Below are 72089 nucleotides of genomic sequence, written 5' to 3'. Positions count from 1 at the left end.
ATTTTGTCTACAAAAGTTGCCAAACTCCTTCACACATTGAATATTTTTGGATGGCCATCCAAAACTGCTTGGCTTTTGCAATGTCCGGTAACCGCCATTCAAATGTGCCTGAGGATCGGGCTATAATAACGACCTGCTGACAATTTTGCAGTTTTTTGGTCCATTTCAACCCCTAAATATATGGCGATCATCTTCAAAAAGAATAGGCTTTTATTCTGACCCTCATCTTATCTCCATGCAAAATTTCGTAAGGATCGGGCCATAAATGCGATCTGTATATGATATCCTGATATTCTAACTACTTAGTTTTGTTAGCTGTAGAAATATTACCAAATGTTCAAATCAAAATGAAAATATGCCAAAAATATGACAAAATTGAAAAAATATGAGAAAATTTTACAAAATCAATATTTTCATCTTTAGAGAGATATTTTTATGCGATTTTTAGACGTTGTTTCTATCCTGCCAAGAGGCCATTCTGAATTAATGAGAAATGTCGAAATCAGTTCAGCCGTTCTCGACATATAAGAGATCTTTCAAGCATATCTTCTTTGATAGACATATATATCGCACATATTTTGCTATATATCCGATTTGTTGGATGTTAACATCAAAGTAAAGGTCAGAAGTAACCTTGTCATGGCTTCGTGATTTCGCCTGGATTTAAAATATTCGCGGTTTAATGAAAAATGTTGAATTTTTTCAACACAAAAAATATGGTCTATTTTACCCGCTAAATATTATCCGATGACCACCCAAATTGGTAGGCTTCTTCCCCGCCCTAAACTCTAGCTACATACGAAATTCCGCGTCGATTGGTCTATAATTGCGACCTGTATAGCTACTGCAAAATCCGATATTTTTTCAGTATTTGGTCCATTTCAACCTCTAAATATTTGACGATCATCTCCAAAAGAAATAGGCTTCTATTCTGACCTTAACCCCATCTCCATTTTAAATTTCGTGAAGATCGGTCCATAATTGCGACCTGTAGAGTGATTACAAATTAACATGGACAGACGGACAGACGAACAGACGGACGGACGGACATACATAGCTAGATCGACTCAGCTCGGCGAGCTAGGAAGATCCATATATACTTTCCTATGTGGGAAACCAATATTTCGAGGTGTTACATAAATTCTGGCCCAATCAAACTTATAATACCCCCAACACATAGTGTTGTAGGGTATAATTGGCCTTCCTATCTGAAATAGACTAAAACCTTATAATATATTTAGAAAAAAATATATGTGACTGACATTTAAAAAATCATCCTTATCATCCTCCCCTACATCTCCCTTATTGTCTTAAATTGGATCATCAGTCAAAATTGAGGGTGAGGTAAGAAACCTCACCACTGAGTTTTTAAAGAGACTGGAATATTTTATGTATAGTTTTTTTATAGTTTAGAATTCCAGTTAATAACAGGATAAAAACCGAAGAAAAAAAAACAAATAAAACAGAGAACAAGATCAAAGTACATTCACCGCAAAATCAGTTGACTATTTTCACCTTTTTTTAAATTAAACCAAAGCGGCAAAGAAGGGCGCGATTTTTTTTTTTTTGTTGATTATGAAAGATGACATTCCATACAAAAATACAAAATTAAAATTTTAAGAACTTCTCGATATTATTTTTTTTGAAAACTTCACATTCTTTTCGGATATGGCGAAAATATGGTAATATTTTGAATTAATTTTTAAAATATTTTTACATCATTATATTTAAAACTTTTTTTGTTCTAAAACACTGATAACTACCTGTATTCGATGTTTCAATTTTAAAATAATAACTTTTGATAAAAAAAAAACTAAATTATTGCACTTCACAAAAGCCAAAGACAGATTTTTTCCTTCTTCTTGAGAAAATGTGAAATATTTCCTAATTAAAAAACTAAACAACGTATGACTTTGAATTTTTCGGTACTAAAGTAGAGTTTAGTGTTCTATAATAGTTTAAAAACATTTTTTCCATTTTTCAATTAATCTCCGTGTTTTGTGATTTCACCCCTCTGTGCGCTGTTCTCTTTTGTCAGATACGGAGCCGCACCTGTTTACTTGTTTTCTTCTAGCATCGGTTGGTGATTTTCTTCTAGCATCGGTTGGTGAATAAACAAGTTAAAAAGCAGTAAGTTCGGCCGGACCGAACCATTTGCAACGAATTTGGAAATTTTTAAAAAATAAATTGGAAACTTGAAATAAACGGTGAATAATGTAGCTAAAATCATCAAAATATCGTATATAAGGAGGTACCTTTAAATTGGAGCTGTGCAAAGACCTGAACCAGCATAGACAATTTTCTGTCACAGGCTGTAGCATCCATTACGAACTTCAAATACCACATCACAAACAATTTCGGTGGGTATTGTACCTAAACTCGTCAAAATACCGAATATAGGGAGGTACTGATATATGGGGCTTATACGAAGACCTGGACCCGCACAGACAATTTTCTGTCACAGACTGTAGTTCCCATAACGAACTTTAAATAACAATTTTGAAACAATTCCGGTGAATAACGTCGCTAAAATCATCAAAATACCGAATATAGGGAGGTACCGTTATATGGAGGCTATATGAAGACGTGGACCTGCACAGACAATTTTCTGTCTTAGGGTGTAGTATCCATTTTGAACTTCAAATACCAAATTTGAAACAATTCCCGTAAATAATGTCGCTAAAATCATCAAAATAGCGAATATCGGGAGGTACCGGTATATGGGGGCTATATGAAAACGTGGACCTACATGGCCCATTTACGAACTTAACCTGCCTACTGAAAAAATAAACATGTGTGCAAAATTTTAGCCATCTATCTCAATTCATTCGAAAGATAGAGTGATTACAACAGACAGACAGACGGACATCGCTAAATCGACTTAGAATTTTACGCTGATCAAGAATACGTATACTTTGTTGGGTCTGACATGAGTATTTCGAGGAGTTACAAACGGAATGACAAAGATAATATACCCTTCATAGTATGGTGGAGGGTATAAAAGTATGTAAAATCCATATGGTTAGGCTATGGCATCGGATTCAATAAATGACGTTCACGTTAGATATTCGTGAACAACTGTAAACCTATTCACATGAGCTGGAGTGTAAGTGCTTGGTTAGAAACAGCTTGAATGCCTTGTTGATTTTTCATAGTTTTTGTGATGACACATTTTCTACCGAATTCATTGAAAACTCGGAACATCTGAAACAAAAAGAAATTTACCTTTAAAATGCCCCATATTAATAAAGATGACGTCAGAAATCCGCAAATATCAAATGTCAGCGTATTTATCAAAATCGAAACTGCAATTTAGAAAGGCAAAAAAAAAAAAAAAACGATAAAGATTATCAATTAAAGATACCAAAACGAATATACCGAAATTACACGTACTTCCTTCTTTGTCACTGTCAAAGCGAAGGCCATCCGCTGCAGTCGCCTCTTTGTCTTCCAAATAATATTGCAGTTTTATTGTGGTAAAATTTGCACATATCACAAAGTGTATTACATAAATTAATCCTATGAGCAGACCGAACTGACGAAGACCATCTAATGACGTGTTTTCCGACATTATGAAATTCCGAAACAAACAAAAAATAATGAACTTTAAATAAAAACGAGCTAGGAAGATCCATATATACTTTCCTATATGGGAAATCAATATTTCGAGGTGTTACATAAATTCTGGCCCAATCAAACTTATAATACCCCCAACACATAGTGTTGTAGGGTATAAAAATGGAATAATTATATAAAACTATCTAAGCGCGTTTCATGCGGCCGCCTGTCCAATAGATTTGTTCAAAATGCCGTCGAAGAATAGAAAGTGCATTCAATAGTTAACAACAACAAAGGCACAAAGTATCTGGAGCAGCGCTGCTCAAGAAAAAAATATCTCTTTCCAGTCAAATTTCTCTTTGCTCATTTAAATCAAGAACAAATCAGTGTTAAGTCATTATTTATACAAATCGTTTTTATCCATTTGGTTTATAATTTTTTTTTTTGATTTAATAAAAATTAAAACACAATTAAATGAAATAGTAAAATATAAAGAAAATCAGAATTTTAATTTTCTCTTAAATTATCGCTTTTTTCGGCTCATGTTCTAGAACACGGTTTTGAGCAGGGCTGATCTGGGGCCAAAATCATCGCAGTCGAAATCGAGTACTTCAGCATCGTAATGTAGTTTACGCGCATCATCGCAGTCTCCACAGTATGGAGGGTATATTAAGTTTGCCATTCCGTTTGTTACACCTCGAAATATAAATTTTAGACCCCACAAAGCATACAATTCTATGTCGACGTAGCGATGTCCGTCCGCTCATTTGTCCGTCTGTGGAAATTGCTCTAGCTTTCGAACGTCATGAAGTAGGTTGATAAAATTTTACTCAAATGTATATCATTTCTGCAGAACTGTTGAAAATGGGCCAAACGTGGACCTAATTTCGGTATAGCCCTCATATTACGGTACCTTACGATATTCGGTATTTTGATGATGTTAGCGACACTATTCACCCGAATTGTTTTAAATTTGATGTTTGAAGTTCGTAGTGGATATTACAGCCTATGACAGAAAATTGTATTCGTATAGCCCCCATATGACGGTACCTCCCGATATTCGGTATTTTGATAAATTTAGCGACATTATTCACCGTAATGGATACTACAGCCTAAGACAGGAAATTGTCTGTGCATATTCACGTCTTTGTATAGCCCCCCCCTTTAATTTATATATTTTTTTTTACATTTTATTGAATGAAGCAAAAAATATCTGAAATAGCATCAAATTTTAGAATAAGTTTAGATTTGTTCGAATTGTTCACCTTTGGCACGAATTATGATCTTCAAACGGAAAATGAAACCGTCACACGCTGCCTGAATTTTGCTCTGCGGTATTTTGGCCCATTCCCGGCGAAGCGCTTGCTTGAGGTGACCAACACTTTTATATTTTTAGTCCCATCCTTGATTTCCAAAATACTCCAGACGCAATAGTCCAACGGATTGGTATCCGGAGATTTTGGTGGCCATTGTACACTGCAAATGAAGCGAGGCGCGTGCTGAGTGCGATGGGGCTGAGTCCTGTTGGAATGTCCAAGGTCTGCGGCCAAAATGTTTGCGTGCCCAAGGCTTCCATACACCCTACAGAATATTTTCGCTATAATATTCGGCATTTATTCTGATGCCATTCGATTTTCGATTAATACGAACGGAGAGCGACCATCGGCTGTTATGGCGGCCTACACCATCACCATGGCCGACACTTAAGTTCTGGTGGCCAACTGAAAGTGCACATTTTCAGATGACCTCTTTGACAAGTAACCACGATCATTTTGTTTGTTTACAAACTGCTGGACTGAACGAATGTTTTCTCATCGGAGAAACCCAAATTAGGCAGTTCACCACTTTCAGTCAAGCGTAACAACGCTTTAGCTCTTTTGAGCCTATTCTCTTTCGGTTGCGGTATAAGTTCTTGTACTTTTTGGAATTTCAATGGCTTTACCCCGAGCTCATTTTTCAATATTTGCCGAATGGAATATTGCGATATGTTCAGCTCAAGAGGCATTTTCGGCCACTGCGACGAAGGTTTCGATCAAGTCGCTTCTTTACTTTTCGAACCATTTCTGCTGATGTTGCTGTTTTCTTCCGTCCACTTCCTTGACGTCGGGCTTCGTTACCAGTACCATGGTAATGACACATTTAAATACTGGAGTGCTCTAAGGATAGCCACTAGTACGACGTCGTCGTATAGACCCTAATGTAACGGCTACATTCGGTATTTTTAAGATTTTAACGAAATTTAAAAAGGATATTTGTTTTTCGAAAATTCGTACGACGTCGTCGTATAGACGCTAATGTAGCGGCTACATTCGGTATTTTTAAGATTTTAACGAAATTTGAAAAGGATATTTGTTTTTCGAAAATTGCCAAATTTGTTGCAAATGGTAGAAGCTTTTCAAAGTTCTACTTGTTTTTTTTTTTTTGTTTTTTTTGTTTTGTTAAAAATTTATTTATAAATCCATTGCACACACAGAAACAAGGGATGGGAACCTATTTTTTATACAGTGAAATTGTACAAAGTAAAGTGCAGAGATGGATATTCGTATTCGAAATGACTTTAACTTTTTAATTTTAACAAGTAAAATAGTCACTTTTATTCATCACAATAGAAGAGAGAGTAAAATTTGCCACCACCTCCTTCGTTAAAGGCTAAGGAAGTGATGAAATTTAGTAAAGTGACCAGTGTTGGCAGATAAAACCCCTTTTTTGTATGGAGATGTGGTAGGCCGAATGAATGGATCTAAGTTGTGGGAGGTTTGAAATTTGACAAATAGCGCCGAACCAGAGAATATTTGCAATAAATAATTTGAACAAAAATTAGTACTGCATTTCCCATCCCCGATTAACACTAATAGTAATTGGGACAAATACCGCGGCAGCATTCGATACAAAAATTGGCAAAAAGTCACGTTTACAGAAAAAAAAGAGCAATTCTTACTTTTATACCAATGAGGTTTGAGTTGAACAACCCAATAAATGGCAATGCAATGTAAACTACATTCGGCGTAACCAACAGTTTAAAAATAATGGATTATTCCTTAAAGTAGAACAAAGCTAAACATGTATTTTTCTTATTAACAGGTAATTTTGTAGGGCTTCACATAACAATTAAAAGATTTGATGGGAGAATTTAATCATACACGCTATGATTATAATTGTAATTTAAAGTTCAAAGGACTAAATATGCCGAAGCATTTGTATCTTTTTAAATTCGGACTTGTATTGCCCATTTGGTGCACAAATAATTTAAAATCGGATAAAAATATATATGGGAGCTATATCCAAATCGGAACCGATCTCGATAAAATTTGGCAAATGTATTTCTGAGCTGTTTTTGATATATTTCCCTGAATATCGTTGTTACGGAGTGCATATTACGGTTGTGGGTAGCAAATACAACAAATCGGATGAACAATATATATGGGAGCTACAGCTATATCTGAACCGATCTGAACCTAATTTGGCATACTAGCTTCTAGACTCAATTCGGTCGCATGTGTCAAATTCCATCCCATTTGGGCAAATATTAGACCTTTGGTGTACAAAAAATAGTAAATCGGACGAAGTTATATATGGGAGCTATATCCAAATCTGAACCGATCTCGATAAAATTTCGCAAAGGTATTTCTGAGCTGTAATTGATATATTTCCCCAAATATTGTTGTTACAGAGTCCATATTACGGCTGCGGAGGACAGAAATAACAAATCGGATGAAGAATATATTGGGAGCTATAGCTATATCTGAACCGATTTCGATCAAATTTGGCATACTTGTTTTCAGGCCTAGTTTGGTTGCTTGTGCAAAATTCCATACTATTCGGGCTGATAATACACTTTTGGTGCACAATAAAAAGCAAATCGGACGAAGATATATGTGGGAGCTATATCTAAATTTTGACCGATTATCTCCAATTTCAATTGGGTTCGTCCTTGGACCAAACAAATGATTTGTGCAAATTTTATCTGGATAGGGCACTAAATGCGAACTGTACTTTGTTTACAAAAATACATGGACAGACGGACGGACGGAGGACGGACATGCATCGAGCAGACGATGATACTCCGGTTGCAATAGTCGCCTTAATCATATACGGGTACAGTTTGGCACAATGAATCTCGAGTTTAAGTTATCGCCTCGATGATACTTGGGATGATGATGATGGACTTAATTGGATTGATTTAGTCACCTTGACGAGGCTCGGCTTGTACGTTTTGACTGGTTTGATAATCGGGCTGATGTAGACGCTACGAAGGTACCCAGGCTGATGAAATCAATTGGATGATATTCGGATGTATGAGCCAGCTCTATCATATTCGGGCTCATGAAGTCAGCTTGATTATATTCGAGTTAAAGCAAGCGGTTCGGTGATATTCGACTTGAAACAGTCCAATTGGGTGTTTTCTGTCGATACTCAAAAGATATTCTTTGGAAGAAGTGAAGAAATCACGGGAAGTGGACGTGTTCGTGTTGCCTACAAATGACCGAGTTAAATGGTATTAGTCAGATCGCATTCAGAATTTCCACTCTTTGGGATACGAAAAGATGTTCCTTAGCAACTAAAATAAATGGCGCCCAATTTAAAACACGGATATCTGCATTTTTCGTTCATGAAAGTTTAGTGTGTCCTTATGGACTGAACTCACTTAAAATTATGATCCCTATGTGTGGATGGAGCCAGAAGTAGTGAACCGATTAACTTGATCTTTTTTATACCCTCCACCATACTATGGAGGATATATTAACTTTGTCATTCCGTTCGTAACTCCTCGAAATACTCATGTCAGACCCAACAAAGTATATATATTCTTGATCAGCGTAAAATTAGCAATGTCCGTCTGTCTGTCTGTTGTAATCACGCTATCTTTCGAACGAATTGAGATAGAAGGCTAAAATTTTGCACACATGTTTTTTTTTCAGTAGGCAGTTTAGTTCGTAAATGGGTCATGTAGGTCCACGTTTTCATATAGCCCCCATTGTTTTAAATTTGGTATTTGAAGTTCGTAATGAATACTACAGCATAAGGCAGAAATTTACCGGTGCAGGTCCACGTCTTCGTATAGCCCCCATATAACGGTACCTCCCAAAATTCGGTATTTTGATGATTTTAGCGTCTTTATTCACCGGAATTGTTACAAATTACCTTTTTAGAGTTCGTAATGGGAACTAAAGTCTATGACAGAAAATTGCCTATGCAGGTCCAGGTCTTCGTATAGGCCCCATATATCAGTACCTCCCTATATTCGGTGTTTTGACGAGTTTAGGTACAATACCCACCGAAATTGTTTGAGATATCGTATTTGACGTTAGTAATGGATGCTATAGCCTGTGACAGAAAATTGTCCATGCTGGTTCAGGTCTTCGCACATAATGGATATACGATATTTTGATGATTTTAGCTACATTATTCACCGTTTATTTCAAGTTTCGAATTTGAATATGGTAATGGCTAATGGCAAACAGACCCAAATATAACGGCTATATTCGGTATTTTTAAAATTTTAACAGAATTTTTTAAGGATTTTATTTTTTGAAAATTTCCAAATTCGTTCCAAATGGTTGAGGGTATTCAAAGTTCGGCCCGGCCGAACTTATTGCTTTTTAACTTGTTTGGATTTAAAAACTATTTAAACGGCAATATTTCAGATAAATTGTTCAGCGCCATCTATTGACAAATATTGCACTGTTTTCGTCTTCTTGATTCGTGTCTTTGATGATAAAATCAAAATTTTAAAAATAGATGTCGCCACAATGACCGCAGCTTTTTTTCTCGATCATATATCCAAGCTAATGGAATTTTTGATAAAGGGAACACCTAACGAAGAAAATTTGAACTACATTATTGGAATTACGAACGAAACTTACCATCCACTGTTAACAACAGATTCTGAAAAACCTGTCATAAGCGTGAAATAGCTGATTTGTTTTGTATTACAGTTACAGTAACAGCATCGTGTTGTTACATTATGACATTCCAAATGCTAATAGATGTAAATATTTTAGATTCTTTAAGAGATTTTTGAAATAATGCGTCAAGTGAAATTGAATATTTTCCCTAGCTTTAAGTAAATTAATTTTTGTTAGTATTTATACACATAACATTTCGCTGAAGGTGAAATTCGAAATATTGGAATATGAAATAAATACAACAACAAAGACCTTACGCTCGAACAACACTTGTTTTATTGAATATTTTCCAAAAATTATCACATATCTAAAGGGTGAGATGAAAAAAACTGCAACCAACTTCAGAATGCTGTCAGCCACTCGTCCGACAGCTGGTGAAATTACTCCAGTGACAGCTCATTATATCTTTTACAAGCGTACAAAAGCATTTTGGTGAGAATTTTTCAGAAAAAAACTTATTCGCGATGGAATTCAAGCGTGATTTATTTATATTTGGCTGGAAAACCACAAGCGGCTATCGTAAGAGCACTCCAGCGTTTAAATGTGAATGAATATTTTGTGTCTCGTACCATAGCTCGTTATCGTGATACTGGTAGCGTAGCCCGACGTCAAGGAAGTGGAAGTGGACGGAAGAAAACAGGAACATCAGCAGAAATGGTTGGAAAAGCACAGAAGCGACTTGATGGAAACCCGCGTCGCAGTGGCCGAAAAATGGCTCGTGAGCTGAACATATCGCAATACTCTATTCGGAAAATATTAAAAAATGAGCTCAGGGTAAAACCATTGAAATTTCAAAAAGTGAAAATAGTGACCGAAAGTGATGAACTGCCGAATTTCAAAATCTATATTACGCGATTTTTTTAGATTTTATACTTTTATGTCAAGAGGCCATTCTGAATTGACAAAATTTGTCAAAATCGGTTCAGCCATTCTTGAGATATAAGCATTCTAACTAACATCCCCTACCTTTGTATATACACATTGTATATATTTCGCTATGTATAACCGATATATTTACTATCGGCATCTACGTAACGGTCAGAATTGACCTGTTCGTCTATTTGTGATTTCGCCGAGATTAAAAATATTTGCGGTTTAATGGAAAATTTGACTTTTATTTAACACAAATGTTGTGGCCTATTTCACCCACTAAATATTACCCAATGACCATCAACATTGGAAGGCTTCTGCCCAGCCCTAAGCTCTAGCCCCATGCTAACTTCCGCTTTGATTGGTTTATAATTGCGACCTGTAGAGCAACTGCAAAATCAGGATTTTTTTCAGTTTTTGATCCATTTCAACCCCTAAATATTTTGCGATCATCTCGAAAAGAAATAGGGTTCTATTCTGACCCTAGCCCAACCTCTATTCTAAATTTCGTGAAGATCGGGTAGAGTGATTACAAATTAACATGGACAGACGGACAGACGGACGGACGGACATACATAGCTAGATCGACGCAGCTCGGCGAGATAGGAAGATCCATATATACTTTTCTATGTGGGAAACCAATATTTCGTGGTGTTACATAATTTTTGGCCCAATCAAACTTATGATACCCCCAACACATAGTTTTGTAGGGTATAAAAAAACAAACGAAACTTTGAATACCCTCCACCATTTGGAAAGAATTAGAAAATTAAAAAAATAAATAAAATCCGATATATGGGGGATATACGATATCGTGGACCTATATAGTTAATTCTCTCTCAGGGGTTAAAGTACTCACAAGGGATTTTCCGGGGTTTTATACCCTCCATCATAGTATGGAGGGTATATTAAGTTTGTCATTTCGTTTGTAACACCTCGAAATACTCGTGTCAGACCCAACAAAGTAGATATATTCTTGATCAGCATAAAATTCTATGTCGATTTAGCGATGTCCGTCTGACCGTCTATCCGTCGGTTCGTCTGTCAATCTGTGGAAATCACTCTAGCTCCCGAACGAAATGAAGTAGATTAATACAATTTTACTCAAAATTAAAATGTCTGCAGGACTTTTGGTATTAAAAAGGATCATGTAGGGCCACGTTTTGGTATAGCCCCCATATAACGGTACCTCCCGATATTCGGTATTTTGATGATTTTAGCTACATTATTCATCGGAATTGTTTCAAATTTGGTATTTGAAGTTCGTAATAGATACTACAGCCTAAGGCAAAAAAACTGTTTGTGTAGGTCCACGTCTTCGTATAGCCCCCGATATTTGGTATGGGCGATATTCGGTATTTTGATGATTTTAGCGACATTATTCATCGGAATTGTTTCCAATTTGGTATTTTAAGTTCGTAATAGATACTACAGCCTAAGGCAGAAAATTGTCTGTACAAGTCCACATTTTTGTATAGCCCCCATATAACGGTACCTCCCTATATTCGGTATTTTGATGATTTTACATTATTACATTATTCACCGGAATTGTTTCAAATTTCGTTTTTGAAATTCGTAATGGATACTGCAGCCTAAGGAAGAAAATTGTCTGTACAAGTCCACATTTTTGTATAGCCCCCATATAATAATACCTCCCTATATTGATGATTTTAGCCACATTGTCCACCGAATTTGTTATTAAGTTTCGCGTTTGAATATTGTAATGGCTTATAACAAAAGTTGCGTATGCAGGTCCACGTCGTCGGTTAGACCCTAATATGACGGCTACATTTGGTATTTTTAAGATTTTAACAGAATTTTTAACCGATTTTATTTTTTTGAAAATTATTAAATTCGTTCCAAATGGTGGAGGGTATTCAAAGTTCCGCCGGGCCGAAATTACAGCTCTTTTACTTGTTTATTTTCAAATCCACGATTGTAGCTCTTAGTGTTCTTGAAAAAATATTCCCTTAAAAATCCACGATTATAGCTCTTAGTGTTTTCCGTTTAAAATCAACGATAATAGCTCTTGTCCTTGGAAAAATATTCTTTTAAATTCCACGATTACCACTCTTTCCTTCCTTTAAACATCCACGATTATAGCTCTTAGTGTACTCGAAAAAATATTCCCTCAAAAATCCACGATTATAACTTTGATAGTCCTTCCTTTAAAAATCCACGATTATAGCTCTTAGTGTAGTCGAAAAAATATTCCCTCAAAAATCCACGATTATAACTCTTAGTTTTCTTAAAAAATATTCTTTTGAAAATCCACGATTATAGCTCCTTGTGTCCTTGAAAAAATATTCCTTTAAAAATCCACGATTATAGCTCTTAGTGTCCTTGAAAAAATATTCCTTTAAAAATCCACGATTATAGCTCTTAGTGTACTCGAAAAAATATTCCCTCAAAAATCCACGATTATAACTCTGATAGTCCTTCCTTTAAAAATCCATGATTATAGCTCTTAGTGTCCTTGAAAAAATATTCCTTTAAAAATTCACGATTATAGCTCTTAGTTTTCTTAAAAAATATTCTTTTGAAAATCCAAGAAATATATTCCTTGAAAAATATTCCTTAATCCTTGAAAAATTTTCCTTTAAAAATCCACGATTATAGCTCTTAGTTTTCTTAAAAAATATTCTTTTGAAAATCCAAGAAATATATTCCTTGAAAAATATTCCTTAATCCTTGAAAAATTTTCCTTTAAAAATCGACGATTATAGATCTTTGTGTCCTTGTAAAAATATTTAAATTATAAAAAAAATTTATGATTATAACTTTAATAGTACTTGAAAAAAATATTCTTTTAAAAATCCACTATTATGATTCTGACAGTCCTTGAAAAATTATCCTTGAAAAAAATTACCATAATAGCTTTGATAGTATTTGAGAAAATACGCCTTCAAAAATCCACGTGTCCTTGAAAATATATTTTTAAAAATCCACGATTAGAGCTCTTAGTGTCCTTGAAAAAATATTTCATTAAAAATTCGCGATTATAGCTCCTAATGTCATTGAAAAGATATTCCTTCCTAAAAATCCTCGATAATAGCTCTTAGTGTCTTTGAAAAAATATTCCTTTATGACTCTGAAAGTCCTCGAATAATTATCCTTAAAAAATCTATCATAATGGCCTTGATAGTGTTTGAGAAAATATTCTTTAAAAAAAATCCACGTTTATGGCTATGAAATTCCTTGAAAAAATATTCAGTAAAACTAAAAAAGTAGAACTTTACGACAAATAAATTTGGGAGTTTTAACTATTTATTGACATCGTTTTTCCAGCATAAATAATGAAGCCTATTCTATTTTAAGATTCTAGAAATGTACCCTAAATGAAGATATTTGTTATAGGTGGCTCATATGGCGCCCAATAATAATAACATAACAATAGCATATATTTTCAGTTGCTTTATATTCAGGTGATGCTATAAAAAAAAAACCTTCAATTCTACAATTACTCTTCATAAAACCCCAATATTCTCTACACCTCTTCCGAAATCCAGACGTCTGTAGGGTTGCCAAAATTCGACCTTCTCGCCTTTTTTTTCCTCTTGCTCATTGCCTCGTTTTGGTAATTTGATGTCAACAAACTTTTTGCTGACACCCGAAAAAACTGCAGCAGAACTTTGTTCCTCGTTTGTTTTGTTTTTACGGCATTTTTCAGTATTCTCACATAGATCGAAACTGAGTGTTGTAAAAATTTCAACAACGCATTTCAAATAAAAAAAAAACTATGGCATTAAATGCCTTCCATATCCATGGCATAATTGTGGGTGTTCTAACCTTACTTGTATCCTTGGCACTGATGTTATTTCAAGGAGAAATGCTGGTACTTTTGGTTAAAAATAAAACTGATGGTAAGAAATGTGAAATATTGAAAGTGAATTCATTGGTGAGATCAATTACGAAACGAGAATGTTTCACTTACGAGTTTTTAATAGAAATAAAGAAAAAAATTAATGTATAGTCTTTGAAATTAAAATGTAACTTTATAAATTGATTTAAAATAACAACTAAGCAAGCAGTAAGTTCGGCCAGGCAGAACTTGAATATCCTCCACCTATTGGAAAGAATTTAGTAATTTCAAAAACCAAAAAAAATATTATTAAAAAAAATTAAAAAAAAACTGTTTAAATCTTAAAAATACGGAATATAGGGATTTGCAGTTATGTTGGGATCTATACGAAGACTTGAACCTGAATGGGCAATTTTCTGTCGCAGGCTGTAGTACCGATTACGAAATTTGAAACTTTGAAAATTTGAAAAATGTCTGTAAAATCATCAAATTATCGAATTTAAGGAGATACATTTATATGGGGGCTATACCTAAAAGTACATCTATATAGCCCTTTTCAATACCAAAAGCCCTGCAGAAAATTATGTCTATTTTTTATACCCTACACCACAAAGTGGTCAGGGTATTATGTCTTAGTGCATTTGTTTGTAACAGGCAAAAGGAAACGAGATAGACCCATAGTTTCTTTTGATGATCTGCATAGAATCACATTCTGAGTCGATTTATGCATGTCCGTCTGTCCGTCCGTCTGTCCGTCCGTCTGTCCATGTATTTTGTAAACAAAGTACAGTTCGCATTTATTGCCCCATCCAGATGAAATTTTGCACATATCATTTGTTTGGCCCAAGGACGAACCCTATTGAAATTGGAGATAATCGGTCAAAATTTAGATATAGCTCCCATATATATCTTCGTCCGATTTGCCCTTTTTTGTGCACCAAACGTCTAATATTTGCCCAAATAGTATGGAATTTTGCACATACAACCAAATTAGGCCTGAAAATAAGTATGCGAAATTTGATTGAAATCGGTTCAGATATAGCTATAGCTCCCATATATATTGTTCATCCGATTTGTTATTTTTGCCCTCCGCAGCCGTAATATGCATTCTGTAATATATATATTTGGGGAAATATATCAAATGCAGCTCAGAAATACCTTTGTTAAATTTTATCGAGATCGGTTCCGATTTGGATATAGCTCCCATATATATCTTTATCCGATTTCAAATTAATTGTGCACCAAATCGGCAATACAAGTCCGAATTTAAAAGATACAAATGCTTCGGCATATTGGGTCTTTTGAACTTTAAATTCTAATTATAATCCTAGCGTGTATGATTGAACTCTCCCATAAAAAAAAACTTTAAATTGTTATGTGGAGCTCTACTAAATTAGCAAAGTGGTGTAGGGTATCATAAAGTCGGCCCCGCCCGACATTTTGAAGATTTGAAGTTCATAATGTATACTAAAGCCTAAGACAGAAAATTTTCTGTGCTGGTCCACATCTTCGTAAAGCCCCCATATAACGGAATCTCCCGAAATTCGGTCTTTTGATGATTTTAGCGACATTATTCTCAGTAATTATTTCAAATTTGGTATTTGAAGTTCGAAATGGATGATACAGCCTAAGACTGAAAATTGTCTGTGCAGGTCCACGTTTTAGTATAACCCCTGTGATACCTCTTTATTCTCTTCAAGTTTCGCATTTGAATTTTTATGGACCTATGCAGGTCCATGTCGTCGTATAGACCCTAAAATAACGACTACTTTCTGTATTTTTAAAATTTTAAGAAAATTGTTAACGGATTTTATTTTTTTGGAAAATTGCCAAATTCGTTTCAAATTGTGAAGGGGATTTAAAGTTCGGCCCAGTTGAACTTATAGCTTTTTTAGTTTTTTAATTCTGCTCTCATAGTATTATGAGTTTCTCCTGTAATGTGTCTTAATTTTTTGGAATATTAATTTTAATATTATATTTTTCGAGTTGCTAATTTTATTTATTTTTTCATTATTCTTTTTTTTTTAGATTCAAACACCAATATCAGCCCACAAATTATAATAATAGTGACTGCTGTCATATTATGCATAACATCCGTCCTTCTGATTTTTGGTATTGTGAAGGTATTATTTATTAAAAATAAAATTAAAAAAATAATTTTTTTGTTTTTTAAATTTTCTCTATTTTATTCGCTATTATTTAGAAACGCCCATACCTCCTATTACCCTGGCTGACTTGTATGATAATTATATCATTGGTTTTCATAATTACCCTGTTTATAGGATTCCTGCATTTATCTTCCTACAAAGGCATTCTTCATATTTTTTCATTTATAGGTAATTTTTAATAACATATGTGTGTACTTTTTAAATTCTTATAATAATTTTACTTTTTCTAGGTTTTATTATAAACATTTTATATCCCATAATTGCACTATATTTAGAGATAAGACAAACAACGACAGGATCAGTGAGTATAAACGACGGATGTTCGGAGATGTTTTTCTATGTTTGTTGTTAATAAATTAATTAAAAAAAAAAAAAATAAATTGGTAATTATTTAAAATTTTATTTAAAGAGGGGTGGAGTCACATAAATCACAGAGAAGATAGGGAAACTACACCTATCGAATGAGCTTTTAATGGTCATAAAAGCTGCTATAGTCAAGTTTCTTTAAAGGGTATAATATCAAATCTAGAGTAATTCCATAGAAGGAATCAAAATGTGCAATCGAAAAAGTCCATCAGATTATAGAATTAGATTTAAAACCAGTAAAGAAAGTCTTAAAGTCCGGCGGGGATGCCTTTATGATAGCCTACACCACTTTGCTAATTTAGTAGAGCTCCACATAACAATTAAAAGTTTTTATGAGAGAATTCAATCATACACGCTATGATTATAATTATAATTTAAAGTTCGAAGTACTAAGTATGCCGAAGCAGTTGTATCTTTTAAATTTGGACTTATATTGCCCATTTGGTGCACAATTAATTTGAAATCGGATAAAAATATATATGGGAGCTATGTCCAAATCTGAATCGATCTCGATAAAATCTGGCAAAGATATTTCTGCATTTGATATATTTCCCTGAATATCGCTGTTACGGAGTGCATATTATGGCTGTGGGTAACAAATATAACGAAGTTATATATGGGAGATATATCCAAATCCGAACCGATCTCGATAAAATTTAGCAAAGGTATTTCTGAGCTGTATTTGATATATTTTCCCAAATATCGTTGTTATAGAGTGCATATTTCCGCTGCGGAGGACAAAAATAACAAATCGGATGTTCAATATATATGGGAGCCATAGCTATATCTGAACCAATTTCGATAAAATTTCGCATACATATTTTCAGGCCTAATTTGGTTGTATGTGCAAAATTCCATACTATTCGGGCTGATATTACACAATACAAGGCAATAAAAGGCAAATCGCTATATCTAAATTTTTACTAATTATCTCCAATTTCAATAGGCCAATCTCCAATCTCCTTGGGCCAAACAAATGATTTGTACAAAACTTCATCTGGATCGGGCAATAAATGCGAACTGTACTTTGTTTACAAAAATACATGAACAGACGGACGGACTGACAGACAGACGGACGGACATGCATAAATCGACTCAGATTGTGATTCTATGCAGACCATCAAAAGTAACTATGGGTCTATCTCTTTTTCTTTTGCCTGTTACAAACAAATGTACAAAGACATAATACCCTGACCAACAGAGACCTCAGTATCAAAATTGAGGGTTTCATCGCCAAATTTAGTACCACTTTGTAATTTTTACAAGACCCCCTCAAAATCTCAAATACAGATACCTAAATATACAATTCCAGAATTTTATCTCTATCCCTTCACCTAATACAAACTATGGTACCAATCAATGTTTTCGTACACAGGGTGAGATAAAAAAAACTGTAACAAAATCAAACGCCATAATTTTTACATTTTTATACCCTACAACACTATGTGTTGGGGGTAGTATAAGTTTGATTGGGCCAGAATTTATGTAACACCTCGAAATATTGGTTTCCCATATAGGAAAGTATATATGGATCTTCCTAGCTCGCCGAGCTGAGTCGATCTAGCTATGTATGTCCGTCCGTCCGTCTGTCCGTCTGTCCATGTTAATTTGTAATCACGCTACAGGTCGCAATTTGCACGAAGGTGGGGTTAGGGTCAGAATAGAAGCCTATTTCTTTTGGAGATGATCGCCAAATGTTTAGGGGTTGAAATGGACCAAATATTGAAAAAATGTGGAATTTCGCATGTAGCTAGAGTTTAGGGCGGGGAAGAAGCCTACCAAATTGGGTGGTCATCGGATAATATTTAGCGGGTAAAATAGACCATATATTTTGTGTTGAAAAAATTCAAAATTTTTCATTACACCGCGAATATTTTAAATCCCGGCGAAATCACAAAGCCATGACAAGGTTACTTCTGATCTTTACATTGATGTTAACATCCAACAAAACGGATATATAGCAAAATATGGGCGATATATTTGTCTATCAAAGAAGATATGCTTGAAAAATCTCTTATACAGAACGTCATTAGTTCAGAATGGCCTCTTGGCAGGAAAGAAAACAAGTCTAAAAATCGTATTAAAATATCTCTCTAAAGATGAAAATATTGATTTTCTAACATTTTCTCATATTTTTTCAATTTTGTCATATTTTTGGCATATTTTCATTTTGAATTAAACATTTGATAATATTTCTACAGCTAACAAAACTAAGTAGTTAGGATATCAGGATATCATATACAGATCTCATTTATGGCCCGATCCTCACAAAATTTTGCATGGGGATAAGATGAGGGTCAGAATAGAAGCCTACTCTTTTTGGAGATGATAGCCATATATTTAGGGGTTGAAATGGACCAAAAAACTGCAAAATAGTCAGCAGGTCGTAATTATCGCCCGATCCTCACGCACATTTGAATGGGGGTTACCGGACATTGCAAAAGCAAGCAGTTTGGGATGGCCATCCAAAAATATTCAATGTGTGAAATAGTTTGCCAACTTTTGTAGACAAAATACGAAAATGTCCATTCCAGTGACTTTTTGGAGAATTCACAAATACAGGAAAGACGCACTTCTGACTATTTCGTTAACGCTGATTTCGTTGAAGAATATAGTCAGATGTCTGTATCTCATATAGAGGCGCTTCAGTCAAAAACCAATAATAAATGTTAATCTTTTGCCACTTCTGGGAGATTATAGGTCTTTGGGAAATATTGGTTCCAGATCTAGGAAGACAATTTAATTACCAATAAATTGGAAATGAGCAAATTAGTTTAAGTTGCTATTATTCGAAAATTAGAGAACGAATCCTGATGGTTTTCTTTTATTATTTGTCACAATATCTTGTGGAATTCTTTCGAGTATCTCGCCTATATAATCTGTATCGTTTATTATAGTGTTGTAGGGTATTCAACGGTCGGCCCCGCTCGGCTGTAGCCTTTGCTTACTTGTCATACCCTCCACCAAAAAAGGTATGGAGGGTATATTAAGTTCGTCATTCCGTTTGTAACTCATCGAAATAATCATTTTAGACCCAACAAAATATATATATTCTTGATCAGCGTAAAATTCTAAGACGATTTAGCCCTGTCCGTCCGTCCGTCTGTCCGTCTGTTGTAATCACGCTACAGTCTAAACGAATTAAGATAGGAAGCTAAAATTTTGCACAGATCTCTCTTTTGTCTGCAGGCAGGTCAAGTTCGAAGATGGGCTATATCGGTCCACGATATCGTATAGCCCCCATATAACGGTACCCCCGATATTCGGTATTTTGATGATGTTAGCCACATTTTTCAATGAAATTGTCTGAAAATCCACACAAGTAGTTCCTTGTGGATACTTTATACCTCGGCAGAGAATTATCTATATAGGTCCACAATATCGTATAGCCCCCATGTAACGGTACCCCCCGATATTCGGTATTTTGATGAGTTTACCCACATTTTTCAACGGAATTGTCGGAAAATCCACACAAGTAGTTCCTTGTGGATACTTTATACCTCGGCAGAGAATTATCTATATAGGTCCACAATATCGTATAGCCCCCATGTAACGGTACCCCCCGATATTCGGTATTTTGATGAGTTTACCCACATTTTTCAACGGAATTGTCGGAAAATCCACACAAGGAGTTCCTTGTGGATACTTTATACCTCGGCAGAGAATTATCTATATAGGTCCACAATATCGTATAGCCCCCATATAACGGTACCCCCACGGTATTCGGTATTTTGATGATTTTTGCCACATTTTTCAATGGAATTGTCTGAAATTCCAAAAAAGAGTCCCTTGTGGGCATTTTACCTCCTCAAAAAGAATTGTCTATATAGGTCCACGATATCGTATATCCCCCATATAACGGTACCCCCCGATATTCGGTATTTTGATGATTTTACCCATATTTTTCAACGGAATTGTCTGAAAATTCACATAAGGAGTTCCTTGTGGGTACTTTATACCTCGGCAGAGAATTATCTATATAGGTCCACAATATCGTATAGCCCCCATATAACGGTACCCCCGATATTCGGTATTTTGATGATGTTAGCCACATTTTTCAATGGAATTGTCTAAAAATCCACACAAGTAGTTCTTTGTGGGTACTTTATACCCTGTCAGAGAATTATCTATATAGGTCCACAATATCGTATAGCCCCCATATAACGTATAGCCCCCATAAAATCTTCACAAGGAGTTCCTTGTGGGTGCTTTATACATCGGCAGAGAATTATCTATATAGATCCACGATATCGTATAGCCCTCATATAACGGTACCCCCGATATTCGGTATTTTGATGTTTTTAGCCATATCTTTCAACGGAATGGTCACAAGGTGTTCTTTGTACACAAGGGGTTCTTTGTGAGCACTTTACCCCCCGACAGAGAATTCTCTATATAGGTTACGATAACGTATAGCTCCCATATAACGGTACCCCGCGATATTCGGTATTTTGATGATTTTAGCCACATTTTCCAATCGTATTGTCTGAAAATCCACACACGGTTTTCTTTGTGAGCACTTTACCCCTGAAACGGAATTGTCTATATATATATTGTCTTTTTCCAATGGAATTATCTGAAAATCCGTACAAGGTGTTCCTTGTGAGTACTTTACACGCAGACATAGATTTATCTTTATAGGTCCACAATATCGTATATCCTCCCATATATCGGCACCTTCCTATATTAGATATTTTAAAGATTTTAAAATAATTTTTATTGGATTTTATTTTTTTGAAAATTTTCTAATTCGTTCCAAATGGTGGAGGGTATTCAAAGTTCGGCCCGGCCCAACTTACTGCTTTTTTACTTGTTTTTTTTTTAATTTTATCGAATGAAAGCAAAAAATGTCGGAAATAGCGTCAAATTTTAGAATAAGTTTAGGTTTGTTCGAATTGTCACCTTTGGCACGAATTATGGCGTTCAAACGGCCAATGAAACCGTCATACGCTGCCCGAATGTTACCCTGCGGTATTTTGGTCCATTCCCGGCGAAGCGCTTGCTTGAGGTGATCGGCACTTTGGTATTTTTGCTTTCCAAAATACTCCAGACACAATAGTACAACGGATTGGTATCCGGATATTTTGGTGGCCATTGTGCGCTAGAAAAGAAGCGAGGAACCTTATTTTGTCACCATTCTTGGGTGGCGCATGCTGAGTGTGATTGTGCTGAGTCCTGTTGATAATATTCGGAATTTATTCTGATGCCACGGTCGATTAATACGAGCGGAGAGCGACCATCACCAAAGCCGGCGCTTGAGTTCTGGTGGCCAACCGAAGGTGCACAGCTGACCTCTTTGGCAAGTAAACACTATCATTTTGTTTGTTTACAAACTGCTGGAGAACGAATGTTTTCTCATCGGAGAAAACCAAATTCGGCAATTCACTGCCAAGCGAAGCAACTCTTTAGCTCTTTTGAGTCTATTTTCTTTCTGTTGCGGTGTAAGTTCTTGCAATTTTTGGAATTTCAATGGGTTCATTTTTCAATATTTACCGAATGGAATATTGCGATATGTTCAGCTCACGAGCCATTTTTCAGCCACTGCGATGCGGGCTGGGATCAAGTCGCTTCTTTCCTTTTCGAACCATTTCTGCAAATGTTGTTGTTTTCTTTCGTCCACTTCCTTGACATCGGGCTACGCTACCAGTATCACGGTAACGAGCGATGGTACGAGACACAAAAGATTATTTCACATTTAAATGCTGGAGTGCTCTAACGATAGCCATTATTGGTTTTCCAGCCAAATATTAAAAAATCACTCTATCACGCTTGAATTCCATCACGAATAACTTTTTTTCTGGAAAATTCTCACCAGAATGCTTTTGTACGCTTGAAAACAATATAATGAGCTGTCACTGGAATAATTTGAACAGCTGTCGGACGAGAGGCTTTGAAATTACAGCCGTCTGAAATTGGTTGTAGTATTTTCATCTCTCCCTTATATTGCGAATTTCCAAAAAGCCTTTGGTACATCTATCATACACTCCAAATTTAAGAGTTCTAGCTCTACTGCTTACTCAGTACCTTTAATACTTTTCGTACCGTTCTAGTACATATTTCCGAAAACTCAGTCTTATTTGACCCATTCGGACCAAGAGAGACCCGCACCCAAAATTTCAAGATTCTTGCTTCTGCCGTTTTTTCTGGACGTCAATTACTTTTCTCTTTTATAAATATAGTTTCAAATATTCAAAATTTTCACCCGCTATGGGGAAAGTGCCAGAATAATTGGTCAGATATCTTCCATCTTAGCTGTTGATAAAAATATGGAATCAGGTGCTCATATCGCGTTTTATGAGATTCATTGTTATTCAAAATTTTGAACCCTTGTGGGACAGGTACCAGAAGTAGTAGTCTGTTCTTTCCGTTCTCCATGGTAGATCTTGTGTTTGTAAAAGTATGTAGTTATGAGAAATTTGAAGAGAGTTGTACTCTTATTTCACTTGCAAAGTTGCAACAAAATCGGATGATACTTTTCTCTAACTATGAAGTAAAATATATAACAAGTAAAAAAGCTGTAAGTTCGGCCGGGCCGATCTTTGAATACTCTTGACAATTTGGAACGATCTTGGCAATTTCCAAAAAATAAAATTCGTTAAAAATTCTGTTGAAATGTTAAAAATATCGAATGTAGCCGTTATATTAGAGTCTATACGATGACGTGGACCTGCATAGGCAACTTTTGTCATAAACCATTACAATAAAATTCTAAATCATCAATATAGGGAGGTACTATTATATGGGGGATATACGAAGACGTGAACCTGCATAGACAATTTTTTGTCTTAGGCTGTAGTATCTATTACGAACTTCAAATGCCAAATTTGAAACATTTCCAGAGAATAATGTAGCTAAAATCATCAAAATACCGAAAAATGGGGGAACCATTATATGGGGGCTATACCAAAACGTAGACCTACATGACCCATTTTCAATACCAAAAGTCCCGGAGACATAATACACATTTGAGTAAAATTTTATTAACCTACTTTATTTCGTTCGGAAGCTAAAGTGATTTCCACAGACGGATAGACGGACAGATGTATAGACGGACGGACATCGCTAAATCGACATAGAGTTTTATGCTGATCAATAATATATATACTTTGTGGGGTCTAAAATTTATACTTCGAGGTATTAAAAACGGAATGAAAAACTTAATATACCCTCCATACAATGGTGGAGGTTATACAAATATAAATTGTTTACATTTATCGTGGGTAAGGTACCAAAAGGAGTTTGATCAATTAGGACCCTTCGAGAGTTGTCGTGCGCACCAGCCAGGCTGACAGACGTATACAACTGGATCGACTCTACATGTTCTGCAACGGATTTGGTTCACGGAGACCTAGGATCTACAACGATGTGGCAGGTTTTGGCCGTATCAAATGATATACACCCTCTTTAGCCATAAGAATGAGGGTATAAACATTAAAAAACACTCTATTAAATTTAGCGAAAATCGATTCAGATTAGGATATAGCTGTGATATGTATTTATTCCATTCGATTTCTAAGTTCAACTGCTCTAAAGGCATACTACACTTTATTCGGCGATCATAGTTAGCATGATATACTTCTTACAAATGCTCAATATAAACTTATGTTCGTTATGGCTACAACTCATAAATAGGCATGATGGTGTAGGGTATCTAAATGTCGAGCCCGCTCCGCGTTTCTTCCCTTCCCTATTGATTTTAAATTGTTTATATCAAAATTTTCTGCTGTTTTTTTTTTTCTAAACATTGATTATCGTTTGATTGAATAATTTCCAGATTCATTACGAATACATACCTACGAACAGGCACATATGCATATGTACATATGTGTAGGTGGAGTTATCCACAATTTACTGCATCTGGTTGAAATTGTCCCTTTTTTGTTTATTCACGTTTGTTTTTTTTTTGTAATTTGATGTCAATAAACTTTATGCTGACACCAAACTTTACTACAGAACAATGGCCAGCAGCTTTTGTTTTGATTCGTTGGCGTTATTAGTATTCGCTAAGGTTTGCTAGAGTGAAAGTCATAACAAAAGTTAAAAGTTTCGGTTTAAAAAAAAAAAATAAGAATGCCAATAACACTTTTTCACGTTCACGGCATAATTGAGGGCGTTTTGTGTTTATTTTTATCCTTGATAATGATTCTATTTCAAGCTGAGATGATCAAATATGGTAAGGCGTGCAAGTATCGAAAAGGAGCTTTACTAATGTACAATTCAATCCTTCCAAAAATCAAAATGTTAATTATACCCTCATCTATATGGTTAGAGAGGGCATATATCCATTGATATATGGTATGCTATGGTATATGTCCATTGATACGGTCAAAACGAAATAACGAATTTAGACCCTTTGGATCAAATCCAAATTTCAGGGAATTCGGAGTCGATCTAGCGATGTAGGTTCGTCTGCCTGTCGGGCTGGTTGCTGAGCACGATAACTCTCGAAGGTAGTATACGATTTGGTTCAAACTTATCCAAGATAATATTATTATTTTCAAAAGCAGCAAATTCGGCCGGACCGAACTTTTTATTCCCTTCACTATTCGGAGGGAATTTGAAAATTTAAACAAGTAAGCAAAGGCTATAGTCGTGCGTGCCGACCATGTGATATTATATCACGGAACACTGCCCAGATATTACCCTCAGCATTTTGACCAGGAATAGTTGCTGTTATTTGTTGTGATCCATTTTACACCTATATATATATATATATATATATATATATATATATATATATATATTCCAATGGTCAACCAAAATGCCAGAATTCTTCCTGTCCTTAACTCTCTTCTCAGGCGTGTCGATTGGCTTCAATTGTTTGATCGGGAATTTTTTTTGTTTTTGGTTTGGAACCCCTAAATATTTTGCTGTCATCTCTAAAATCAAGGGGCCCCTCTCCATCTCCAAATTTAGACTCATCTATATGATTTGCTTGTCTACGATATTTGGCTATATTCGTCAACGAAATCAGCATAAAAAAGCCAGAAGTTCGCCTTTTGTGTATTTCGGATACCGCCTATAAGTAATGTTGGTATTTTTTCACATAAATGTTTCACACAAATGTTGTGAGCTATTTCGCCCACTAAATATTACCCGATGGCCATCAAAATTGGAAGGCTTCTGCCCAGCCCTAAGCTCTAGCCCCATTCTAACTTCCGCTTTGATTGGTCTATAATTGCGACCTGTAGAGCAACTGCAAAATCAGGATTTTTTCAGTTTTTGATCCATTTCAACTCCTAAATATTATGCAAACATCTCCAAAAGAAATAGGGTTCTATTCTATTCCTAGCCCCACCTCCATTCTAAATTTCGTGAAGATCGGACCATAATTGCGACCTGTAGAGTGATTACAAATTAACATGGACAGACGGACGAACGGACATTCATAGCTAGATCGACTCAGCTCGGCGAGCTAGGAAGATCCATATATACTTTCCTATGTGGGAAACCAATATTTCGTTGTGTTACATAATTTTTGGCTCAATCAAACTTATAATACTCCCAACACACACAGTGTTGTAGGGTATAAAAAAAATCCGTCGAAAAATATCGCTCCAATAAAAACCTTTATATGGGGGCTACCCGAAGACGAAGTAATTTTTTGTGATAGGCTATAATTACGATTCCGAACTTCAAATACGAAATTTGACGCATTTCCGGTGAATAATGTCGTTAATATCATTGAAATACCGAATAAAGGGAGGTACTGTTGTATGGGGGCTATATTAATGTAGCGAAAATCCTGGAAATAAGGAATATCTCGGGCTAGTGTTATATGGGTGCTATACTAAAACGCAGACCTATATAGACAATTCTCTTCCAGAGGGTAAAGTACTCAGAGAGAACTCCTTGTGAAGAGTTTCAGACTATTCCATTGAAAAATGTGGCAAAAATTATCAAAATACCGAATATTGGGGGGGGGGGGGGTAGACCGATATAGCCTATCTTTGAACTTGACCTGCCTGCAGACAAAACACAGATCGATGCAAAATTTTAGCTTCCTATCTTTACTTGTTTTGACTCTGGCGTGATTACAACAGATGGACAGACGGAGGGACGTCTTAGAATTTTGCGCTGATCAAGAATATACATACTTTGTTGGGTCTAAAATTATTTTTTCGATGAGTTTCTAAGGGAATGTCGATCATACTATGTATGGTGGAGGGTATAAAAAAATATTTTACTGCAGAGAAAGAGAAACGATAACCCGAACTTGCTCCAACTTTGCAAATTTTTATATATCCACCACAGCTACGTCAGGTGCGAAAATGCACAATATCGGTCCACTCCATCAAGTATTTCCCGCACAAAGGGTCAAAATTTTGAATAATTATAGCTCTGATGATGATGGAATATATATCGGTCCACACCTTCTGGTACCTCCCCCAAAAGGGGTCACAATTTTAAATATCAATGAAGCTCATGAATTCCGAATTTATATTTTACAGATTCCATTATTTCTATTAACTCAAGATTTGTTGTGAAGATGGGATAAATCGGTTTTTTCCTTCTGATACCTCAGCCACAAAAGGCCTAAATTGTCAATACTTTTAGTTGCGGAGCAATTCAGCGATTTTTTTCGTACAATTCAGTATCACATTTAGTAAAATTTTGTACCTTTCGTCCGCTGGCTGAATACATTTTGAAACCCAAATCTTCATGTTAACCATATACACCAGCAGATTTCCAAATCAATCCGTTCCACCAAAACCAAATTAAACCGAATTTAGTACCATTTAGTACAGTTGTCATACATATGAAACACCTACTTATATCAATTATCACCACTTATATCAATCAAATCTTAATTTTTATATCAAATGTGAAGATTTTTACTGTACCCGTTCTGAAGACAAGATAATTTACGATAATAAGTGTTTTTAGTACCCTTATAGTCTGAATTTCCAAAAACGTAGCCTTATCTTACCTCTACACACCAACATTGACCAGCATGCAAAATTTATTTTTAGTTCCAGAAAATAACATCCACCCGCACATAGCATTAATTTTGGCTGCAGTTATTTTATCGGCAACATCAGGCCTTATGATTATTGGCATAATAAAGGTAAATATATAAGTATATACATAGACATAAGGAAAATCTCACTGCGATATTGGATATTTATGACAATTTCCCATTTCCATTTAGAAACGTCCACTCTTCCTACTGCCCTGGATTATTTTCATGATTTTGGTATCAGCAGTTCATATTATTTTCCTGATCATAGCCTGTATGCAATTGTTTTCTTTCCACTACAAGGGATGGATTATATTTCTAATTGTGACAGGTGGGTATTGACTCAATAAACTTTGAAATTTGTCCATAATATTTTTTTTTTTTTTTTATACACATAGGTTTTAATATCAAAATTATTTTCCCTGTGATTGGTATCTATTTGGAGCTGCGCGACGAGGGCGGCAATAAATTGGATGCAATCAGTGTTGAATGATGAATAATTAAATGAAATATTTAATTTTTAAATTGTAACATTACACTGTGCGAAAAATTCAATTATCAATATTTTCATAGAAAATTAAAGAGATTATGAAAGTGGAGCTAAAAATCGGCATTTTGAAAGTTTACATCACAAAGTGACCAAAATAGAGATGGGAGTTCCCCCCTATTCCAAATATTTTTTTTCGAATTTTAGGATTAAAAATTCAAGAAGGTAGGTCTTTGCGGTCCTTCTTTAAAAAAAAAATGAAGAAATTCTCTTTTTAAACGGGATAGGAGCAAGTCGAAATATGTGTCGCCAAAATCTGCAATAGGTTCTAGGAGGCGTCAAAAGGCACCATCTTATGTATATACATTTTTATATCAAACAAGTAAAGAAGCAGCTAATTTCGACCGTTCCTCCACCATTTGGAAGGAATTTGAAATTTTTCAAAAAAATCCGTCGAGAACTACCGCTCAAATAAAAACCTTTGCAAGAGGCTATAACAAGACGTGGTACTGGATAAGCAAATTTTTGTGCTAGGCTGTAGTAACGATTTCGAGATACAAATACAAAATTTGACGCGCATACGGTAAATACAGGGTGAGATAAAAAACTGCAACAAAGTCAAACGCCATAATTTTTACATTTTTTTTTTTAATTTTATTGAATGAAAGCAAACAAGTAAAAAAGCTGTAAGTTCGGCCAGGCCGAACTTTGAATACCCTCCACCATTTGGAACGAATTTGGCAATTCTCAAAAACAATAAAATCCGTTAACACTTCTGCTAAAATCTTAAAAGTACCGAATGTAGCTATTACATTAAGGTCTATACGACGACATGAACCTGCGTAGGTAACATTTGTCATAAGCCATTAAAATATTCAAATGCGAAACTTAAAAAAAAATCGGTTATAATGTCTATAAAATCAAAATACCGAATATCGGGAGGTATCGTAATATGGGGGCTATACGAAGACGTGGACCTGCACAGACAATTTTCTGTCTTAGGCTGTAGTATCTATTATGAACTTCAAATACCAAATTAGAATCAATTCCGGTGTAAAATGTCGCTAAAATCATCAAAATACCGAATATAGGGAGGCACAGTTATATGAGGGCTATACCAAGACGTGGACCTACATGACCCATTTTCAATACCAAAAGTCCTGCAGACATAACATACATTTGAGCAAAATTTTATCAATGTACTTCAATTCGTTCGGAAGCTAGAGTGATTTCCACAGACGGACAGACGGATAGACTGACAGACGGACAGACGGATAGACGACGATGGACATCGCTAAAATGACATAGAATTTTATGCTGATCAAGAATATATAAACTTTGTGGGGTCTGAAATGTGTATTTCGAGGTGTTACAAACGGAATGACAAACTTAATGTACCCTCCATACTATGGTGGAGGGTATAAAAATGTGGGAAATAGCATCAAATTTTAGAATAAGTTTAGATTTGGCCACCTTTGGAACGAATTGTGGCCTTAAAACGGCCAATGAATCCGTCACACACTACCCGAATGTTGCTCTGTGGTATTTTGGCCCATTCCCGGCGAAGCCCTTGCTTGAGGTGATCGACACTTTGGTAATTTTTAATGCCAACCTTGCTTTCCAAATACTCCAGATACAATTGTCCAACGGATTGGTATCCGGAGATTTTGGTGGCCATTGTGCGCTGGAAATGAAGCGAGAAACCTCATTTTGTAATCATTCTTGGATGGCGGCCCACGAGCAATTTTTCGGCCAATGCGACGCGAGTTTCGGTAAAGTCGCTTCTTTACTTTTCGAACCATTTCTGCCGATGTTGCTGTTTTCTTCCGTCTATTTCCTTGACGTCAGGGTATGCTACCAGTATCATGGTAACACGCGTCGCAGTGGCCGAATATGGCTCGTGATCTGAACAAATCGCAGTATTCCATACGCCAAATATTGAAAAATGAGCTCGGGATATAGCCATTGAAATTCCAAAAAAGTGCATGAACTTACAACGCAACAGAAAGAAAATAGACACAAAAGAGCTAAAGAGTCGCTTCGCTTGGCCGAAAGTGGTGAACTGGCGAATTTGTTTTTCTCCGATAAGAAAACATTCCATGTCCAGCAGTTTGTAAACAAACAAAATGATCGCGTTTACTTGCCAAAGAGGTCAGCTGAAAATGTGCACCTTCGGTTGGCCACCAGAACTCAAGTGCCGGTCATGGTGATGGTGTGGGCCGCCATAACAGCCGATGGTCGCTCTCCGCTCGTATTAATCGACTGTGGCATCAGAATAAATGCCGAATATTATCGCGAAAATATTCTGGAGGATGTATGGAAGCCTTGGGCACGCAAAAATTGGCCACACACCTTGGTCACTCCAGCAGGACTCATTCGTTTGACTGTGTTGCAGTCATTTTATCTCACCCTGTATACCCTCCATACAATGTATGGTGGAGGGTGTAAAAAGACATTCTAGTGTTTAAGCCGTACTTTGTGTGAGTTTGTTCAAAAATCTCCAACAAAGTATCACTTTAACAGGATGACGTCAAAGACAAAAATATCCAACAAATTTCACTATTAGTTACAAAAAAATATAATCTATAATAAAATCTATTTAGAGTTTTATATATTTTTTTTAAACATTTAAAAATAATTATTTCATCTTACAAAATTTCATATCAAGCATATCATTTTAATATATTGTCCTTACGAAATAATCGCCGAAATTATTATTTTCATTCGATTGATATTCTCCATCGTATTCGGCGGCTTCTATGGTTTCCTTGCGAATTTCAGCATACATCACATACATGGGATGGATGATGATAATTGGAATTCCTGTGTGAAATAAATGAATATATTTTTTAAGAATAAATTTAGAAATAAAATGTCAATACAGACCAATCATAACAACAACAAACATTATATCATCCCATTGATGATTTCTATATATGATGTCGTAGATGTTGCAGCAGGCGAATACCACAGCCGACAATATGGCCAATGTTAGCCATGGTACAATAAGTTTAGAATATTTCTGAGCAAAAAAGACAACAAAATAAAATAAATTAATAAGAAAAACGAAGTGAGATAAAGATGAAAAAAGGATCCCAGACTTACACTGGGCAACACAAAAAAAAAAAAAGGTATCGAAAGAAAAGCCAACAACAGAAGGAACATACATGTATAGTCGTTTTAAAAGTTTACATTGCAAAATAAACTAAATGGAGGAGTCAAGTTCACCCCTTTGCCACGTTTTTTTTTTGCAATTTTAGAATAAAGATTCCCTGAAGCTCTTACATAATATAAAGGTATAAAATGTTTTTGGCAATATTACAGATAACAATACAGCGATTTTTTACCCGAAATTCTCGAAATTCTCTACCATTCTCGTCCCTTGCAATTTTGAGACTCTAGCTATACAACATGGTGCCCTTTGCGTTTTTAGTAGCTTCTAAATACTTAGTAACTTCTAAATACCGAACTTTGAATGCACTCCAACATTTGTATAGAATTTGGAAATTTTCAAAACAAAAAAAAAAAAAAAAAAAAAAAAAAAATCCGTTAACAATTCTGTTAACCTCTTAAAAATACCAAATATAGCTGTTATATTAGGGTCTATTCGACGACGTGGACCTGCATAGGCATATTTTGTCATAAGCCATCCCAATATTCAAATGCGAAAATTCAAAAAAATCGATGAATAATGTAGCTAAAATCACCAAAATATCGAATATTGGGAGGTGCCGTTATATGGGGGCTATACGAAGACGTTGACCTGCACAGATAATTTTCTGTCTTAGACTGTAGTATTCATTTCGAACTTTAAATTCCAAACTTGAAATATTTCCGGTGAATAATGTGGCTTAAATCACCAAGCTACCGAAAATCGCCATCCACACCCTCAGTATCCGTCAAGTGAAATTTAAAGGCTACGGCTAAAACTTTTGTTGCTTCTAAGTTCGAATTTCCACAAATCGCTCCTTATCACACCCCTCCGGAATCAATAGTACTTTTTGTACTCTTTCGAATTTCTCAAAAATCCCACTTTATCTCACCCCTCAATATCGTAAGTGGCCAAATTTCAAGGCTACAGTTTTAGTGTCCTCCATGCCAAATTTTACGGCTCCAGCCCTACCATCGTGTACCCTTTTGCACTTTTCATAGCTTCTAAGTATGAATTCTTCTAAAATCTGGTCTTATCTCCCCCCCCTTTCAAAACTATCCGATCCGATCTGATCTTAAATTCCCTACTGTTTTTTGCACTTTTTGTAGCTTTTCGCAATTAACTTCGCCTTGTATCTCTCTTCCAGAAACATTAGTACAAATTTCATAAGTGCCCAAATTACGAATTTTCAAGAAATGTCGCCTTATTTCACACCTCAAGAACTATCAGTTACTCTATCTTAAATTTCATACCATTTCTTTGTCCTTTTTGTAGCCTCTAAGAACGAATCTCGCAAAAATTGCGCCTTAGTACACCTGCGAGGGGGTAACATTTTTTGAGGATGAAATATACATTTTAGACCCCACAAAGTATATATATTCTTGATCAGAATAAAATTCTATGTCGATTTAGCGATGTCCGTCCGTCTGTCTGTCTATCCGTCCATCTGTCCGTCTGTGAAAACCACTCTAGCTTCCGAACAAATTGAAGTAGATTGAAAAAATTGTACTCAAATATATATTATGTCTGCAGGACTTTTGGTATTGGAAATGTGCTATGTATATATACGGTACCTCCCGATATTCGGTATTTTTATGACTTTTTGCGACAATATTCATCGGAATTGTTTCAAATTTGGTATTTAAAATTTGAAATGAATACTACAGCCTATGACAGAAAATTGTCTGTGCATTATTAACCGATTTTTGTTTAAGTTTCGCATTTGAATATTGTAATGGCTTATGACAAAAGTTACCTATGCAGGTCCACGTCGTCGTATAGAACCTATTAACAGAATTTTTAACGGATTTTATTGTTTTCGAGAGTTGCCAAATTGGAGGGTATGTAAAGTTCGGCCCGGCCGAACTTACAGCATTTTTAATTGTTTGTTCCTTAAATACTTTTACAAGTTGTTTATTGTTTGAATCTAATACTCACCTTTACAATTCCCCAGATCAACAGAGTAGCCGACAGAGCAGTTAACAAGCCCATTGCAAATATGCCACAATGCTGTAGAATAAATTGGATACTTAATCCTGTAAAGACCATTTTTTAAAACAAATTGAATAATTAAATTTTATTTTGTATCTCACCCACCCTCATCGTCGTGGAACACATAGATATATTTGATCATTGATATTTCGTTCATCAAAATCATAAAACTTATCAGCAATGTAACAAGGGCCACAAATACACCGTGTCTTTCCAAACCCTGCAACGCCATTTTCCGTCCGTTTTGCAAATCGGCCAATAAAATTAATGAAATATGTCGTCCGTCCTTTTATGGATTTCGGTTGAGCGATCCATTACAAACTGATTGCAAAAAAATATTTGCAATAAATTATTTACATTTTTATATTAAACATTTTTCTTTATATTTTAGGTGTAGTGAAAAAAGAAATTAACTTTTTTTATTTATAAAAAAAAAAACACAAATTGCTGATAAGACCCATGGATTTGAATACGCTTTGCCTGAGAGCATTAGCATCAGAGATTCTGATTGTTTGCAACGGCAATAATCTTTAAATAACTGATAAGACAGAGTCTGTTCTCTCTCTTTCTGCCGGTAAACTCTCTGGAATTTGTTGGCAAACAAATTAGTTGAGGTATGAGATTGATTAATATTATGTATTTAATGAACTGATATACAAATTAATATAGTTTCATTTAAGTTGTGTGTTGAATAGGTTCTGGTTCTGAATTGGTTGAATCATTCCTTGCAAATAATTTTTACATTCCAGATAATTTTTCAATGATTAATTAATTTGTGGAGCGTATAAAGTAGAACATCCCATAATAATTGAATGTTCAAATTGGGATTTTATGTGAAGTAGATCATAGCAATTATGAAACTTTTTTGAATAAGTATTTTGGTTTTAGGCAAATATAATTTGAAACAAAAATGAATTAATATATGGGAAGCACAATCGACTCTAAATCTATTCCCACCAAATTTTATGGAGCCCTTCGTATCTCTCGACTTTGAGAACATTTTAATTAAAATATATAATTCGGATCAGTGTGGCTTGTTTGTTCGGGATACCGTAGTATTTTGTTCTTGCAGAATGGTCAGGCTTTATCCCTTTATTGTTGTTTTTATAAAAAAACAACGTTTGTTTATTTGTGGAGAACGATGGTAATGTTTACCAGGGGGTAAGGCAGGGAATACCTAGGTTTCGGAAAGAGCTACCAATCCTCATCAGTTCTCTTGTTTTTTTTCTGGGATATTCTCCCGAGAAATTATTTTAAAAACAAGTAAGCAAAGGCTATAGTCGTGCGGGGCCGACTATGTTATACCCTACAACACTACAATATGTTAGAAGCCCCCTTATGTCCAAATCCATATTGGAAGATTTCGCTTTTGAAATTAGGATTTTGACCAGGGAATTTTGCCCAACATTTATGCACTCCGTCGGGCTGTTAGTTGTTGTAGTCCATTTTACAGCTAAATATAATCCAATGGTCATCCAAAATGCTAGAATTCTTCCCTGTCCTTAACTCTCTGCACAGGAGTGTCGATTGGCTTCAATTGTGTGATCGGAAAAACATTTCTGTTTTTGGTTAATTTGAGCCCCTTAATATTTTGAGATCATCTCCAAAAGCAAGAAGCGCCTCTGTATCTCCAAATTTAGACTCATCTACATGATTTGCTTGTCTACGATATTTGTCTATATTCGTCAACGAAATCAGCATGAAAAAGCCAGAAGTTCGCCTTTTCGGATATCGCCTGTAAGCAACACTGGTTTTTTTCACACAAAATTAGTGGTCCATTCTTCCCGCTGTCCAAAACTCTAACTTTATGCGAGATTTCGTGTCCTTTTTTTTCTATTTGTGACTTTTATATCGGCTTCAAAATCGGGAACATTTTTAGTTGTTGGTCCATTTCAACCCTTAATATATTGCGGACATCTTTGAAATCAATAGGCCTAGCCCTTCTGAGCCGAACCCTAACCTTGTGAAAATTTTCGTGAGGATCGGGCGATATTTGCAATACTTATATAATATCCCCAACCTGTGTTGTAAGGTGAAAAAATATTACAAAATATTATAAGTCAAATTGAAAAAATCGCATGCGATAAAAAATATGAAAAAATAAAAAAATGTCACAAAATACTACAAAATCTATATTAACATCATTATTGGCATATTTTTCTGCGATTTTTTTAGATTTTATACTTTTATGTCAAGAGGGCATTCTGAATTGACAAAATTTGTCAAAATCGGTCCAGCCATTCTCGAGATATAAGCATTCTAACTAACATCCCCTTCCATTGTTTATACACATTGTATATATTTCGCTATATATATCCGATTTACTATCGGCATCTAAGTAACGGTCAGAATTAACCTGTTCGTCTATTTGTGATTTCGCCGGGATTACAAATACTAGCGGTTTAGTGGAAAATTTGACTTTTATTTAACTAACTTCTGCCTTGATTGGTCTATACTTGCGACCTGTAGAGCAACTGCAAAATCATTAAATTTTTCAGTTTATGGTCCATTTCTACCCCTAGATATTATGCGATCATCTCCAAAAGAAATAGGGTTCTATTCTGACCCTAGCCCCACCTACATTCTAAATTTCGTGAAGATCGGGCCATAATTGCGACCTGTAGAGTGATTACAAATTAACATGGACAGACGGACGGACGGACGGACGGACGGACATACATAGCTAGATCGACTCAGCTCGGCGCGATAGGAAGATCCGTATATACTTTCCTATGTGGGAAACCAATATTTCGTGGTGTTACATAATTTTTGGCCCAATCAAACTTATAATACCCCCAACACATAGTGTTGTAGGGTATAAAAACAATACTTGAAACAATTCCAGTGAAAAATGGCACTAAGATCATCAAAATACAGAATATAGAGAGCTGGCGTCAAATGGGTACCAACCAACCAACACGTGGACCTGCACAGGTAATTTCCTGTCACAAATGGTAATGCCCATTAAGAACTATAAATACAAAATTTGAAACTATTCCTGTGAATAATGTCGCTAAAATCATCAAAATTCTGAAAATAGTGAGGTAGTGTTATATGGGGGGTATACAAAGACCAGAATCTGCGTATAATTTTCTGTCATAGACTGAAGTACCCATTAGGAACCAAAAATGTGACACAATTCCGGCAAATAATGTCGCTAAGATCATCAAAATACCGAATATAGGGAGGTACATGGCAATTTTGGTCAGGGGCTGTAGCACCCCCTATGTTCCGTTGTATTATGTCGTTGTATTACCGTCATCATCATATGGGGGCTATACGAAGACGTGGACCTGTGGGAGTAATTTTCAGTCATAGGATGCAGTACCCATTAGGAACATCAAATTCCAGATATGTAACATTCCCGATGAAAAGTGTGACACAAACTTCAAAATGACGTATTAGTTATATGGGGACTATACCAAAACTTAGAGCTATATTGACAGTTATATGCAAGGATATTCCTTATATAATGAGAACACATGCTGCCTATTTACAGGGTGTCAAATTATGATTAAAACGCACAAAATACCTTAAATCTGTGGGTACAGTTATATGGAGGCTATACCAAAACGTAGACCTATATAGCCCATTTTCAATACCAAAATCCTGCAGACCTAACACATATTTGAGTAAAATTTTATCAATTAACTTCATTTCGTTCGGAAGCTAGAGTGATTTCCACAGATGGACAGACGGAGGGACATCGCCAAATCGACATAGAATTTTTTGCTGATCGAGAATGTATATACCTTGTGGGGTCTAAAATTTAAATTTCGAGGTGTCACAAACGTCCATCCATGTCCATTCCATGGTGGAGGGTATAAAAATATATAACAAAAGTATTTTTTATTCACATTTTAATTGGTTTTATTAAATTTTCTACTTTTCTACTAATAGATCACTTCGAAAATGTGTGGATTGTAAAAATCAGGTTATAGTGGCACTAACTTTCGTAATATAACATTATTTTATAAATATTGAAAAACGAAGAACTTAAAGGAAATTTAGTAAAAAAGTAAAATAAATAAAAGTTACAACCCCTATGGTTTATATGGCTTCATAATAGTTTGGATTTTGCGGATTTTCTTGCTTCAGCAGTTCGAATTTTTCACGCCTGATTGCACCGAACAAAGTAGCCAAAATATAAAATAAAAGTACTTCGACTCCTAGAACAAAAAAAAAAAAATATTAGGAAAGAAATGAATTCACAAAAAGAACAAGTCTTACCCAAATATGGTACGAACGCTTCTATATGATCAAAATGGCCGAAAGGCAGCAATGCCAAATTGTAACCCATCATGAATACGGTGAAACCCAAGGCACTCAATGCACATAACATAGCTGGAATAATGGCGAAATGGCGCTTCTGTAAAAAAATTTATTTTTTTTTATTGATTTTGTTGTACAAGGTAATTTAAATCTTTAGAAGACATTACCTTTTTGACAGCCCAAATGAGTAAAATGCAAACCAAAACGCCGCCAACATACTTTGCTAAATTCGTAGAAATTTGCTTAATATAAAAACTGCGTCGATCTTCGGGCACTGAAATATTGAGTAGAGAATAAATGCATTATTTAATTTAATTAAAAACAAGTAAGCAAAGGCTATAGTCGTGCGGGGCCGACCATGTTGGAAACCCCTTTATGTCCAAATCCATTTTGGAAGATTTCGCTATTGAAATTATGTCATGGAGCACTGCCCTGATAATATCCTTAGCATTTTGAATAGGGACGTTTGCCCAATATTTACGGATTCCGTCGTGCTGTTAGTTGTTGTGGCCCATTTTACAGCTAAATACAATCCAATGGTAATCAAAATGCTAGAATTCTTCCTTGTCTTTAACTCTCTTCTCAGGCGTGTCGATTGGCTTCAATTGTGTGATCAGGAAGTTTTTTCTGTTTTTGGTCCATTTCAACCCCTAAATATATTGCGGACATCTTTGGAAACAATAAGCCTAGCTCTTCTGAGCCTAACCCTACCCTTGTAAAAATTTTCATGAGGATCGAACGATAATTGCAATCTGTCTAATAACCCCAACCTGTGCTGTAAGGTCAAAAAGTATTACAAAATATACACTTCAAAATTAAGTCCAATGGAAAAAATCGCATGTGATAAAAAATATGAAAAAAAAAAATGTCACAAAATTCCACAAAATCTATATTAGCGTCAGTATTGGCATCTTTTTATGCGATTGTTTTAGATTTTATTATTTAATGCCAAGAGGGCATTCTGAATTGACAAAATTTGTCAAAATCGGTCCAGCCAATCTTGAGATATAAGCATTCTAGCTAACTAGCTTTGTTTATGCACATTGTATATATTTTGCTATATATATAGCAAAATATATACAATCGACTATTTCTGATTTCGCAGGGATTAAAAATATTCGCGGTTTAATGGAAAATTTGAGATTTATTTAACACAAATGTTATGGTCTATTTCACCCAGAACCATTACCCGATGACCATCAAAATTGACCAGCCCTAAGCTCTAGCCCCATGCCAACTTCCGATTCGATTTGTCTACAACTGCGACCTGTAGAGCAACTGAAAAATCAGATTTTTTTCAGTTTTTGGTCCAGTTCAATCCCTAAATATTATGCGATCATCTCCAAAAATAATAGGGTTCTATTCTGGCCCTAGCCACAGACAGACGGACGGACCGACATACATAGCTACATCGACTCAGCTCGGAGAGATAGGAAGATCCATATATACTTTCCTATGTGGGAAACCAATATTTCGAGGTGTTACATAATTTTTGACCCAATCAAATTTATAATAAGTATTGAAGGGTATAAATATAAATTTTAATTTAATTTAGGTAATTCAAAATTAAATGAAGCAGTTTTTGAGGTGTTTTTGTTTTTCCGCCAAATTTGGATTTCCCACTTCACCCGGTCATGCCCCGATAGTACTTACAATCCCAGCTAAGTTTAATATACAAATTACTGCATTCGATGGCAATGCACGACAGACAATATGCCAAACCGAATGAGGCAATTATTACCGCCTCTCTGATGAGGTTCTTCATTTTTATAAACTTTCTATGCTTTCACTTCAAAACTAAGACAATTTTAGAAAATTGATGTTGAGTCGTTGGAGATTAATAATGAACTGACTGTAATATGCAAAAATGGAATTGGTTTATACAAGTACATCCATAGGATTTATTTTATGAATTGAACTTCTTTTATTTTGAAATTTTTATTTTTTTTTTGTTATTTTTATTCAAAGCAATTCTGTTTCAAACAATTAATTTTTGGAAAATGATAAGAAGGTGCTTATGACATTGAGATTGATATTACTTTCTTTTCAATGTCATGGCATGGCAAATCCAATACACAGTTGGGACCCAATTTAATTTAGATTGTGCATGGCTAAGATTTGCTCTCCTTTTGTGCATCCGTTAGCAGATTTTGGACTGTTTTGATAAGCGCTTTGTTAAGGTTCAATATATAATATTGATAAGAATTTTTCAGATCGAATTTTTATGATCATATACAGTGTAGCTGATGAAATTAGCACAACTGCCGATGCATGTTTTATACCCTCCACCATACCTAGTATGTAGGGTATATTAAGTTCGTTATTCCGTTTGTAACTCATCGAGATAATAATTTTAGACATAATAAAGTATTTATATTCTTGATCATGTTGTTGCAAAATAGTTAGGCTTAATCCCATTATCAGCGTAAAATTCTAAGACGTTTAGCCCTGTCCGTCCATCCGTCTGTTGTAATCACGCTAAAGTCAAAACGAATAAAGATAGGAAGCTAAATTTTGGCACAGATCAGTCTTTTGTCTGCAGGCAGTTCAAGTTCGAAGATGGGCCGTCGTGGACCGATATACCACGATATCGTGTAGCCCCTATAGAACTGTACTCCCCGATATTCGGTATTTTGATGATTGTGGCCAAACTTTTCAATGAAATTGTCTAAAAATCCACAAAAAGATTTCTGAGTACTTTACCACCTGGCAGAATATTGTCTATATACGTCCACGATATCGTATATTACCCATATAACGGTACCTCCCGATATTCGGTATTTTGATAATTTTCGCTACATTTTCCAATGGAATTGTCTAAAAATCCATACTAGAAGTTCTTTCTAAGCACTTTACCCCCTGGAAGAGAAATGTCTATATAGGTCCATGATATCGTACTCCCGATATTCAATATTTTGACGATTTTAGGGTCTTATTCACCGGAGTTGTTTCAAATTTCGCATTTAGAATTCGTAATGGGTACTACAGTCTATGACAGAAAATTATTTAGGTCTTCGTATAGGCCCAGGTCTTCGTATAGGTCCCATATATCAGTACCTCCCTATATTCTGTATTTTGACGAATTTAGGTACAATATTCACCGAAATTATTTCAAATTTCCTATTAATAGTTCGTTATAGGAACTACAGTCTGGACAGAAAATTGTCTTTGCAGGTCCAGGTCTTCCTATAGGCCCCATATATCAGTACCTCCCTCTATTCTGTATTTTGATGATTTTGGGTACAATATTCACAGAAATTGTTTGAGATGTCGTATTTGAAGATCCTAATAGGTACAACAGCCTGTGACAGAAAATTGTGTATGCAACTCCAGATCCTCGTATAGCCCCGATATAACCGTACCTCCCTATATTCGGCATTTTGACATTTTTAGCTACATTATTCACCGGTTTTTTTTCATGTTTCGTATTTGAATATTTTAATGGTCTATGACAAAAGTTTCTTATACAGGTACACTTCTTCGTATAGACCACAATAAAACGGTTATACGTATATTGGGTATTTTTAAGATTTTAACATAATTTTTAACGGATTTTATTTTTTGAATATTTCCAAATTCGTTCCAAATGGTAGAGGGTATTCAAACACAATATTTGTATGTGTCTGATATTTTTGTTAGAAGAAATATTGAATGAATGGAATGTTAATTTCGCGTTTTATGAGCTTCAAGAATATTCAAATTTTTGGCCCCTTGTGGGGGAGGTACCAGAAGGAGTGGTCCGATATGTTCCATATTTACAACAGAACTAGTGGTAATAGAAATATTGAAATGTGTGAAATTTATGAAAGACATAATTATTCAAATGGTGTAGGAACTGGATTGAGTGGACCGATATTGTCCTATTTTGTACCTGATTTTTTATAGAAATATTGAAAAGTGCGAAATTTGAAAACGATCGGACTCTCATTTCACACTTAATAAGAGTTATAATTATCCAAAATGTTGACCCTTTGTTGTGGGAGGTACTGGATAGAGTGGGCTGACAATGGGTCGCACCTTACCTAGCACCTGTACAGATATTAGAATTTGCATAGTTTGAACACAAAAAGTAATATTACGATACATCAAGTTTGGGCCAAATCGGATACTCCCTTTGAGAGTTATCGTCTGCACTATTCAGACAGACGGACGGAAGGACAGACACCCTTAGATTGACTCCAAATGTCCTGAAACGGATTTGGTCCAAAGAGACCTAGGGTCTAAAACTGTAATTTCGTTGGGGCACATTTTTAACGTATCAAAAGATATGTACCCTCCGCAGCCATATGGCTGAGGTATGTATGTTACTTTCAGAAGATGTTGTCGTATATTTGGAAATTTTCAGGAAAATTTGATTGGCCGTTGTTGAGTTCATAAGTTACAAAAATTCAATCAAATATACAAACATTTTCCTCTTTTATAGATATAAATTTTACCCTGTGGCACATGGTATTATGTCTTTGAGCATTTGTTTGTAACATGGCAACAATTCACAGATTCAGATTTATGCATGTCTGTCAGCCTCAAGTTTGATGAAAATCGGTTCAGATATAGCTATAGCTCCCATAACTTGGTTTTATCCGATTTGGTGTTTAAATTCTCTCACATTCTTCTTCACTGCACAACAATGGTATTTTGTACCAGATACAGATCAGAATTACTTCTGGCAAAATTTATCGATTTCAGCTTAGATATCTTTATCCGATTTCATATTTATTGTTTACCAGGTGCGAAAATATCAGATCAAATGGAATTGATTTTTGCACATTCAACCGAATTTATGAAATACGACATATGCGGAAAATCGGTTTCCACATATCTATTGCTCCGATATATATTTTTTAAAACAATCCTTCTCGAAGTCATAATGTAATAGCAGTTTTATTTGGTGCAAGAGGTAACAATTAATAAAAGTCAAAAATATTTCTGGTAAATCCAAATCTAGTTTGGGTTTTGGGAATTTTCTAGGCGCTCTTGTTCCAGTTTTTGGTGTTTAATTTGGCGAAACATCGAAACCAGTACGTAGAAAATGAGGACTTCCAATCCTGAAAAAAGAGTATTAGAAATGAATATAAAAAACATATTATATATTTGAAAGCAACTCACCCAAAAATGGCAAAAACTTTTGTAACAACTCAAATTGGCCGAATGGCATAAATATCAAGTTATAACCAACAAAAAATATGGTATAACCCATTGCACCAAGCGGACACAATATGGCGGGAACAGTGGCCATAGGGATTTTCTGTATGAAAATAAAATTGATTTGGTGAATATCTAAAAATAGGCCAATATACCAGAAAAGAATATTTCCAAAAAGTTGGACAGATGTTATGTTGAAATGGAAAAACAGGTTTTGTTTGGATTAAAAAGCAAGCAATTAGTTTTACCTGTTTAATTCCCCATATTAGAAGAATGGCAATAAAGGCAGCCGTAACATATGCTCCCAACCTGAGAGCCACATCTTTGAAGTAGTCATCGCGGCTATCTTTCGGACCTGGAACATATACAAGTAATGAAAAAAAATTATTTGAAAATTCCAATCACATAGCAATAAAATTTATTTTTTGAAGGAAAACTCCGATACTACAAGAACAAATTATAATTATAAGACAGCTTAGTTTTAAAGGCTTTGTTTTTTTTAAAGAATATCAATAGGTAGTCTTTGACTTGTAGAAAACCTATAGGAAATCTGTTCATATAGAAAGTATATTTCCGAATTATTTTAAGAAAGACCAACACAAGAGGACTTTATTACTCAGGGTGACCAAATATTTGTTATACCCTCAGACACACATGGCTACAGAGGGTAGATATCATTTGATACGGCCCATATAACGGGTTTAGACAATAAGTTTCTTTTTACCAAATCCGTTTCAGGACAATTGGAATTGGAGATCTAACGGTATATGGTATACAAGGGGGTTAAAATTTTGAATAATTGTATATCTCATATAATGCGAAATAGGAATTTGATTCCTTCTAACCTTCGGATATTCTAATATTTCTACAAGTACAAGAATTGTACCTTCTTGTACCTTCACACCCCTTCTTGTACGTCACACTTTTCAATATTTATATCTCTAATAACTTGCGAAACAAGTCAGCGTTGCCTTTTAAAATTGAACATGAAATCTATGGACCAATTCCTTCTATTCGCATATAATTCGAAATAAATGTTCGATGCTCTTTCAATTTTGCGAGTACTAATATTTTTATAACTTGTTAAAATTTCAGAGCAAAAAAAAAGAAATATGTACAAAAGCATCTAACTTTGGCCTGGCTGAACTTTTAGTACCATACCTCTACTATTTGGAAGGAACTTGATTTTTTTTTTAATTTTTGGAGAAAAACACCATTCAAATAGACTGTAGTTCCCATAAGGGCCTTCAAATACGAATTTGAAAACAATTCCGGTGAATAATGTTAAAATGGAGGTTATAGGAAAGGTGGTCCTGCACAGACAATTTTCTGTCTTAGACTGTAGTATCCATTACGAACTTCAAAAACCAAATTTGAAACAATTCCGGCGAATAATGTTGCTAACATCATCAAAATACTGAACATCGGGAGGTACAGTTATATGGGGTTTATACGAAGATGTGGACCTGCACAAACAATTTTCTGAAATAGGCTGTAGTATTTATTACGAACTTAAAATATCAAATTTGAAACAATTCCGGTCTTTAATATTTTAATACCATAAAAATACCGAATATTGAGAGATACCGTTACAAAAGAGCTATACGAAGATGTGGACCTGCGTTAATATGCAACAAGATCTTCCAATACGAATTTTTTCCGGTCTATAATGTCGCCAAAATCATCAAAATAATAAATATTGAGAGGTACCATTGTATGAGGGCTATACGAAAACGTGGACCGACATGACCCATTTACGAACTTAACCTGCCTGCTGTCAAAATACACATGTGTGTGCAAAATGTTACCTCAATTCGTTCTATTGATAAAATGATTACAAATGACAAAGTTAATATACACTCCATAGTGGTATAAAAACGAAGTCCACTATTTTATCCGAAGTTCTCTCCTCATAATATTTGAGTACAAATTTTAATTTTTTTAATCCTTGCAAAGAACGGTCAACGTTATTGTGCTTTAACTCCGATGTCCGGTATTTTAATGAGTTGTGTCGCAGTAGAAAGGCTTCATATTTAAAATTTGAAGTTCTTATGACAGACAAGTAAAAAGGCAGTTAAGTTTGGCCAGGTCGAAATTTTTATACCCTCCACCATTTGGAGGAAACTTGAAAATTTTCAAAAAAAGTCAATCGAAAAATATGAGAACCGTTATGGGGACCTAGTTACGAAGACCTAGTTTTGCAAATGTAATTCTTGTCATAGGCTGTAGTAATGGTTCCGAGCTTCAAATACGAAATTTGAAACAATTTCGGTGAATAATGTCGCAAAAATCGTAAAAATACCGAATATCTGGGGGTACTGTTGTATGGGCGCTATACTAAACCGTGGATCTATGTAGAAAATCATCTTCTAGGGGGTAAAGTACTCAGAAGGAAACCCTTGTGTGGATTTTAAGACAATTTCATTGAACATTTTGCCTGAAATCATCAACATAGCGAATATCTGGAGGTACCATTTTATTGGGGCTATACGATATCTTGGACCTATATACACAATTCTCTTCTAGGGAATAGTACTCACAAGAAAATCGTTGTGTGAATTCTCAGACAAATTAAAATCATCAAAATACTGAATATCGGGAGGTGCCGTTATATGGGAGATATACTTTATCGTGGACCTATATAATCAATTCTCTTTCAGGGGATAAATTACTCAATTTTAGACAATTCCATTGAAAAATGTGACTAAAATCATAAAAATACCGAATATCGGGAGGTACCGTTATATGGGGAATATACGTTATCATGGGCCGATATAGCCCATCTTCGAACTTGACCTGCCTGCAGACAAAAGACGTGCAAAAGTGCAAAATTTTAGCTTAATATCTTAATTCTTTTTGACTCTAGCGTGATTATAACAGACGGACGGACGGACGGACGGACGGGGCTAAAGTGATTTAGAATTTTACGCTGATTCAAAATATATAATTTGTTGGGTTTAAAATTATTATTTGCTTGAGTTACAAACGGTATGACGAACTTAATATACCCTACATACTATGTTTGGTGGATGGCATAACAATTGCTTCTAGGGTTTCACGTCTTTGTCTATCCCCCATATAGCGGTACCTACCTATATTCGGAATTTTTAATGGTTTTTCATCAGAATTGTAAAGGGTCTCTCATTTAGAACGCAAATTTTTAAGTTCGAAATGTCATTGTTTTAAATTTGGTTATTAGAAATGGAGCGCTTCAGAAGTGAGTACCGCATTTTCATTGAAATTTGTGATTTTGCCAATAAAGTTATATTGGGTGACGAGGCCCATTTCCATCGATATGAATTCGTCAAAGGCATTTGAGGTGGGGAAAATCCTCAAGTAATTTACGACAAGTAAATAAAGGCTAAAGGAATCATTAGACCTTTTTTTATGAAAATGAGACAGGTCAAGCGCAAGCATTGAAGAAATGGATGAGGAGGGCCTGTGGTTTCAACAAGATGGCGCCACATGTCATACAGCCAGGGAAACAATTTAATTGTTGCAACAGGCAAAATTGCGTTCCAGTTGGAGCACCCTTTATCAAATTTCTATTTTACGTTTTTTCTCGATTCGGTGGCAGAACATTGTCTGTGAAGGTTCATGGTCCCAATATAATGATATATCCCGATATTCGCTATTTAAAACATTTTTTCTCATATTTTTTCACTAAATTGTTTTAAATTTGGTCTTTAGAACGTTAGATAACAACCACTGGTTGTTGTGGTATTGCGCCCACATAACATTACAGTCGACTTTATGGTGTTTTTAAGACTTAAACTGCATTATTAAACTGATTCTTGTTCCACTTACCGTCTAGAGTTTTGAGTTTCGTATATAATTTAGAGCCATCAACTGCAATATAGAAAAGCGCTATGGCCAATGCGAAGAAGCCAATTATGTACGACTGTTTTGTGAGAGTCCCCATTGATGATGCTCCGTTTTTGAAGATTTGCAATAAACTGAGTGTTGGATGCAAAATTCAAAGAACAAACCATAAACAAAAAGAACATTAATATTTGTTATCAACTTTTGCAAATCAAAGGTTGTGCAGTGTCGAAGAAGTTCAGTCTGATAGAATTAATTTTTGGTCATTCTTACTGATTAAATCAGAACACAAATTAGTAATATTTATATATGTATGTCCAAAAATTATTTATTGAGCCAAAAAAATATTTCCATTACATTCCAAATAATACGGTATACGAAACAAAAATTGTGAACACAAAAAATCAATAGAACTTCATCTTCAAGGTCAAAATTGTCTAAGGTAAAATTTTCAATATTTTTTCTCAGATATGAAGCCGTTAACAATTCAAGATCCCAAAAAACAAATTCTTGGTCAATAGAAAAAATATTCATAACAAGTTAAAAAGCTGTATGTTCGGCCGGGCCGAACTTTGAATACCCTCCACCATTTGGAACGAATTTGGCAATTCTCAGAAACAATAAAATCCGTTAAAAATAATGTTAAAATCTTAAAAACACCGAATGTAGCTATTATATTAGGGTCTATACGACGACATGAACCTGCGTAGGTAGCATTTTTTCATAAGCCAATACAATATTCAAATGCGAAACTTAAAAAAAATCGGTTATAATGTCGATAAAATCAAAATGCCGAAAATCGGGAGGTACTATTATGTAGGGGCTACACAAAGACCCGGACCTGCACACACAATTTTCTGTCGTAGGCTGAAGTATCCATTACGAACTTCAAATATCAAATTTGAAACAATTCTGGTGAAAAATGTCCCTAAAATTATTAAAATACTGAATATCGGGAGGCACCGTTATATGGGGCTTTAGGAAGAGGTGGGCCTGCACAGACAATTTTCTGTCTTAGGCTGTAGTATCCATTACGAACTTTAAATACCAAATTTAAAAGAATTCCGGTGAATAAATTCGCTAAAATCATCAAAATACCGAATATTCGGGGTTCCGTTATATGGGGGCTACACGAAGACGTGGACCTGCACAGACAATTTCCTGGCATAGGCTGTAGTATCCATTAAGAACTTCAAATACCAAATTTGAAACAATTCCGGGGAATTTCGCTAAAATTATCAAAATACCGAATATCGGAAGGTACCGCTATATGGGGACTATACGAAGACAATTTTCTGTCATAGGCTGAAATATCCATTACGAACTTCAAATACCAAATTTGAAACAATTCCGATGAATAATGCCGTTAAAATCATCAAAATACCGAATATCGGAAGGTGCCGTTATATGAGGGCTATACCAAAACGTTGACCTACATGGACCATTTTCAATACCAAAAGAGCTGCAGACATAACATACATTTAAGTAAAATGTTATCAATATACTTCAATTCGTTCGGAAGCTAGAGTGATTTCCACAGACGGACAGACGGACGGACATTGCTAAACACTACATTTTTATACACCCCACCATAGTATGGAGGGTATATTAAGCTTGTCATTCCGTTTGTAACACAACGAAATATACATTTTAGACCCCACAAAGTACATATATTCTTGATCAGCATTAAATTCTATGTCGATCTAGCTATGGCCGTCCATCTATCTCTCTGTCCGTCTATGGAAATCACTCTAGCTTCCTAACGAATTCAAGTAGATTGATATAATTTTACTAAAATGTTGATTATGTCTGCAGGACTTTTGGTATTGAAAATGGGCCATGTAGGTGTACGTTTTGGTATTTCCCCCATATAACGTCAGTATTTTGATGCTTTTAGCGACAATATTCACCGGAATTGTTTCAAATTTGGTATTTGAAGTTCGTAATGGAGACTACAGCCTAAGACAGAGAATTGTCTGTGCAGTTCCACATCATCTTATGGCCCCATACAACGGTACTTTCAGTATTTTGATGATTTTAGCTACATTATTCACAGATTTTTTTCAAGTTTCGCATTTGAATATTGTAATGGCTTATGACAAAAGTTACCTATGCAGGTCCATGTCGTCCTATAGACCCTAATATAACAGGTACATTTGGTATTTTTAAGATTTTAACAGAATTTTTAACGGTTTTTATTGTTGTCCAGAATTTCCAAATTCGTTCCAAATGATGGAGGGGATTCAATTTTCGGCCCTGCCGGACTTACAGCTTCTTTACTTGTTATTCTTACCTTCCCCGGTTTTGGTCCATAGATAAGAAACCGTCGCAATTTCTCTAAATGCACAACTATCTGGGGTTCATACATTACATAAAAATAAGTAGAGGTAGGTAAGGTAGAAATATTGAAATGTGCGAAATTTGAAGACAATAGTACTCTTATTTCACATTTTGTAATAGTTATTATTATGCAAAATGATGATGGAGGAGGTATTAGAAGGAGTGGGCCGATATATCCCATTTAATTCAAAATTTTGACCTTTGTGAAGGAGGAACCAGAAGGTGTGAGCCAGTATATCCCATTTGCACACCCTATCTTGTAATGGTTGAAATATTGGGATGTGCGAAATTTAAAGAAAATCTGATGCATATTTCGCATTTTAGATATTCCAAATGTTGATCCTTTGTGGCGAACGTATTCAAAGAAGTAGCTCGATATATCCCATCTTCACATTAGATCTTGATTTGGCAGAAATATTGGGATGTGCGGATTTTGAAAATCATCGGATGCTTATTTTCTCATTTTATAAGCGCTTTGATTATTCAAAATTTTGACCCTTTGTGGGGGAGGTACCAGAAGGAATGGTCCGCTGTACTCCATCTTTACACTCGATTTTTAATGGTATATGTGAAATTTGAAGAGAATCTGCATTATATTTCGCATTTTATGAGCGCTTTAGATAATCCAAATTTGGATCCTTTGTGGGGGAGGTACTAGAAGGAGTACTCATATCTTGTCCATTCTCACACCCAATCATGCGGTAATGCAAATATCACGATTTACAAAGTTTGAACAAAATCAGATTATCCATTCACTTCGCATGCGGTAAATTATTTTCTATGAAAATGTTGACCTTTTGTCCCATCTCCGAACTCCATTTAAGTTTGACAAAAAATGTACGATGTACCAAGTATGGACCAAATCGTATGCTTCCTTCGAGAGTTATCTCTAGCCAAAAGGGGTTCGCAGGTACCAGCAGGGGTTCGCAGATATATATCATCTTCACAACAGATCTTGTGTTAGCAAAAATGTGTGTGTGTGTGAAATTTGAAGAGAACCGGATGCTTATTTCACTTTCTTCGAGTGTATTGGTTTTCAAAATCTTTAACCGTATGCGAGGGAGGTCCCAGAAGGAATGGTCTGACCTCTACCATCTTTATAACATATGTTGCGTTGATGGAAATATTATGATGTACCAAGTCTGAATGAAATCGGATATTAAATTTGCGTTTAAAGAGCTTCACGGGTATTCAAAATGTTGACCCTTTGTGGGGGAGGTACTTGATGGAGTGGACCGATATTATCCATTTTCACACAAGACCTTGAGTTAATAAAATTATTGGGATATGTGAAATTTGAAGACAATCGGTCTCTTACATCATCCAAGTCAGAATAGAATCGGATGTTAATTTTGCGTTTTAAGAGCTTGGTGGATACTCAAATTTTCGACCTTTTGTGGGGGAGGTACTTAATAGAGTGGACCGATATTATCCATTTTTCCACCTGACCTAGAACTGACGTAAATATCAGAATTTGCAAAGTTGGAACAAAATCGGATTATCGATTCTCTTTCTGTGCAGGAAATGTATATATTTTTGATCCAGAAGGAGTGGACCGATATATTCCATCTTAACACCAGACCTTGGGTTAATATAAATATTGGGACGTGTGAAATTTGAAGGATCGGACTCTTATATCACATTTTTTTGAGAGTTGTAATTATTTAAAATTTTGAACCTTTGTGGGGGAGGTACAAGAAGGAGTGGGCCGATATTGTCTATTTGACCTAGCACTGACGCAAATATTAAGATTTGCAAAGTTGGAGCAAAATCGGATTATCGTTTCTCTTTCAGTGCAAAAAATAAATTTTTTGAAAATTTCGATCTTTTGTGGAGAAGTTACAAAAATATTACGGTGTACCAAGTTTGGACCAAATCGGATACTCCCTTCGAGAGTTATCGTGTGCACCAGCCAGACAGACAGACGGATGGACGGACGGACGGACATCGCTAGACCGACTCCAAATGTTCTGAAACGGATTTGGTCCAAAGAGACCTAGGGTCTAAAACCGTTATTTCGACTAGGCACGCTTTAACCTCTTTGGCCATATGGCTGAGGGTATAAAAAGTACCATTTATACAATCTTATGTAATGGTAAAGATAAAATAAAAATATTACAAAATATTTTGAAACAATTTTATTTTAATAAATTTGACAAATATTAAAATATTTAAGGACTTAATCAAAATTTTGTTTCCAAATAAAAATATGATGCAAATAATAATAGAAATATAGAATATAATATACTAAAAAACATTTTAAGGAATTCAGTGAGATTTTATGACGTATTTATAAATTATATTTATATTTTATCATAATAGTTGGCATGTTGAGACCCTTGAGGCTGTTCTGCACGTTGGCGTCTTATTTCTTTGAAGGTTGTGGTCAAAACATGGAATATTAGCACCTCGACGCCTGAAATTGATAAAACAAAACAAAAAAATATAAATAAATATTAAAAAAAAATAAAATATTTCCTAACATACCCAATATTGGTACTGTAGTTTGCAACAGCTCAAATTGTCCGAAGGGCATCAGAACCAAATTGTAACCCATGAAGAATATGGTAAAGCCCATGGCGACCAAAACACATAATCCCGATGGAATGATGGCAAAATGACGTCTCTGTAAAATTTAAATGTATTTTTAATCAATAAATGTAATGCATGGAGTAATAGGGACATCTTACCTTTTTGGCACCCCAAATCAATAGACTGGAAATTATGGCTCCGCCGCAAAACAATGCCAAACGTACAGCAATACCTGTGACATAGTTATCACGGCGCTCCTCGGGCACTGAAACGGAAGGGAGGAAACAAATGTGTTATTAGGAATGTGATTTTTTGAGAGAAAACTAAAATTTATTGGAGTATTTGATTCTGATTTTTATTACAACGCCCATGTGAGTTTACTAGTGACCATCGGTGTTAGGTTTGACCCTAATTTGACTTTTTATTTTTAGAAAATTTTTACCGGTACCTATAATTATCACACTATTTTGAGTTTTATACCCTACATCACATATTGGTAAGGGTATTATGCCTTTGTACATTTGTTTGTAATATGGAGAAGGGAGCGAGATATACCCATAGTTACTTTTGAGGCTCTTCATAGAATCACTTTCTGAGTCGATTTATGCATGTCGATCCGTCTGTCCATGTATTTTTGTGAACAAAATGCATGTCGCATTTATTATCCGATTGAGATGAAATATTCCAATCGAGATTTGTTTGGTACATGGAACCTATTGAATTTGGTGAGAATTTGAAATTGGTGAGAATCGGTTAACATTTTGAAATAGCTTCCATATATATCTTCAACCGATTTCGTATTAATTGTGCACCAAATGGCCAATATTAGTCCCAAAGATCTGAAATTTGGAAAAAGACGGTTCAGATATAGCTATAGCTCCCATATATATGTTTCATCCGATTTGGTGTTAAAGTTCAATGATATTTGATATAGGGCATCAGATACTCCTTGAAAATAACACCGCCAAAATTTATCGACATTGGTTCAGACTTTAATATATCTTCGATATACATCTTTATCCGATTTTTCGGATGAATAGATTTTTCATATTCAACCGAATTTTACCATTTGGTGTAACTCGATCCGGTATAGCTATCACTCCAATGAAAATTTTTATACCCTCCACCTTGGAAACGAGGGTATATTAACTTTGTCATTCCGTTTGTAACATCCTTAAATATTCGTCTTACACCCCATAAAGTGTATATATTCATAATCAGCATAAAATTCTAAGTCGATTTAACGATGTCCGTCTGTCTGTCTGTCTGTTGAAATCACGATACAGTCCATATTATTTGACGTAGAGCGCCAAAATTTAGCAGAGCTATTTACATTGTGTCTAGGATGGTTGGTATTGAAAATGAGATATATCGGTCTACGTTCTGGTATAGTCCCCATATAACGGTACCTCCCGATATTCGGTATTTTGATGATTTATGCCACATTTTTTCATGGATTTGTCTGGAAATTGGTATTTGTAGGTCATAACGGGTCCCTGAGCGTGTGGCAAAACATTGCATGTATAGATCCACGTTGTGCTATAGCCCCCATATAAAGGTACCTCCCGATATTCGGTATTTTAGTTTTTTTTGCCATATTTTTTCACGGATTTGTCTAAAAATTGGTGGCGAAACATTGCATGTATGGGTCCATGATTTGGTATAGCCCCCATATAACGGCACCTCCCGATATTCGGTAATTTGATGATTTTTGCAACCTTTTTTCACGGATTTGTCTGAAAATTGGTATTTGTTGGTCATAATCGGTTCCAGCTTCGGTGGCGAAACATTGCATGCATGGGTCCATGATTTGATATAGCCCCCATATAACGGTACCTCCCGATATTCGGCATTTTAATGGTTTTTGCCACATTTCTTCTAATGTTTCTTTTACCCTAAGGTGGAGGGTATTAAAAGTTTGGCCCGGCCGAACTTACTGTTTACACCCTACAACACTATGTGTTGGGGGTATTATAAGTTTGATTGGGCCAAAAATTATGTAACACCACGAAATATTGATTTCCCACATAGGAAAGTATATATGGATTTTCCTATCTCGACGAGCTGAGTCGATCTAGCTATGTATGTCCGTCCGTCCGTCTGTCCATGTTAATTTGTAATCACTCTACAGGTCGCAATTATGGTCCGATCCTAACGAAATTTTGCACGAAGGTGGGGTTAGGGTCAGAATAGAAGCCTATTTCTTTTGGAGATGATCATCAAATGTTTAGGGGTTGAAATGGACCAAATACTGAAAAAATGTCGGATTTTGCAGTGAAATCACTGAGCCATGACAAGGTTACTTCTGATCTTTACATTGATATTAACATCCAACAAAACGGATATATAGCAAAATATGTGCGATATATACGTTTATCAAAGAAGATATGCTTGAAAAATCTCTTATATGTCGAGAACGGCTGAACTGATTTCCACAGTTCTCATTAATTCAGAATGGCCTCTTGGCAGGAAAGTAAAAACGTCTAGAAAAATCGCATAAAAATATCTCTCTAAAGAGACATTTTGATTTAGTAAAATTTTCTCATATTTTTTCAATTTTGTCATATTTTTGGCATATTTTAATTTTGAATTAAACATTTGGTAATATTTCTACAGCTAACAAAACTAAGTAGTTAGGATATCAGGATATCATATACAGATCGCATTTATGGCCCGATTCTTATGAAATTTTGCATGGGGATAATATGAGGGTCAGAATAGAAGCCTACTCTTTTTGGAGATAATCGCCATATATTTAGGGGTTGAAATGGACCAAAAAACTGCAAAATTGTCAGCAAGTCGTAATTATCGCCCGATCCTCACGCGCATGTGAATGGAGGTTACCGGACATTGCAAAAGCCAAATAGTTTTGGATGGCCATCCAAAAATATTCAATGTGTGAAATAGTTTGCCATCTTTTGTAGACAAAATACGAAAATATCCATTCCAGTGTCTTTTTGGAGAATTCACAAATACAGGAAAGACGCACTTCTGACTATTTCGATAACGCTGATTTCGTTGAAGAATATAGTCAAATGTCTGTATCTCATATAGATGCGTTTCAGTCAAAAACCAATAATAAATGTTAATTTTTGCCACTTCTGAGAGATTATAGGTCTTTGGGAAATATTGGTTCCAGATCTTGGAAGACCATTTTCGTGCAACATCTACCAATAAATTGGAAATGAGCAAATTAGTTTAAGTTGCTATTATTCGAAAATTAGAGAACGAAACCGGATGGTTTTCTTTTATTATTTGTCACAATATCTTGTCGAATTCTTTCGAGTTTCTCGCCTATATAAACTGTATCGTTTATTATAGTGTTGTAGGGTATTCAACGGTCGGCCGCGCTCGACTGTAGCCTTTGCTTACTTGTTTTTTACTTGTTTTTTAAATAATCCATATCGAAGAAATATCACGCACTATACATCCATGTTATTTCGTTCATAGTTGGTATGATCCACTTCACATAAAATCTGAACATAAATTTTTTGTTATGTGAGCTCTACTAAATACGCATAGTAGTGAAGGGTGTCATATAGTCGATCACACCCATCTTTGACCATTCGATACGGCCAAAACGTGCCCCATCCAAATATCGGTTTTAGAACCTAGTTATAGTTCTCTTTGCACTAAATCCGTTTCAGGACATTTAAAGTCGATCTAGGTCGTTCGTTGGTTCTAGTTCGTCTTTCTGTCTGACTAAATGGCTGGCTGGCTGGTGCGCACAATAACTCTCGAAGGGAGTATCCGATTTGGTACAAACTTGCTACATTGTAATATAATTGTCAAACTTAGTCCGAGTTCGGAGATGGGAAATATCGGTCCTCTCCTTCTAGTACCTCGCCGCAAAAGGTCAACATTTTCACAGAAAATAATTTACCGTATAGATAAAGAAAAAATCATCCAATTTCGCGCAAATTTTGCAAATCTCAATATTAGTATCAGGTCTATGCCAGGTGCGAAAATGGGCAATATTGAGCCACCACAAAGGGTCAACATTATGATAAAGTATACAGTTATAAAAAGCCAAAAGAACACGCGTTCACTTCCACATTGAGAAGGTCTTAATATTTTTACTAACCCAAGATCAAATGTAAAGATGGAATATGTCGGACCAATGTCTCTCTGACAAAAAAAAAAAAAAAAAAAATTACCGTATATAATAAGAAAGGATCATTCGATTTTATGCAAACTTTGGAAGTCCATATATTTTTAGTAGCGACAGATATAGTGCGAAAATTGAGACTATTGACTGACTCCATTGAGTACATTGTGGGGGACCCGTTGTGGGGGTTCCAAAGTTTGGAATAATTATAACTCTCATGAAATATGAAATAACTATTCGATTCCATTCAAATTTCGCACCTCTCAATAGTTCTACAAACACAAGATCTGATATGAAGATGGAATATAAAAGTCCACTCCTTCCAGTACCTCGCCCACAACGGGTCAAAAATTTAAATAATCATGAAGCTCATAAAACGCGAAGTAAACATTTAATTCTCTTCAAATTTCACACATTCTGCTATTTCTAATAATTCAAGATTCGATATGGAGATGATAGATAGCGGTCCACTCCTAAGGTGAAGTTCAATGTTTTGATATAATCGGGTCTCAGATTGTAGAATTGTAAGCAAAAAATCCACCATTTGGAATGCATTTCGCAATTCTCAAAAACAATAAAATCCGTTAAAAATTCTGTTGAAATCTTCAAAATACTGAATGTAGCTGTCATATTAGGGTCTATACGACGACATGGACCTGCATAGGTAACATTTGTCATATGCCAATACTATATTCAAACCCGAAACTTAAAAAAATCGGTAATAAAATCAATATACCGAATATCGGGAGGTACCGTTATATGGGGGCTATACGAAAACGTGAGCCTTCGCAGACAATTTTTTGCCTTAGGCTGTAGTATCCATTACGAACTTCAAATACCAAATTTGAAAAATGTCGCTAAAATCATCAAAATACCGAATATAAGGAGGTACCGTTATGTGGGGCTATATGAAGACGTGGACCAGCACAGACAATTTTCTGTCTTAAGCTGTAGTATCCATTACGAACTACAAATACCAGTTTTGACACAATTCCGGAGAGTAATGTCGCTAAAACCGAATATCGGGAGGTACCGTTATATGGGGACTGTACGAAGACGTGGTTGATTTTCAATACCAAAAGTTTTTTTTTTTATTTCTCTACTTCTATTCGTTCGGAAGATAGATTGATTTCTACAGACGGACGGACATCGCTAAATCGACATAGAGTTGTATGCAAAGATTTCTTTGTTGTCTTAAACTCGTATTGTTGGGTTACCAGCAAAAAGCTAATCAAATAAGGCAGGCAGGCAGACGGAATCGCAAATTATTTTACGCCCATACTATTTTAAGAACATTCCTCGAATATCATGCAGAATTTGTTTATTCATAATTCATCACGAATTAGTATTGTCCGGCAATTTGAGAAAATCTGTTTTGAAAATTAAATTTTAATTATTCCACTGCCACTTTATTCAACGATTCTTAGCTTTACTTCTTCCGACGAAAAAATTTCGATTGGAAATTATGAGCAAATGTTCTTAATTTGGTATAGAATATTTTTTGCGGCATTGTTCAGACGTGTTTGACATTCGATATTTGGTTGGTTGGATGGATTGGGTATGAACAGTGGCGTAATATAAACAATCTATTTGGCATGATGTTGAGTGCAACCGCAATGTCGAAATTCATTTTTATTTTCCTTTTTTACTAAACAAAAAAAGCAAAAAACAAAAATAAATAAATAAATGGCATGCAAATATGTTCTCATTAATTTTTTTTTTTGTGTACTCTATTCACTTCCCCCAAAACACACACATAGATTTGTGCATACATATGTTTATGTACCCAGCAAACCAAACTGTACGAGTTCGGCCCGACCTCAAACCGAAAGTTGGATGAAACTTCCGATTTCGTATGTGTACTGACAGAATGTTATATAGATAGGTTGACAAGTTGTCGGATGAAAGTCTGAAGTTGAAGCCGACATTCGAATTCAGACATAGTTAGCAAGGATAATCATGGGAAATTCGGAGGGTAAATTAGACAAATTAGACCGATTTCGCACTGAATTCATAAGTAATATTGTGCGGATTTTATATTTTTTTCTGCGGACTTTTTAACAGCTGTCGATCCGAATTCTGAGAAAAGGTCTTATGAAGTTCTGATGTGCATATTTACAAAAACTGCCGTAATGTAATGACAAAATCAAATAACAATAACCGTCGACTATTCACACACACACACCAAGTGTCAAACACATTGAACAATGAAGCAGACGTGTCGGATGTCTGGCATGTGGTTTACTGGGTAAATACTTATTACCATAAGCGGAAAAAAAGTCTATGCCCATGGATTTATTTTCGCTTCAGAAGGGTATTTTTATAAATAAAAACCAATAAAACAAGTAAAAAAACGCATCTATATGAGATACAGACATTTGACTATATTCTTCAACGAAATCAGCCTTAACGAAATAGTGAGAAGTGCGTCTTTCCTGTATTTGTGAATTCTCCAAAAAGTCACTGGAATGGATATTTTCGTATTTTGTCTACAAAAGATGGCAAACTATTTCACACATTGAATATTTTTGGATGTCCATCCAAAACTATTTGGCTTTTGCAATGTCCGGTAACCTCCATTCAAATGCGAGTGAGGATCGGGCGATAATTACGACTTGCTGACAATTTTGCAGTTTTTTGTCCATTTCAACTCCTAAATATATGGCGATTATCTCCAAAAAGAGTAGGCTTATATTCTGACCTTCATCTTATCCCCATGCAAAATTTCATAAGGGTCGGGCCATAAATGCGATCTGTATATGATATCCTAATATCCTAACTACTTAGTTTTGTTAGCTGTAGAAATATTACCAAATGTTTAATTCAAAATGAAAATATGCCAAAAATATGACAAATTTAAAAAAATATGAGAAAATTTTACAAAATCAATATTTTCATCTTTAGAGAGATATTTTTATGCGATTTTTTTAGACGTTTTTTCTTTTCTGCCAAGAGGCCATTCTGAATTAATGAGAACTGTCGAAATCAGTTCAGCCGTTCTCGACATAAAAGAGATCTTTCAAGCATATCTTCTTTGATAGATATATATGTCGCACATATTTTGCTATATATCTGATTTGTTGGATGTTAACATCAATGTAAAGATCAGGAGTAATCTTGTCATGGCTTTGTGATTTCGCCGCGATTTAAAATATTCGCGGTTTAATGAAAGATTTTGAATATTTTCAACACAAAAGATATAGCCTATTTTACCCGCTAAATATTATCCGATGACCACCCAAATTGGTAGGATTCTTCCCCGCCCTAAACTCTAGCTACATGCGAAATTCCGAAATGCGAAATTCCGAAATTCGATTGGTCTATAATTGCGACCTGTATAGCTACTGCAAAATCCGACATTTTTTCAGTATTTGGTCCATTTCAACCCCTAAACATTTGGCGATCATCTCCAAAAGAAATAGGCTTCTATTCTGACCCTAACCCCACCTTCGTGCAAAATTTCGTAAGGATCGGGCCATAATTGCGACCTGTAGAGTGATTACAAATTAACATGGACAGACGGACAGACGGACGGACATGCATAGCTAGATCGACTCAGCTCAATATTTCGAGGTGTTACATAAATTCTGGCCCAATACAATCTTATAATACCCCCAACACATAGTGTTGTAGGGTATAACAAAATAAATAAATAAAATAAAATCCGTTAAAACTAACAATTGTAGTCGTCATATTAGGTTCTAAACAACGACGTGGACCTGCATAGGTAACTTTTGTCATTAGAGATTACAATATTTAAATGAGAAACATGAAAACAATAAAGTGAATAATGGGGCTATATCAAAATGTGGAACTGCACAAACAATTTTCTGCCTTAGGCTGCAGTATCCATTACGAACTTCAAATACCAAGTTTGAAACAATTCCGGTGAATAATGTCGCTAAAATCATCAAAGTACCGAATATGGGGAGGTACCGTTATATGGGGGCTATACGAAGACGTGGACCTGCATATAAAAATGTTTGTCATAGGCTGTAGTACCCATTTCGAACTTTAAATATGAAATTTGAAATAATTCCGGTAAACAATGTAGCTAAAATCATGAAAATTCCGAATATCGGGAGGTACAGTTATATGGGAGATACACGAAAACGCGGACCGACATGGCATATTTACGAAATTAACCTGCCTACTGGTAAACTATTCATGTATGCAAAATTTTAGATTTCTATCTCAATTCGTTCGAAAGATAGCGTGATTACAACAGATAGAGAGACGAACAGTCAGACAGATTGACAGACAGACGGACATCGCAAGATCGTCTTAGAATTTTACATTGATCCAGAAGGTCTATTACATTGTAGGGTATATTATAAATATTTCGAGGAGTTACAAACGGAATGACAAAGTTAATATACCCTCCATAGAATGGTGGAGGGTATAAAAATTTGTATAAGGAAATTATTTTCATGTGTTTATTTCTCCTTCGACGTGTGTTTATTTAAGCAGCTCATCAGACATATTTCTCTTTCTCTCTCTCTCTCTCTCTCTCTCTCTCTCTCTCTCTCTCTCTCTCTCTCTGTGGGAGATCTTTGCCTTGAGGAAACATTTAGTTCACTTGCACAGCTAATATGTATAACCTGCCTTTTGATGCTAACTGTATATAGAAAACATTGTGTGTTGGACCACATTTATAATTTAAAATACATACACATGAATGAGTGTGGTTTTTCGTTCATACCCAGTAGGAAGAATTCTGACATATGACATTATCGTCATGAATTAAATTTTCTAATATTGTTTTGAAGTTTTCTGAAAATATGGGTACAATTTATTTTCGTCATATAGGAATAACTAGAGGTAGATATTTGCTCCTCAACGAATTAAAATTATTATTAAATTATCCCCACATCCTCAGAAAACTTCAGAAATGCAATGTGCCTTTTAAAATAGTTGCCAAAAACTCACCTCAAGTTTGAGGATGAAAATTAGAGAGTACATTGCTTTGAAAAATATTTCTGTTAAATATCGTTAATTGTGACCATTTAAATTCCAATTAGTTAAAAAAACTCCGTTTGTCCAAGTTGAATTATTGCGAAAATTGTCCTTCCTTTTCAAATCGCTTCCAATTTTCCCGCCTCCCTTATCGAAACTTTCACCTTCAACTTGTTTAGATTAATGATTTATAGAACAATGCCATTGAAGAAATGGCGTATTGGATCGGCCCATTGTAAACAAACCTTGTACGAATATACACACAAATACACATACACACATATAAGTATGTTAGTTTGTTTTATTTTTCATTTCCTTTATTGCGTATACGATACGCTACGCTATGGTGGTCGGCCAATAACACAGACAGGCAAGACACAAAAAAAAAAAAAAATACAGAAGAAATCCTAAAAAAATAGAAGATATGTTTTGAAAGTTTGCATCGTAAAGTAACTTAAATAGAGGGGGAAAGTTCCCCCTCTTCCACACTTTTGAAAATCCATTCTATGGAGCGAATATTAACTTTATCATTCCGTTTGCAACTCCTCGAAATACTAATGATAGACCCTACAAAGTATATTTATTTTTGATCTGCGTAAAATTCTAAGACGATTTAGCACTGAACGTCCGCCCGTCTGTACGTCTGTTATAATCCCACTAGAGTCAAAATGAATAAATATTGGAAGCTTAACTGTTGCACCGGTCTGTCTTTTGTCTGCAGGCATATCGATTTCGAAGATGGACTATATCGGTCCACGATATCGTATGTCTCCCATATAACTGATATTAGCGACATTATTCACCAGATTTTTTTAGAATTTCGTATTTTAATTTCGGAATTATTACTATCGCGTATGACAAAAAATACTTATCCAGCACCACATCGTCGTATAACCCCCATATACTTCCATATTCATTTGAGTGGTATTTTTCGACGGATTCTTTTTTTTTTTTTTTGAAGTTTTTCAAGTTCCTTCCGAGTGGTGAAAAAGTATAAAAAGTTCAGCTCGGCCGAACTTATCTGCTTTTTTATTTTTATTATGTTTTTTTTTTGTAAAATGGAATCAACTATTTTCTTGATATATAATGGTATTAGAAATTTATTTTCTTTGACAACTCATAATATACGTTTATTCATATTTTGGCATTCTCTTTCCAACATTTCGGCCAATATCTGAGGAATAAATGTTTGAATCTTGTCGTCCAATACGTCATTTGAAGCTATCTCGTTTGATAGAAGAAACTAGTAACTTATCTAGTTTCAGGACTTCTGTTGTTTGTATGAAAACGCTGCGTATGAGTGATATGAAATATATGACATCACTCATACGTGAAGGAACTTGTATACTAGACTAGACAATACAAGACTCGTCGACATGAGCTTGGACATAGCATCCAAAAAAAAAAAAAAATAATAATAATAAGAATAATAATAATATAAAGAAATAATAATCTATATCGCACGAACTTGGTTGCCAATTGGCTCCCAAAGTGAAATTTTCGGCCAATTGGAGTGAATTTTGGTACATGCGACCGAATTCAGCCCATAAGCAAGTAAAATAAATTTGTTGAATATCGGTTCAGATATAGCTGTGGCCCTCATATACCTGTTTCATCCATCCCTCACATTGTCAAAATGCATTTTATAGCAATGTTACTTGGTATCTGATATCAGATACAGGTCGGAAATACCTCAACCAAATTTTTATCAAGATCGGTTCAGATTCGGATCTCGCAAGGTCGGTTTAGATTCGGATGTCTGATTTCACGGCTATTGTTCACCATATATGTAATATCAGCAGAATTGGTTATATATTTTCACATTCAACCGAATTTTGAAATTTGGTACAAATCGGTTTCGATACATATTTCTATACCCCCACCATAGTAAGGAGGGTATATTAAGTTTGTCATTTGTCCTCGAAGTATACATGTTAGACCCCACAAAGTATATATATTCTTGATCAGCATAAAATTCTATGTCGATTAAGCGATGTTTGTCCGTCTGCGGAAATCACTCTAGCTTCCGAACGAAATAACGTAGGTCGATAAAATTGTATACAAATATATATTATGTCTGACTTTTGGTATTGCAAATGGGCTATAACAGTCCACGTTTTGGTATAGCCCCCATATAATGGTACCTCCCTATTTTCGGTATTTAAGCGACATTATTCACCGGAAATATATCAAATTTGGTATTTGAAGTTCGTAATGAATACTACAGCCTACGAAGGAAAATTGTCCGTGCAGGCCCACGTCTTCGTATAGTCCTCATATAACTGTACCTCCCGATATTCGGTATTTTGATTATTTTAGCGACTTTATTCTTCGAAATTATTTCAAATTTGGTATGTGAAGTTTGTAATGGATACTACAGCTTGTGGCAGAAAATTGTCTGCGCATGTTCACTTATAGTATCTCCCGATATTCGGTATTTTGATGATTTTACCGATTTTTTTTTCAAGTTTCGCATGTAAATATTTTAATGGCTTATAAGAAAAGTTGCCTATGTCCACGTTGTCGTATAGACCCTAATATAAGATTTTTTAAAATTTTAATTGAATTTTCAGCGGATTTTATTTTTTTGCAAATTGCCAAATTTGTTCCGAATGGTGGACGGTATTAAAAGTTTGGGCCGACCGTGTCGATCATCTGAAGCAAGCGCTTCGCCGGGAATGGGCAAAAATACCGCAGAGCAACATTCGGGCAGCAGGTGACGGTTTCATTGGTCGTTTGAAGGCCAGAATTCGTGCCAAAGGTGACTAATTCGAGCAGATCTAAACTTATTATAAAATTTGATGCTATTACCGACATTTATTGCTTTCATTCAATAAAATAAAAAAAAAAAACAATTAAAAAAGCTGTAAGTTCGGCCAGGCCGAACTTTTAATACCCTCCACCAATTGGAACGAATTTGGCAATTCTCAAAACGTCGATAAAATCAAAATACCGAATATCGGAAGGTACTGTTATATGTGGGCTATACGAAGACTTGGACCTGCACAGACAATTTTCTGTCTTAGGCTGTAGTATCCATTATGAACTTCAAATTCCAAATTTGAAACGATTCCGGTGAAGAAATTCGGTGGAAAATGTCGCTAAAATCATCAAAATACCGAATATCGGGAAGTACAGTTATATGGGGGCTATACCAAAACGTGGACCTTCATGGCCCATTTTCAATACCAAATGTCCTGCAGACATAGCATATACTTGATCAAAATTTTATCAATCTACTTCAATTCGTCCGCACAGACGGACGGACATCGCAAAATCGACATAGAATTTTATGCTGATTAAGAATATATATACTTTGTGGGGTCTAAAATGTATATTTCGAGGTGCTACAAACGGAATGAAAAACTTATGTAAAATTATGGCGTTTGACATTTCTCACCCTGTATAGTGACTCTCTTGAGGGTTAACATTTTCGATCAACATATTCAATTATATTGCCGATGAAGGATAAATCTTATCTCCAAATTTTCCAAAAATGTGGTAAAGGTGGTAGTTTGCTTTCTATATGTATGTTACTTGTAATGTAGGAAGATTGATTGTTAATTTGATACCAAAACAATAACTCTTATTGGAAACCGCTTTACAATAAAGGATCCTCGGTTGGTAGGAGTCTTCCGTTTTGGGGGTATTGTTTTGCCAAATTTGTTTTTTTTTTTTAATTTTAAATATACTTTAATGAGGTAGGCAATATTTTTCGTCTTTCCTTATAATTCCTAGATTTTATAAGCATTCCTATATTTTCAATGTTCCAATATTTTCATCAAGGTATAGGGTATGCAATATTCGACCCAATCCGAAACGCTACGTTTTTTGCTTTTTTTTTAAACTCATTTCATTTGCAATATGGATACGAAAACACGATTTCAGATCAAAACAAACGTTGAGTAATATTGTTTACTATATTTTCAACTTTAATGTATTTTATTTTCTGTTTATAAATTATTTTTCTTTTCACACACAACTCAGCCCAAAACCAGTTTCATATTTTTTCACCGGACCATTTTGTTGAACGTAATACAAAACATTTCACTCTTTTCTTTCCGTTTCGTTTCAACTTACTCTCCCAACTTAGTTTGACATACAAATCGCCCAATTCGATTGCCATGCATGCCAGACAAAAGACCAAAGCAAATGAGCCAATAATGAGCGACTGTTTTATAAGATGCTCCATGATAGCAATTCAATACTTTTTCACTTGTCACTTGTGGTGGTTGGTTTTGAAAATATTTTTTGTTTTGGTTTTTTTTTCACTGCCTCTTTTTATTCGAAAAAAAAAAATCGAAAAACACTTGCCGCCTTGTTCAATCTCCGACGTTTCGAAATAAACTGACTGACAAAGTGCAGGCATTTGTGATAATATAATGTGAGCGTTTTGGCCGTTGGTCGTTGTTTGTTTTGTCTGTGCTTTGCTTTTGTGTGCGTCGTAGTACACTGTTTCCTGAAATGGCTTTTCTTGGAATTTGTGTTTATACCCTACACCACATAGTGGTAAGGGTATTATGTCTTTAGGCATTTGTTTGTAACATGGAGAAGGAAACGAGATAGACCCATAGCTACTTTTGAGAACCTTCATAGAATCACTTTCTGAGTCGATTTATGCATGTCAGTCCGTCTGTCCGTCCGTCTGTCCATGTATTCTTGTGAACAAAATGCAGGTTGCATTTATTATCCGATTGAGATGAAATTTTCCAAACAATACTTTTTTGGCCCAAGGACGAACCCTATTGAAATTGGTGAGAATCGGATCAAATTTAGATATAGCTCCCATATATATCTTCATCCGATTTCGGGTTAAATGTGCACCAAATATTCACTATCAGTTCAAATTACCTGAATTTTGGCACACCCAACCGAGTTCGGCCTAGAAGCAAGTATATGAAATTTGGAGAAAATCGGTTCAGATATAGCTATAGCTCCCATATATATCTTTCATCCGATTAGATCTTTAAGTCCCTCACATTCCTACTATGCACTCCACAACCCTGATATTTGGTACCAGGTATTAGATGGAGCACAGAAATAGCTGTTTTAAATTTTATCGAAATCGGTTCAGATTTGGATATAGCTCCCATATATATCTTCATCCGATTTCGGGTTAAATGTGCACTAAATGGTCAATATCAGCCCAAATCACCTGAATTTTCGTACATAAGACCGAATTCAGTCTAGAAGCTAATACGTAAATTTTGGAGAAACCCGGTTCAGAGATAGCTATAGTTCGTAAAATGCACGATAGAATTAGATAGATTTTGATTTTGTACCAAATATCTCATAGAGCTCTGAAATGCCCTGTATAAACCTTTTTACGAGAGCTCTACTAAATATGCATAGTGGTGTAGGGTATCATATAGTCGGCCCCGCCCGACTTTTGATCTTTCCTTACTGGTTTTATTTTGTATTTTTCGTAAATTCAATTTTCATAATTAGTATAGATATTGAATTATTCTGATGGATGACTCACATGTGTATGAAGTGGATTACAGAATATGATAAGGATGTAAATGCGGTTTGTATATTCATATTATGTCTACACATTTCTTTATCAGCTACAATTGATCTCTGACTTAAAAAAAACCCAAGATTGTAAATATTTTTCCAAAAATTTTTTTTTAAACAAAATAAAGAAAACTGGAAATGCTATTTTATTTTATTTTTATGCTAAGAGGCAAAGTTTTCATAATTATTTATACCCGACACCACATTGTTTTAGAGGGTTTTATTTTTTTGTCCCTTCTGATGATTTTCATAGGATCAGCTTTTTTATACCCTCCACCATACTATGGAGGTATATTAACTTTGCCATTCCGTTTGTAACTCCTCGAAATACTCATGTCGGACCCAACAAAGTATATATATTCTTGATCAGCGTAAAATTCTAAGTCGATTTAGCCATGTCCGTCTGTCTGTCCGTCTGTATGTTGTAATCACGCTATCTTTCGAACGAAATGAGATAGAAGGCTAAAATTTTGCACACGTGTTTATTTTTCCAGTAGGCAGGTTAAGTTCGTAAATGGGCCATGTAGTCCATGTTTTCGTATAGCCCCCATTATTTTAAATTTTGTATTTGAAGTTCGTATTGAATACTACAGCATAAGGCAGAAATTTGGCGGTGCAGGTCCACGTCTTCGTATAGCCCCCATAAAACGGTACCTCCCCATATTTGGTATTTTGATGATTTTAGCGACATTATTCACCGGAATTGTTTCAAATTTGGTATTTGAGGTTCGTAATAGATACTACAGCCTATGACAGAAAATTGTCTGCACAGGTCCACGTCTTCGTATAGCCCTCATATAACGGTACCTCCCAAAATTCGGTATTTTGATTATATTGGCGTCTTTATTCACCGGAATTGTTTCAAAGTATGTATTTAGAGTTCGTAATGAGAACTAAAGTCTGCGACAGAAAATTGTCTATGCTGGTCCAGGTCTTCGTATAGGGCCCATATATCAGTACCTCTCTATATTTGGTATTTTGACGAGTTTAGGTACAAAACCAACCGAAATTGTTTGAGATGTCGTATTTCAAGTTCGTAATGGATGCTACAGCCTATGGCAGAAAATTGTCTATGTTGTTCCAGGACTTCGCACAGCTCCGATATAACTGTACCTCCCAATATACGCTATTTTGACGATTTTAGCTACATTATTCACCGTTTATTTCAAATTGCCTATGTAGGTCCACATCGTATAGATTCCAATATAACGGCTACATTCGGTATTCTTAAAAGTTTATCCGCATTTTTTAAGGATTTTATTTTTTGAAAATTTCCAACGTCGTTCCAAATGGTGGAGGGTATTCAAAGTTCGGCCCGGCCGAACTTACTGCTTTTTAACTTGTTAAAATTTAATAAATTTTAACGATTTCTATCGAAATTAGACTATACAGGGGGAGATGAAAAAACTGCAACCAACTTCAGATTCCTGTCTTTCTAAGCCATTCGCCCGACAGCTGTTAAAATTATTCCAGTGACAGCTCATTATAATGTTTACAAGCGTACATAAACATTTTGGTGAGAATTTTCCAGAAAAAAAGTTATTCGTTATGGAATTCAAGCGTAATAGTGTGATTTGTTTATATTTGGCTGGAAAACAACAAGTGGTTATCTTTAGAGCAATCCAGCATTTAATAGTGAATAAATCTCTTGTGTCTCGTACCGTGATACTGGTAGTGTAGCCCGACGTCAAGGAAGTGGACGGAAGAAAACAGCAACATCAGCATAAATGGTTCGAAAAGTAAAGAAGCGACTTGATCGAAACCCGCGTCGCAGTGGCTGAAAAATGGCTCGAGAGCTGAACATATCGCCACATTCCATTCGCCAAATATTGGAAATGAGCTCGGGGTAAGGCCATTGAAATTCCAAAAAGTGCAAGAACTTACACCGCAAAGAAAATAGACTCAAAATAGCTAAAGAATGGCTTCGCTTGGCCAAAAGTGGTGAACTGCCGAATTTGGCTCTCTCCGATGAGAAAACATTCGTTGTCCAGCGGTTTTTTAAACAAACAAAATGATCGTGCTTTCTTGCCAAAGAGGTTAGCTGAACATGTGCACCTTCGTTTGGCCACCAGAACTCAAGGGCCGGTCATGGTGATGGTGTGGGCCGCCATATGGTCGCTCTCTGCTCGTATTAATCGACCGTGGCATCAGAATAAATGCCGAATATTATCGCGAAAATATTCTGGAGGGTGTATTAAAGCCTTGGACACGCAAACATTGTGGCCACAGACCTTGGACATTCCAACAGGATTCAGCACGTGCCACCCAAGAATGGTTACAAAATGAGGTTCCTCGTTTCATTTCCAGCGCACATGGGCCACGAAAATCTCCGGATACCAATCCGTTGGACTATTGTGTCTAAAGTATTTTGGAAAGCAAGTTTGGCACTAAAAAATACCAAAGTGTCGATCACCTCAAGCAAGCGCTTCATCGGGAATGGGTCAATATACCGCAGAGCACCATTTGGGCAGCGAGTGACGGTTTCATAGGCCGTTTAAAGGCCACAAGTCGTGCCAAAGTTGACCAATGCGAACAAATCTAAACATATTCCAAAATTTGATGCTATTTCCGACATTTTTGCTTTCATTCAATAAAATTAATAAAAAAATGGAAAATTATGCCGTTGGACTTTGTTGCAGTTTTTTTTATCTCACCCTGTAAAGGAAGTTTTGAATCAAATTTTGAAAGTTAGGACCTAAGATACCCCTTTGTGGAATCGCTTTAGGTTTACCATTTCAAAAATCCTCATTGCATTGTTTTCTGCAATAATTTCGAAGGCACTGTATTTCAAAAGTCAGCGGATTTTAAGAAATCTTCATCCGAAAATTCCCAAAAGTGTGCTATGGTTACTTTGTGATGTATACTTTCAAACATCGATACACGTGTCATTTTTAGCCCAACATGCTTATGGATGGATTATGGATTTTTAATGTAGTTATGGAAAAAATTATTAAATGTTGTCGCTCTGCGTATATATCGAAAGTATAACTGTTTTAATTATTGAGAAATTTTCTGAAACTTGATATTGAGGAAGAAATATTCATGTACTGAAATTCATTATAAGATGAATTGTTTTAAATTGAAAAATGTAATTCGCCGAACAAAATTATTACTAGCAAATACAGAAAAGATACTTGATATGCCGCCTTCGACAATCAACATGTGGTTTTCAATAGCTCAACTGAGGCAAAAAAAGAATACCCTACAACACTATAATAAACGATACAGTCTATATAGACGAGATACTCGAAAGAATTCCACAATATATTGTGACAAATAATGAAAGAATACCATTAGGTTTCGTTCCCTAATTTTCGAATAATAGCAACTTAAATTAATTTGCTCATTTCCAATTTATTGGTAGATGTTGCACGTAAATGGTCTTCCTAGATCTGGAACCAATATTTCCCAAAGACCTATAATCTCTCAGAAGTGGCAAAATATTAAAATTTATTATTGGTTTATGACCGAAACGCATCTATATGAGATACAGACATTTGACTATATTCTTGAACGTAATCAGCGCTAACGAAATAGTCAGAAGTGCGTCTTTCCTGTATTTGTGAATTCTCCAAAAAGTCACTGGAATGGACATTTTCGTATTTTGTCTACAAGAGTTGGCAAACTATTTCACACATTAAATATTTTTGGATGGCCATTCAAAACTGCTTGGCTTTTGCAATGTCCGGTAACCCCCATTCAAATATGCGTGAGGATCGGGTGATAATTATAACCTGCTGACAATTTTGCAGTTTTTTTTTGTCCATTTCAACCCCTAAATATATGGCGATTATCTCCAAAAAGAGTAGGCTTCTATTCTGACCCTCATCTTATCCCCATGCAAAATTTCATATGGATCGGGCCATAAATGCGATCTGTGTATGATATCCTGATATCCTAATTACTTAGTTTTGTTACCTGTAGATATATTACCAAATGTTTAATTTAAAATGAAAATATGCCAAAAATATGACAAAATTGAAAAAATATGAGAAAATGTTACAAAATCAATATTTTTATCTTTAGAGAGATATTTTTATGCGATTTTTAGACGTTTTATCTTTCCTGCAAAGAGGCCATTCTGAATTATTGAAAACTGTCGAAATCAGTTCAGCCGTTCTCGACATATAAGAGATTTTTCAAGCATATCTTCTTTGATAAACATATATATCGCACATATTTTCTATATATCCGTTTTGTTGGATGTTCACATCAATGTAAAGATCAGGAGTAACCTTATCATGGCTTTGTGATTTTGCCGGTATTAAAAATATTCGCCCTAAACTCTAGCTACATGCGAAATTCCGCGTCGATTGGTATATAATTTCGACCTGTAGAGCAAGTGCAAAATGAGGAATTTTTTCAGTTTTTGGTCCATTTCAACCCCTAAATATTATGCGATCATCACCAAAAGAAATAGGGTTCTATTCTGACCCTAGCCCCACCTCCATTTTAAATTTGAAGATCGGACCATAATTGCGACCTGTAGCGTGATTACAAATTAACATGGACAGACGGACAGACTAACTAGATCGACTCAGCTCGGCGAGCTAGGAAGATCCATATATACTTTCCTATATGGGAAACCAATATTTCGAGGTGTTACATAAATTCTGGGCCAATCAAACTTATAATACCCCCAACACATAGTGTTGTAGGGTATAAAAATGGAAGTTTGTATGTCATACATTTATCCATATAAATTGAATATTTCCATTTTGAACAGAAAAATGATTTAATGAATGCGAAAAAAGGTATTCTTTTATTTGTTAAGGGCCTTGTAAAACTAGTGTTTTGCCTGCTTACTAAACTACTTTAATATTGGAGTATTTTTTCCACATATTACTAGGGTCATAATTATTTAAATCCTGTGTGTGAGGAGTGTGCCGATGAGTCCCATTTTCACAATGGATCTATGGCGGAATAAATTATTAAGATACGCGAAGTTTGAAGAAACCGTTGTATTGTATATTGTACACAATCAGGGTTTCGAGACAAGTAAAAAATGTTAATTTCTGTCGGCTCAACTACATCATGAGTCAAAGAAAATTATTTAGAACAGAAGTAGTGAGAACCAATATAAAAAGGTGTTGCAGTTTAAACTACAAATATAAGCAATATCGTGTGAATAATTTACTTTAAGTCTTCAAAATATCATAAATTTGTGATAACCTTATAAAAGGCCTATACCAAAACGTGAACCTACATAGACAATTTTTGATTGATATCTGTTTCGAATTTCAAATATTAAACCAGTAAGGAAAGCTCAAAAGTCGGGCGGGGCCGACTATATGATACCCTACACCACTATGCATATTAAGTAGAGCTCTCGTAAAAAGGTTTATACAGGGCATTTCAGAGCTCTATGAGATATTTGGTACAAAATCAAAATCTATCTAATTCTATCGTGCATTTTACGAACTATAGCTATCTCTGAACCGGGTTTCTCCAAATTTGACGTATTAGCTTCTAGACTGAATTCGGTCTTATGTACGAAAATTCAGGTGATTTGGGCTGATATTGACCATTTAGTGCACATTTAACCCGAAATCGGATGAAGATATATATGGGAGCTATATCCAAATCTGAACCGATTTCGATAAAATTTAAAACAGGTATTTCTGTGCTCCATCTAATACCTGGTACCAAATATCACGGTTGTGGAGTGCATAGTAGGAATGTAAGGGACTTGAAGATCAAATCGGATGAAAGATATATATGGGAGCTATAGCTATATCTGAACCGATTTTCTCCAAATTTGATGTACTTGCTTCTAGGCCGAACTCGGTTGGGTGTGCCAAAATTCAGGTAATTTGGACTGATAGTGGATATTTGGTGCACATTTAACCCGAAATCGGATGAAGATATATATGGGAGCTATATCTAAATTTGATCCGATTATCACCAATTTCAATAGGGTTCGTCCTTGGGCCAAAAAAATATTGTTTGGAAAATTTCATCTCAATCGGATAATAAATGCGACCTGCATTTTGTTCACAAGAATACATGGACAGACGGACGGACGGACGGACAAAAGGACTGACATGCATAAATCGACTCAGAAAGTGATTCTATGAAGGTTCTCAAAAGTAACTATGGGTCTATCTCGTTTCCTTCTCCATGTAACAAACAAATGCACA

The 72089-nt window shown here is 35.3% G+C and overlaps 7 protein-coding genes across 7 annotated transcripts in view; 2 read left to right on the top strand and 5 right to left on the bottom strand.

Annotated features, from left to right (window-relative positions):
* Nucleotides 1-3787, bottom strand: part of LOC105262558 (uncharacterized) — an 8691-nt gene extending 4904 nt beyond the window's left edge. Inside the window, exons 1-2 of the mRNA XM_011297970.3 lie at nucleotides 3394-3787; nucleotides 3226-3305 (exon numbers count right to left, since the gene is read on the bottom strand). Of these exons, the coding sequence (XP_011296272.1) occupies nucleotides 3226-3305; nucleotides 3394-3571 (258 nt within the window). The 5' untranslated portion in view covers nucleotides 3572-3787. The remainder of the gene's footprint in view (nucleotides 1-3225; nucleotides 3306-3393) is intronic.
* Nucleotides 3788-14018: 10231 nt separating this feature from the next.
* On the top strand, nucleotides 14019-16673 carry LOC109614471 (uncharacterized). The gene is made up of 4 exons (XM_020040000.2): nucleotides 14019-14197; nucleotides 16165-16259; nucleotides 16340-16472; nucleotides 16535-16673. The coding sequence occupies exons 1-4, from the start codon at nucleotides 14074-14076 to the stop codon at nucleotides 16654-16656; spliced, it is 474 nt and encodes a 157-aa protein (XP_019895559.1). The 5' UTR covers nucleotides 14019-14073; the 3' UTR covers nucleotides 16657-16673.
* An 8011-nt stretch (nucleotides 16674-24684) lies between these two features.
* Nucleotides 24685-28236, top strand: LOC105262557 (uncharacterized). The gene is made up of 4 exons (XM_011297969.3): nucleotides 24685-24843; nucleotides 27644-27738; nucleotides 27823-27961; nucleotides 28029-28236. The coding sequence occupies exons 1-4, from the start codon at nucleotides 24741-24743 to the stop codon at nucleotides 28121-28123; spliced, it is 432 nt and encodes a 143-aa protein (XP_011296271.1). The 5' UTR covers nucleotides 24685-24740; the 3' UTR covers nucleotides 28124-28236.
* A 2463-nt stretch (nucleotides 28237-30699) lies between these two features.
* Nucleotides 30700-33616, bottom strand: LOC101889671 (uncharacterized). The gene is made up of 4 exons (XM_005176745.4): nucleotides 33366-33616; nucleotides 33207-33304; nucleotides 31004-31139; nucleotides 30700-30940 (listed from the first exon to the last, which is right to left on the bottom strand). The coding sequence occupies exons 1-4, from the start codon at nucleotides 33490-33492 to the stop codon at nucleotides 30795-30797; spliced, it is 507 nt and encodes a 168-aa protein (XP_005176802.1). The 5' UTR covers nucleotides 33493-33616; the 3' UTR covers nucleotides 30700-30794.
* A 3640-nt stretch (nucleotides 33617-37256) lies between these two features.
* On the bottom strand, nucleotides 37257-39366 carry LOC101889513 (uncharacterized). The gene is made up of 4 exons (XM_005176744.4): nucleotides 39186-39366; nucleotides 37700-37806; nucleotides 37491-37629; nucleotides 37257-37429 (listed from the first exon to the last, which is right to left on the bottom strand). The coding sequence occupies exons 1-4, from the start codon at nucleotides 39295-39297 to the stop codon at nucleotides 37311-37313; spliced, it is 477 nt and encodes a 158-aa protein (XP_005176801.1). The 5' UTR covers nucleotides 39298-39366; the 3' UTR covers nucleotides 37257-37310.
* A 3088-nt stretch (nucleotides 39367-42454) lies between these two features.
* On the bottom strand, nucleotides 42455-46633 carry LOC101889339 (uncharacterized). Its single transcript, XM_005176743.4, has 4 exons — nucleotides 46482-46633; nucleotides 42923-43029; nucleotides 42639-42777; nucleotides 42455-42577 (listed from the first exon to the last, which is right to left on the bottom strand). The coding sequence occupies exons 1-4, from the start codon at nucleotides 46594-46596 to the stop codon at nucleotides 42474-42476; spliced, it is 465 nt and encodes a 154-aa protein (XP_005176800.1). The 5' UTR covers nucleotides 46597-46633; the 3' UTR covers nucleotides 42455-42473.
* A 4326-nt stretch (nucleotides 46634-50959) lies between these two features.
* On the bottom strand, nucleotides 50960-64781 carry LOC101889163 (uncharacterized). Its single transcript, XM_005176742.4, has 4 exons — nucleotides 64513-64781; nucleotides 51527-51633; nucleotides 51324-51462; nucleotides 50960-51252 (listed from the first exon to the last, which is right to left on the bottom strand). Exons 1-4 carry the CDS (start codon nucleotides 64622-64624, stop codon nucleotides 51140-51142), a joined length of 471 nt encoding a protein of 156 aa, XP_005176799.1. The 5' UTR covers nucleotides 64625-64781; the 3' UTR covers nucleotides 50960-51139.
* Between the last annotated feature and the right edge of the window lie 7308 nt (nucleotides 64782-72089).

The sequence above is a fragment of the Musca domestica genome, unplaced genomic scaffold (genome assembly GCF_030504385.1).
Source record: "Musca domestica strain aabys unplaced genomic scaffold, Musca_domestica.polishedcontigs.V.1.1 16, whole genome shotgun sequence".
Lineage (NCBI taxonomy): Eukaryota > Metazoa > Arthropoda > Insecta > Diptera > Muscidae > Musca > Musca domestica.
The sequence above is the reverse complement of the archived record's forward strand: the minus strand, read 5'-3'. Positions and strand labels throughout refer to the sequence as shown.

What these genes read in the sequence shown, in the direction of transcription:
- LOC101889163 (XM_005176742.4), bottom strand. Translation starts at nt 64,624, where the DNA reads ATGGAGCATCTTATAAAACAGTCGCTCATTATTGGCTCATTTGCTTTG. An exon ending in TGTCAAACTAAGTTGGGAGA is followed by an intron (nt 51,634 to 64,512) that starts GTAAGTTGAAAC and finishes CTTCCGTTTCAG; the next exon opens with TGCCCGAGGAGCGCCGTGAT. An exon ending in AACTACAGTACCAATATTGG is followed by an intron (nt 51,253 to 51,323) that starts GTATGTTAGGAA and finishes TATCAATTTCAG; the next exon opens with GCGTCGAGGTGCTAATATTC.
- LOC101889513 (XM_005176744.4), bottom strand. Translation starts at nt 39,297, where the DNA reads ATGAAGAACCTCATCAGAGAGGCGGTAATAATTGCCTCATTCGGTTTG. An exon ending in TATTAAACTTAGCTGGGATT is followed by an intron (nt 37,807 to 39,185) that starts GTAAGTACTATC and finishes TCAATATTTCAG; the next exon opens with TGCCCGAAGATCGACGCAGT. An exon ending in TCATTTGGGCTGTCAAAAAG is followed by an intron (nt 37,630 to 37,699) that starts GTAATGTCTTCT and finishes ATTTTTTTACAG; the next exon opens with AAGCGCCATTTCGCCATTAT.
- LOC101889671 (XM_005176745.4), bottom strand. Translation starts at nt 33,492, where the DNA reads ATGGCGTTGCAGGGTTTGGAAAGACACGGTGTATTTGTGGCCCTTGTT. An exon ending in TGTGTTCCACGACGATGAGG is followed by an intron (nt 33,305 to 33,365) that starts GTGGGTGAGATA and finishes TGGTCTTTACAG; the next exon opens with GATTAAGTATCCAATTTATT. An exon ending in GTTTGTTGTTGTTATGATTG is followed by an intron (nt 30,941 to 31,003) that starts GTCTGTATTGAC and finishes TATTTCACACAG; the next exon opens with GAATTCCAATTATCATCATC.
- LOC109614471 (XM_020040000.2), top strand. Translation starts at nt 14,074, where the DNA reads ATGGCATTAAATGCCTTCCATATCCATGGCATAATTGTGGGTGTTCTA. An exon ending in TGATTTTTGGTATTGTGAAG is followed by an intron (nt 16,260 to 16,339) that starts GTATTATTTATT and finishes GCTATTATTTAG; the next exon opens with AAACGCCCATACCTCCTATT. An exon ending in TCATATTTTTTCATTTATAG is followed by an intron (nt 16,473 to 16,534) that starts GTAATTTTTAAT and finishes TACTTTTTCTAG; the next exon opens with GTTTTATTATAAACATTTTA.
- LOC105262557 (XM_011297969.3), top strand. Translation starts at nt 24,741, where the DNA reads ATGCCAATAACACTTTTTCACGTTCACGGCATAATTGAGGGCGTTTTG. An exon ending in AGCTGAGATGATCAAATATG is followed by an intron (nt 24,844 to 27,643) that starts GTAAGGCGTGCA and finishes ATTTATTTTTAG; the next exon opens with TTCCAGAAAATAACATCCAC. An exon ending in TGATTATTGGCATAATAAAG is followed by an intron (nt 27,739 to 27,822) that starts GTAAATATATAA and finishes ATTTCCATTTAG; the next exon opens with AAACGTCCACTCTTCCTACT.
- LOC101889339 (XM_005176743.4), bottom strand. Translation starts at nt 46,596, where the DNA reads ATGGGGACTCTCACAAAACAGTCGTACATAATTGGCTTCTTCGCATTG. An exon ending in GAAACTCAAAACTCTAGACG is followed by an intron (nt 43,030 to 46,481) that starts GTAAGTGGAACA and finishes TATATGTTCCAG; the next exon opens with GTCCGAAAGATAGCCGCGAT. An exon ending in TAATATGGGGAATTAAACAG is followed by an intron (nt 42,778 to 42,922) that starts GTAAAACTAATT and finishes ATTTTCATACAG; the next exon opens with AAAATCCCTATGGCCACTGT.